This window comes from Strix aluco, chromosome 27 (genome assembly GCF_031877795.1).
Source record: "Strix aluco isolate bStrAlu1 chromosome 27, bStrAlu1.hap1, whole genome shotgun sequence".
NCBI classification, from domain to species: domain Eukaryota; kingdom Metazoa; phylum Chordata; class Aves; order Strigiformes; family Strigidae; genus Strix; species Strix aluco.
In genome coordinates, this window is record NC_133957.1 from 4,008,881 (window position 1) to 4,069,828 (window position 60,948).

Below are 60,948 nucleotides of genomic sequence, written 5' to 3' on the forward strand. Positions count from 1 at the left end.
GCCTGTGTACAACTCTGACAGGCAGACATGCACACCCAGCTGTACACATTTCACAATGCACAGAATTGCAGAAGGAGAATAAAAGCAGAGAAACTGTAGACAGATTATAAACTTTCTTAAACCAACTGATATACTGGAAAAGGATGCAAGTTCTTGGGTACATTGTAAACCAATCTAAATCCAGACTGCTGTCTGTCATCCCACCTCTCCCCTCCACAGCTGCGGCTCTGCTTCTCCCCTGCACCCCCAGCAGTGTTCAGGAGCCTGCACATATTCCAACAGTCAGGAAACCCATCTAGCTCAACACCAAGTCAGCAGAGACTCTGAGCGAAAGGAGAAAATCACCTCAGCCTGGGTTAGACCGGTTTAATTGCCACAGAACTACTCTATGAAAATACAGTTTAAGTAAGCGAGAAGGATCTGATCTGTATAAGGTTCAGGATTTACCTCGGGGATATTGAAAGAAACCATCTCCTCCTCTTCTCTCCTCACAACATGTTCTTTCTTCTTCCCTTGGGTCAGTATTTCTGACCACAGCTACATGATCAGACACTTGAACTGACTTATCGAGCCAAAACTTGACACAGCAAAGACTTAAATTTAAAAGATTAGCCTAAACAACTCACAGGAATTGTGCACTGAGCAGAAAGCTCATTAGCCTGCTTTGAATAGACAAGAAGAGTTTTTAAGGGGTGAAAAATAGGACAAGATTGCCACCTTCTACTGAAAAGGGACAGGCATTTACAAGCAAATATCCCCTGTGGAATACAGGGGCAGCAGCTGAAAAGGGGTAAGAAACAAGGACAGCAAAAATGTATAGAAAGTACATAAACAACTTCTTTTAGCCAAGAATAAGCATTTAGACTGTTGAATTTTGTAAGTTTATCAAACACATGCTCTCCCAGAAGTGTTTTCTAAAACACATCACCCTACCATTAACTCTACAGACGAGATTAAAATACAAGATGCACAGACTATAACATAAGAAAACACACAGCCTATGTATTTATAAAGCCCATCTCCATAAAACCAGTGATACCCTCTAACAGACTAGAAGTACTCAGGTATCACCTCATTTATATTTGTTTTGCTGATCAGGGATATCAATTAAACTCAGAGACCGGAGTGAAAAGAGCAGGCATATTTTACTAGAAATAACTAAATAATGTAACAGAATAATACAGAAAACATACAGTAAGAAAAGACAGAATAGTGCACTTAAACAAATAGGAAAATACAGGGTAATGCATCAAATCATTACTACCTGAGAGAGAGAATAGTGATTAAGAAAGATCCATCACCACTTGCACCCGTTCCCATCATCCAGATCCGCAGTCGCTGGGGAGCCCCGGTTACAGCGAGGATTTGGAGAACCTTTCCCTGCAAGTGGGAAATCCTACGCAGTGCGTCCACCCGTAGGTGAGGCTTCCAAAGTCGCTGTGAGCGGGCCCAGCCTTATATACCTGAAATCAGTAAGCCAGAATAGCTGGCACCTTTGTTTTAAGCGGAAACATCTGGTTTTCATCTCACATTAGGTTCCCCCCCAGAGCCTGGCCAGGGCTTAAGGGAGAAGCTAAGGGAGTTTCCCTGCTGGTCTAATTAATTTATGAGCAAGGTCACAAGGTCAGATAACTGTTTCTGTGGCTCCGTTATCTTGCTCATACATAAAGAAAGATAAAGATACATTCACCATAGACATGTTTTATGATGTTTAAGCTATATCTTCTATGCATATTTCACTAATGACTAAATACTGAGTTAGCAGTTTCAGTTCAGGGCCTGTGGCTCAGGCTTCAGTATTCCCACCTTTTACATCAGAATAGTTGGTTTGCTATAACTTAATATAATACCTATTGGCACAATGGTTATCAGTTATAAAATGTACAGGATTCATCTATAGGTCAACTCTGGCTTGGGCTTATTGTCCAAGCCTTAGCACTTCAATATTACAGAGAATATTTATTCCTTTAGACACACCAGCAATTTATAAAGCTAAGCAAAGAAACCCAAAACACCCCCCCACCCTATATGACTCTAAGAACACAGATTTCACTTTTTCAATATGCTATCCGGATAACACATATGCACACCAAAAAAAGAGCCCCAACTAACAATATTTAATTGGTTATTGGGCTTTTCTATAACCCAGGCACTACACAGAACTGTTTTAAAGTTAACAGAATACACACAGCAAAGCATTACCTTGAAACAAACTCTTCTCACATTCTACACATTCTGAAACATAATCGGCTTTAATCACTGCTACACATGTAATAAAACATATATGGTATTTGTTATTCAAATCTCAAGGGGAAAAAGAAGTTGTAGTCAGGATGTTGTGGCCGAACAGTTTTGTAATTCTCTTATGTAAATAAGAAATAAGATATATGTATATAGTTTCTATTGTTAAAATCAGTTGTTAGAAGGGAGCTAAAATGGCCCCCATCTTCAAGCCACTACAAAAACACTTGTGCTGAGTCATCCCCCCTTCTGTGACGGAAACCTGAGAAAAGCCCGCGAAAACCTGAGAAAAGCCCGGGAAAACTTGTTTACAACTTTGCAGACCCCTCAGGGTACGCCCATCATGAATATGGATGAAGCCTACACTATAAAGGGACTCGGTTCTGCCGGGTCAGGTGTGTGTCCTGGTAGAGCAGAGACTCCCGGCACACCCAGCGCTGTTTTGCTCACTCGCCGCTTGCTAATAAATTTATTATTGATCACTAAAAATTGAGAAGTGGTTATTTCCCACTAAATTACTTTTAATCTATAACAAATTTGGTGCCGTGACTCGGATCCAGATCTTTTGGTGCGAAACCCCAGATAGGGGAGGCGCCCTATCTTCGGATAGCCCCAGTCTGAGGATCTCGTGGCCAAAACGCTGGATATCCGAACCCCTTTTAATTCGAACTCGGGAGTGAGCAAAAGAATCTGCAGAACCCCTTAAATTTTGTGCACGAAGACCGATCGAAGACTCCGGGGAGGAGTAAGTATTTGCGTTTATGCAGTTATCCGTTCGGTTGGGGTTGGTAATCCCAGAGTGCGAGTGAGTGGCACTCTGGAAGATGGGACAGAGGGAAAGCAAGCCCTCTGGATCCATGGGTGGGGGCAAGGAAGAATTGCCGGATATCCCACTAGGAGGTTGATAATCCCAGAGTGCGAGTGAGTGGCACTCTGGAAGATGGGACAGAGGGAAAGCAAGCCCTCTGGATCCATGGGAGGGGGCAGCTGAACTCCTCCCGCTGCTGGCTCCAGCTGGCACAGGGCTTGTTCCCGGGGCGCCACCGCCCGACCCGAGCAGCGTGCCCAAGCCGAGCCCTGGAGCAGTGTCACGGAGCCTGGCCCAGCGTGGGGGAGTGGGGGGGCAGAGCTGCCCACTCCCCAGCCGGGAGGGCTTGTCCCGAGCACCTAGCTGCCCCGGGGTGGGGGTTGGGGCTGGAGCAGGGGGCACCGAGCGGCCCCAAATTAGCGTTTAGGCTTCTGCTCAGAGACAGGCTGCAGTAAACTGTCTCGAGGGGGCTCTGTGCTGAGCACCCCCCCCTTCTAACCCGCTCATACTTGTAACCAATGATTCTGACCCTGAATCTCCCGGACCCCCTCAGCGGGTTACCCGAAGCAAAGTTAAGGAAGGGAGATTATACCCCCTTAGAGAAATGCTTGTGCCAGGAGTGGGGGCACAAGGGGAACCGGGAACGGGGTATGTCACTGTTCCCCTCAACACTGGAGATGTGAGAGATTTTTAAAAAAAGAAATGGGAACCTATTAGAGGACCCGCTTGGCGTAGCCAAACAGGTGGACCAGTTTCTTGGCCCAGATTTATATACCTGGGATAAATTACAATCTATCCTAGGAATTCTATTTACTATGGAGGAACGAGATATGATCAGAAGGGCAGGTATGAGACTTTGGGACCAGCAACATCAAGTGGATCCCACAGCAGATCAGAAGTGGCTGTTGGTAAAACCCAACTGGAATAATCAAGACCCAGGCCACCAAACCCACATGGCAAATTTAAGAATTATCATAATTCAAGGAATTAAGAGAGTCAGTTCCCCAAGGGCAGAATATTAATAACAGTTGTACTCAGGAATAGATCCTGCCACCCCTGTGGGGCAGGCATTATTAAAGACTCAGTTTGTGGCTAAGTCTTGGGCAAATATTAGGAAGAAGCTAGAAAAGATAGAAGATTGGCAAGGGAGAGGAATTGCTGAGAGAAGCTCAGAAAGTTTAGGTGGATTCCTACTTGAAGTGGTGGTATTGTTCTCGTTATCAGTTTGGATACCCAGATAATGATCTATTTAAATGTTGTTTCACCTCTTCATAACTCGTTTATTATTCAGTATACCTTTGCCTGCTTGACTTGGTGATCAGAAGGTGACAGCTTAGAACTTTCTATCCTCTTGGTATTTTAAGGACTGTAGACAAGGATCAAAAGATACTGTGATAGATACAAGCCCTTGGCTAGCTTCAGCAGCTTTTTTTTTTCTTAACAGTGATGAATCAATTTAAATAAGAAAATCGGAGTAAAACATTATCAGAGTGAAAGCAATAGTCCAAGAGGGAAAAAAGTGAGCAGATCTGCAGCTTAATCTGGCTGCCTGTTCTTCAAGCAGGCAGCTCTCTTACATCATTGGCAGGAGTTGGGGAAAAAAAAAAAAAAAAAAAAAAAAAAAATCAGGGTTCTAGCATACAGGCAGGTATATGGGCTGGGAAGCCAAATTCAAGCTAATTTGCCCCCAGACCACATTCTTTTGGAGCTGCTAATCTGGTTTGTACTTCTTAGCCAAAAGACGGGGAACTGACATAATTGTAGCACACTGACTAGACAGCTCATAAATGTTGTGTCTTTTCCAAAGAAGGAGGATGCTGCTGTGCCCTTTGCAGACTTTCTCCTCACAGGCCATGGCCTAGAGCTTACCAGTTTTGTAATTTGTGATGTGCTATGTAAACACCGCGCACTGCGTGTGTGGTATAGCTGCCCAGATGCTTTATTTGATGGCATCTGGAAGTACATGGGCAACAGTCTCGGTAGATTTAAACTGCCCTTGCTCTAAATGTCTAGACCCAGGAGTAGGAGTTTCAGGTTGAGAGGAGGCAATGCAGAGTGTGTAACAACTCAAACATGCAGCAAACTATATTATTTTAGCCTGAAAACTGTTCTGTGCATTCCCCAGTACCTGCATGTAATAAAGCTGTGCAGAACATGGATGTTTTATGTGATGATTACCTGGAGACTATGGTTTCTTTGGGATCAGAGATTTTCATTCATTGAATGGTTCTGCCTGCTTTAATATGAAGGAAGTGGAATGTTTTTATTGCAAAAGGAAGGGGCATGTGAAGAAGGTTTGCTGGAGGAGAATCCAAGATGAGAAAATGTTTTCTGAAGATTAGTGGGGTCAGGAACTCTATGTGCTGGGAACCCAAAGAACAAAGAGCCCTTGATAAAACTTAAAGTGGGTCCTCAGCGACAAGAGGTAGAGTTCCTTGTGGACTCAGGAGCCGAAAGATCTACCATTCAGGCTCTGCCTCCAGGCTGTAAAGTATCATCAGAAAAAATCAGTGTAATAGGGGCTAAAGGTGAACCGTTTGAGGCCCCGGTTCTTCATGATGTGATTGTTGAATCAAAATGCAAATATGTGATTGGAACATTTTTATTATTACCAGAAGCAGATTATAATTTACTTGGACGGGATCTGATTATAGAATTGGGAATTAATCTGGAAGTAGAAGAAAGAGAACTCAAAGTCAGATTATGCCCCCTCAGAGTGGCAGATGAAGAAAAGATTAACCCAGAAGTATGGTATACCCCAGAGACAGTGGGTAGATTGGATATCACCCCCTTCGAAGTCACCATTAGGAACCCAGAGATCCCGACTAGAATCAAACAGTATCCCTTACCGCAAGAAGGCAGGAGAGGCTTAAAGCCTGAAATAGAGAGACTCCTTAATCAAGGGCTATTAGAACCTTGTATGTCACCTTTTAATACTCCAATATTGCCCGTTAAGAAGGCAGATAGGAGTTATAGATTAGTGCATGACTTAAGAGAAATCAACAAAAGAACTGTAACCAGATTTCCTGTAGTGGCGAACCCCCATACTTTACTTAGTCAATTGAATCCTGAAAATCAGTGGTATAGCGTAATAGACTTGAAAGATGCTTTTTGGGCATGTCCTCTAAAAGAGGAGTGTAGAAATTATTTTGCTTTTGAATGGGAAGACCCAGATACCTTTAGGAAACAACAGCTGAGGTGGACAGTTTTGCCTCAGGGTTTTACTGAGTCCCCTAACCTCTTTGGACAAGCCCTCGAACACACCTTAAAAGATTATAACTTGGGGGAAGGTGTTACTTTAGTACAATATGTAGATGACCTTCTGTTAGCAGGAGGCAACCCAGAGATGGTACGAAAGGAAAGCATTAAGTTGTTAAATTTCTTAAGCCTCCAAGGATTAAAAGTATCCAAATCTAAATTGCAATTTGTAGAAGAAGAGGTGAAGTATTTAGGTCACTGGATTAGTAAAGGGAGCAAGAAATTAGACCCAGAGAGGGTTAAATGGAATTCTTTCTCTCCAGGCTCCCAAAACCAAATGACAGGTTAGGCAGCTCCTTGGACTACTGGGGTACTGTAGACAATGGATTGAAAATTATAGTACAAAAGTTAAATTTTTATACCAGAAATTAACAAAAGACGGGTTGCTTAAATGGATCCCAGACGATGAGGAAAAATTAGAAAAATTAAAAACTGACTTAGTCAACGCTCCAGTATTGAGTTTACCAGATATAAGAAGGCCCTTTTATTTATTTGCCAATACTGAAGATGGCACGGCATTTGGGGTATTAACCCAAGAATGGGCTGGGAAAAGGAAGCCTGTGGGATACATATCTAAATTGTTAGACCCCGTAAGTAGGGGATGGCCAACATGCCTCCAGGCGATAGTGGCAGTGGCCTTGTTAGTAGAAGAGGCTAATAAAATTACATTTGGGGGGAATCTGAAGGTGTTGACTCCTCATAACATTAGGGGAGTGCTTCAACAAAAAGCGGACAAATGGATAACAGACGCCAGGCTCCTCAAATATGAAGGAATATTAATACACTCACCAAAGTTAGAGATTGAAGTAACTAGTCTTCAAAACCCAGCACAATTCCTATATGGGGAGCCAAGCGAAAGTTTAAACCATAATTGCCTCCATACCATTGAAGAACAGGCAAAAATCAGGCCAGACTTAGAAGAAACAGAATTAGAAGAAGGGGAAAAGCTGTTTGTGGATGGATCCTCTAGAGTGGTAGAAGGAAAAAGAAAATCAGGTTATGCAATTATTAGTGGAACCCCACCCTAGAGGTAATAGAATCAGGACCACTGAGTCCTAGCTGGTCGGCTCAAGCTTGTGAAACTCACTGGGGAGTACAAGCATTGGTAGACCAGTTTGCTATTAAATACATGTGCATAGAGATTTATAATGTTGCTAAGGAAATAATAAAAAGCTGTTTAACGTGCCAGAAAATTAATAAGCACCAATTAAGAGAAAAGATGCAAGGGGGACGGGATATGGCATACAGACCATTTGGAAGAATTCAAATCGATTTTACAGAACTACCAAAAGTAGGACGGTACAAATACCTCCTAGTATTGGTAGATCATCTCACTCATTATGTGGAGGCCTTTCCCACCGCTCGAGCTACAACAAATACTGTGGTAAAAAAAAAATAGTCTTAGAAAACATCATCCCTAGGTATGGAAATATGGAAGTAATCGATTCGGACAGGGGTCCCCACTTTGTCTAAAATAATCAGAGAGACATTGACTTCCCTGGGGACCAAGTGGGAATTCCACACTCCCTGGCATCCACAAAGCTCAGGAAAAGTAGAAAGAACGAATGGAGAAATCAAGAAACAACTTACCAAATTAATGTTAGAAACAAAGATGTCTTGGGTTAAGTGCTTACCCCTAGCACTTCTGAATATCCGGACCCAGCCCCGAACTGATACTGGAATATCCCTGTTTGAAATGCTATATGGTATGCCCTATGATACGGAATTTCCCACTGATCACCCAGTATTGGAAAAAGACAATTTGCAACCATACTTAATAAACCTCATGAATAGGAGAAAAGAACTACGCAAAAAAGGGATGGTAGTACAGAGACCTCCATTAGAAATTTGTATACACTCCATAAGACCTGGAGACAAGGTGTTAATAAAAACTTGGAAAGAATCCTCTGTTACCCCTCGTTGGGAGGGACCGTTTCTTGTTATACTCACAACAGAGACTGCTGTCCGGACTGCTGAAAAGGGATGGACTCATGCTACCAGAGTGAAAGGACCCTTAACGCCTGATCACTGGGAAGTAGCTGAAACATCAGGAGATCTGAAACTAGTGTTGCGAAGGAAGAAGGACTAAATGAATTTTGTAAAACCCCTAACTGTGTTTGTTATCCTTTTGTGTGTTTTAAATGCACTACTTGTGAGGAAAGTTGGTGGGCGCACTGCGTCCACGGCTATTCCCCAAAGGAATACTGTGACCAGTGCTATAAAAGAGAAAGAAAATTAACCAGTCATCAACAGGAAAAATTGTGTGCATACCAATGAACCTAAGCCCCATAACGTGAATATAGTACAAACTCTTTGCAAATTCCAAATACTCCAAGTGCCCTGTACGATCCCACAAGTGAAAGCCTGGAACTGGGAGGCGTTAAGGTGTCGATAACAAGACCCTAACCCCACAGAATACGACTGCTGCCGAGAAGATGGAAAGCCCCGCTGCTCTAAGGAATGAACGGAGTAGGCGGAGGAGGCAGAGACGTATGGAGAGGGGAAAATAAGAAAGGCCTCGAAGCAACCAGTTCAGGTGATTGTTGTGGCAAGGAGAACTGGAAAGTATGGGGAAGGAAAAGATCTGAGCATGCAAATCCTGTCGCAAGACAGAAAGGGGACACGTTTGTACAATTAGCTAGTAATTGGAAGATGAACCCACCAACTCTCCTCACTTATAGTGGTCATTTGGGCTACGGGAGGAATCGCAATTTTGATGTTAAACCTCCATTTTATGAAACCCCTAGTGTTATTATTAATTGGGTTAACTTTCGGACCATGTATATTTAACAAGTCTGTGATGTGTTAAGGAGATTTGAAAAACAAAATTAGTTAAAAGAAAAGGGGGGAATTGTAATAAAACATATATGGTATTTGTTATTCAAATCTCAAGGGGAAAAAGAAGTTGTAGTCAGGATGTTGTGGCCGAACAGTTTTGTAATTCTCTTATGTAAATAAGAAATAAGATATATGTATATAGTTTCTATTGTTAAAATCAGTTGTTAGAAGGGAGCTAAAATGGCCCCCATCTTCAAGCCACTACAAAAACACTTGTGCTGAGTCATCCCCCCTTCTGTGACGGAAACCTGAGACAAGCCCGCCGAAACCTGAGAAAAGCCCGTGAAAACCTGAGAAAAGCCCGGGAAAACTTGTTTACAACTTTGCAGACCCCTCAGGGTACGCCCATCATGAATATGGATGAAGCCTACACTATAAAGGGACTCGGTTCTGCCGGGTCAGGTGTGTGTCCTGGTAGAGCAGAGACTCCCGGCACACCCAGCGCTGTTTTGCTCACTCGCCGCTTGCTAATAAATTTATTATTGATCACTAAAAATTGAGAAGTGGTTATTTCCCACTAAATTACTTTTAATCTATAACACACATAATACTATGGAAATGATGTAGGTGAAATGCAAGTCACATCTTAGAAAGAATTTTATGTAAATAGCTAGCAAAAACCAAAAGAACCTTGTTTTCTATGAAAACATATTACTCACAGAGTAGCCATCCCAATCTGTCTTCTCAGTTCTCTCCTTCAAGAAACACTCTCAAATAAAGAAGATAATGTGAAGAATATGGTGGTGATTCGTGTTAAAAATATGGTGACTTTGTTGGTGTTTGCCATGTACATAAGTTAAAGGAGATTTATCATGGTTTTATGGTTAAAAGGGGTTTGGAGTTTTTTTTCCCCTCAGTGACTGTTGTTAAGCAGGTGGAAACTTACTGGCAGGACCCCCGTCAGAAGACCCCAGCAACACCGGACTGCGCAGGTGAAAAATGATTGGAGGAACCCCTGCCAGGATCCCCAGCAACATCAGAAAGCCCGGGAAAGTTTAAGGGACTCTGCTGATTGGAGGAACCCCTGCCAGGAGCCCCAGCAACATCAGAAAGCCCGGGAAAGTTTAGGGGACTCTGCTGATTGGAGGAATCCCTGCCAGGAGCCCCAGCAACATCAGAAAGCCCGGGAAAGTTTAAGGGACTCTGCTGATTGGAGGAACCCCTGCCAGGAGCCCCAGCAACATCAGAAAGCCCGGGAAAGTTTAGGGGACTCTGCTGATTGGAGGAATCCCTGCCAGGAGCCCCAGCAACATCAGAAAGCCCGGGAAAGTTTAAGGGACTCTGCTGATTGGAGGAACCCCTGCCAGGAGCCCCAGCAACACCAGAAAGCCCGGGAAAGTTTAAGGGACCCTGCTGCGCATGTGAAGATGGGACTATGAAAGGGAGTGACGCAGCACTACCTGGTGCTCGTCGGTGCAGAGCAGAAAGCCCCCCCTGCCTCCCGGCGTGCCACACTTTTTTTTACTTGTTCTTATTGCAAATAAATTTATAAAAGATATTTGCGGCTCTGCCTCTGCATTTATAACAATAATATCGGAAACTAGAATTCATAAACTCGAGCAAAAGTTCAACAGTGTTTCTGCTGAACTACTGCTCTCATAGCACTTCAGAACTGTCTCTTCTCCAGACAAAAAATACTCTTTTTTCTCTATTTGAGCTCTAGTCACTATAAGAACTCACGACCTGACCATCTCGCTTCAACCATCAGTAACAGCCCTTGTTTCTCAGGCACCCCCACCCTTTTCAGTAGTTTACCTGATTGAAGCAATCAAGATAAGCTTGATTACTCTTCATTTCCATTTAACATTAGAATTGCACCTGAGGAAAACCTTCCGTGCTTGAAGAGCTGTCTTCTCCTGAAAGTTGTAGGTGATTTAAAGAAAGGTATCACCTCTCCACGAACAAACTTCCATCCCATCTGTAGGCAAATACAGCTAGCCTTGCAATACCAAAGCACGCAGCAGAAACAGATTTTTTAAAAAATTGGCTAATTAGCCATCTAAACTTGGAAAAAAATAACGACCGGTATTTTCCTCACACCTAATAGATGGTTATCAACCTGAGAGAAAAGCACAGGAAGCAGCATACAAACAACAGTTTTCCTGATTCTAGGATCACAGCAGTGCTGTGAGGATCATAAAGTGTTAAAAGCCACGATGAACTTCTGCAAATAACAAGAGCATGACCAGAGGTTTAAAAAAACCTCTCAACAAATCTGCTTGAAAACTTTTTTTCTTCTTTTTTGACTTTACCACCACAACCTCCTAGAGAAGCATCTGATTTTCAAAGACTTTGAAATGTTAGCACAAGTACTGTCACGCAAATATTCAACAAATAAATAAAGTCACTTTTAAACTTCCATAGTATGAAGGTATTTGATTAGGTTAGATAAGACTGTCCTGCTAAAAGTACCTTTGTGTCTGAACAGCAAACGTTGGTTTTGTGAGTTTGTTGAAGCTTCAGGACAAAAGTTCAGTTTGTGTTCCTTCAAAGTATCTTGCACGAGAAAAATCTATTTTCCTTCAACAAAGGCAATACAGACAGACAATCCAGAAAAGTACAGAAATTATGTACGTGCTAATCTCAGAGAAAGGCTCTGATATTACAAGACATCAAGGCAGTTGGGAAGCAAGCTTTTTTCCAAAGATGTATTTGTTATAGACTATCTTGCCAAAATGATGCAAGTTAGGGCTAATTAAATTTAAATTGTTTATTTAGCAAGCGGCAATAAGCAAAACAGCGCTGGGCGGCCGGGGAGTCCCTGCTCCACCAACGGCACGCAATCACTCCCCGAGGGTCCGTCTTTTTTATATCCTCCGCCTTCCGGTATCGGGTCTCTCTGAGAGGTGTATCCTGCGTCTGCGCACTTTGCAGCTAGGGGGTCGCTCCATCCGGGTCTTCCTCATGTCACCAACTCCTCGTATTTCCTGCTTTCCTGAGAGTGGCTCACAAAGCTTTTGTTTATATCTTACAGAATATAAGCACTACCCCTCTTTTTTTTTTTTTTCTCTTGTTCTCCCCTTTGTCCTTCTCCCCTTTCTCCCTCTTTTCAGTCTTTTGCCTAGTAGGAGTCCTTGCTTCAGCATTTCAACTTAGATAAGCACTTACAGTCTGTTAGTCGTTACACAGTGTAATAGTTAAGATTAAGCTTAGGCCTACATAGTTTATGGAATAACATGTCACGAGCTCCCAGTATCTTCTATGGAATTTGATGAACAAACAGTTTACTGTCTATCACAGTATTCAACTTTACAAAAGCATTATGGTTTTACCTTAAACTTTCTGCATCTGGGATGTTAGTGGGGCACTGCCATGGTGCAGAGTAGCCTCAGAGTCTTTCGGTAGCTTTAGGACCTGGCTTGTGATAGACTCTGTTGGCCCAAAATCCACATGGCAGTGAGCTGTGGTGAGTGCTCGAATCCATCTGCCGCCATTAACCGCGTGTGCAAAGGGTTCCCAGTACCAGCTGAAGTCACAGAATCGTCCAGGTTGGAAAAGACCTTGAAGATCACCCAGTCCCACCATTAGTCAAGCGACACTTGGCCGGCTCCTCAACACTACCTGGGTGAGAACGAGCTGACAGGAGGGTGATGGGCTCTTCTCCTCGCCCTGTGCCCGGGAACATCCCCCGGCTGGATCAGGGACAGGGCTGCCGGTGGGGCCACCTTTGGCGGGCCCCGCCCACGGGCAGCTCGGCCCAGCCCCGCTGCAAGGGCTCCCTCAGCGCCAGGCTCCTTGCGCCGAGAGCCCGGCGGGGCAGCGGCCGCCCGAGGAGAGTTTCCCACAGCTCCCGAGCTGGCGAGCGTGGCCCGTCAGTCCCGCTGAAGGAGACGGGCGGGGGGCGGCGGCGCGTCTGCCCGAGGGGCTTTTCCCGCGCAGCCCCGTGAGGGGCCGGGCAGGGCCCTGGGCGGAACCTGCCCCCCGCCGGGGAAAGCTCCTCTCCAGAACTGCCTGGCCTCTGCCAGGGGCAGGCAGGGAGCAGGCGCGGCTGGAGGCTCTGGGGCTCAGCCCCGGGGGTCGCAGCCCCTGGTTTTGGGGCGGTTCTGGGGGCGGCTCTGTGCTGGGCTCTGCACTGGGGTGTCCTGGCACCCTCCCAGCGGCCTGGCTGGCTGCGGGCTGCCGCCGGCTGAGGCTCTACGCTGGGATGAGGGTGGGTATCCAGCTTAAATGGGGGGGAGGGGGAAATGTGGCTTTCTCTGAATGTTCCTGATCAGGTTACTGTGCGAGGGATAATTTTGTAAGGTCTCTCAAAACCCCCAGTTTTTTTCCTGAGAAGTGAAGATTGGCAGTTGGAAATAGATGCTGAAAGACTTCTAAAAGTAGCTGGACTGCTGGGCCAGTTTTGCTGGGCTGTCTAAGCAAAGTGAAGTTCACGTCCTTTCCCCCTTCCAGCCGGTGTATCCTGACCCTGCGGCAGTAAATCGATGGGCAGTCACACAAATGTTCTTCCCCAGTACCTGCTCTGCCCGTGCGGTGACACCGATGGGCAATCTTTAGTTTGTAGGTCAGGCGGCATTTGATTCCGTGGGCTTGTTTATCACTGCCCTGGAGTCGTTCAGGGCAGAGCTGGTGACTGAGTGTGCAGTGCTGGTTCGTACTCACTGTTGACACTGACCTTTGGGCTTCTGCATGTTTTGTCTGGAATAATGTTTTTTCAGTAGCAGTCTAGCTGCCGTCTGGCAGTTCCTGTCTCCTTGGTGAATTCTGTTCCAGGTTCCTTGTTTTCATGATGCCTGGGGCAATCCCAGTGTTTCTGCTGCACTAATTTCTATAGTCACTTTCTTTGGGTGGAAGAGTCAGGACGGTTCCACTGTAAAAATGTGCAGATGGGGTCAGAGTTGGGCTTTGCTAAGGTTTGCACAGAAAATGGGTTGTATTGCCCTTCCTCTTAGTTCATTTGTATGGTTCAAGCATAATTCTTCATCGAAGCCAAAGCAGGAGATTGCTTTGAAATGTTTCTTATGCCAGCAGATCTTTGACCAACAAACCAAGAATCAACAGCTTGTATCGATATTAAAGCCCTTTACAGCTGTAAGGGGGGGGGGGGGGGGGTGTAGCAGGGGAGGGGCTCCTGTGAGTGACTCTTTATCAGGGAGTGTAGTGATAGGATGAGGGGTGAGAGTTTCAAACTGAAAGAGGGCAGATTTAGGTTAGATGTAAGAAAGAAATTCTTCCCTGTGAGGGTGGTGAGACACTGGCACAGGTTGCCCAGAGAAGCTGTGGCTGCCCCCTCCCTGGAAGGGTTCAAGGCCAGGTTGGACGGGGCTTTGGGCAACCTGGGCTAGTGCAAGGTGTCCGTGCCCATGGCAGGGGGTTGGAACTAGATGATCTTTAAGGTCCCTTCCAGCCCAAACCATTCTATGATTCTGTGACTAACCCATCTAATATTTGAGGCTGGCTGGCTGTGAAGTAGAAAAAGAGCCAGTTTGAATAATGGCATCATTAATCCCTTTAGCCTTAGGGTCTGACAAGCGTGATGAGTTGTACAGACCTTTTAATGCGTCTTCCCCCTTTTGCTACTGGTGTTTCTGTAGAGACCCTTGATCGTTCAGTACAGTGCTTCCCTCCTGTTCCTCTCCTTTCTCTCTCCTGGTTTCAGCTGGTAATGCAAAGTAGGGTTTCTTCTCCATTTTTCCCTTTCTAAAGCAAGGGTTCTGTGGTGTAAAGAAAATGTGAATGCTGCCTTTAATTTAATGTTGTCCTGCCATGTCAGCCCTGCGCTGCTTCTGATTGCAAATAAGTCTAAACACGCAGGGCAAGCAGAGGGTTGCAGGCACAAATTATGCCTTGCTATAATTGGAGTTCCAGGGGCTCCAAACCCAGGTGCCTGGTGTCCTGCTCAGCCTAACTGGGCAGTGAGCTGGCTAAGCCAGGTTTGAGCACCCTCTGCATACGAAGCTTAACTTCTGCTGCTTTATATGCTGACGTACATCTCTTGAGTTTAGACCAAACAGATGTATGTACAGCTAAGCCTCTGAACTCTAAAAACTGAACACTGTGTTTAGTGCGTGAGGCTCTCCTAGCAAAATTAGGTGCAGATTGGTTGATATTTCCATTCATACTCTTCCATAAACAAAACCAAGGCAATGCTGAATTTACTACATCAGCTCTTTAACAGATCACTTTGTTATATGTCCTTCCTCTACAACCAACTGCAATGCCCTTCCAGAATCAGAAGCACAGCAAATACATTTAACTAAAAGAAGCCAGCGTTAAATGGTCTTATTTAATGTTAGCAGGAAGCTGATGGGAATATCCTTAAATCAAAACTGATACGAAACCGAAATGTGTCCAAAACTTCTGCTGTGTGTAGCGTCACCCTTAGTGGATTTCAAACCTTTTCATTTCCTGGTGATCGGTTCTAACTGTCTAGAGCAATGCAAGTAAGTTGGTAGCAACTTAGATCTTTTCTTACATCCACAGATATTTTTGAAAAAGTAGATGTGACTTCTAAGTTAGGTCAAGTTATCTAAAAATCATAAGCAGGACAATTTTTTTCTCATTTATATTAATGCTGGGTAAAAGAACAGACATTGATTTGGAAACCTGTAAACTGAAGGATGTTTTCCAGTAAGGTTGTGGTTTTTTTTCTTCTGTGAAGTCTTCAGTATTTTATTTTCTCCCACAGTAATTCTAAGCTGCAGAACCAGCCTCAAAGGCATTATGGAATTACTTCTCCGATTAGCTTGGTTCCTCCTATGGCTATAGACTGCATCCATACTCAGAAGCTGGTTGAAGCAATGAAGCCATCTGGGGTATTGAAAGATGGGGAAGAACTGAATCACAGGTATAACAAGGCTGTCACATTTGTTAACCTCTTGGGGTTTTAGGGCAAGCTTAATAGGAGTTTTCTTTACAAGCTGGTTGTTCTTGGTAAACTGAATAATTTAGTCAATGAATAGATTTCAGAACTTGGTGAGAGCAAGGTAAGGATTTTTTTCATATGTTCTTATCAAAACAGCTGAAGCCTTTTTATTTCTTTCAAAGGCCATACTACTAGGATTGATGAAGTTCAACTTTTAACTTCTTAAGTATTGAGTAGAGCTGTAGTAACTGCCATTGAAATAAGGTATAAAAGATACTTCCGTTCAAGATCTTGAAGTCTTTGGGGCACTGAATAGATGTGTGAAGTGGCTCTCTCAGTTGACTTGCAGCAGTTAACAAAGCTGAAACAACGTATTGTGGGGTGAGATAGATGGTCAGTGGCACTAATCTTGCCCCAAACAGCCTGCAGCCCCCAATCTAGTTAGAAATGATTACACTAGATTTGCCCTTTGTATAGCTCTTAGATTGTGTTCATTTATGTATGTCTGCTGTGGGGGAGACTAATAATGCGTCTTAATTTCTGTAAATTAATGAAAGGAGTGCTACATTACTCATCTCTTTTTTTTTTTTTTTTTCCCGAGTTGCAAGCACTCCAGAAAAACAGTAGCAGTCTATTAGACTAACAATTCGGTAGGGAGTGAGAATACATTTTTTATGGAGGCTCTTGTAGTCTTTCTAAAAAACTTGTACACTGCCTGAGCAACTTGTACGGAGCGGGGGCTGCGCCGAGCGCTCCGGTCTGACCGCGGTGCTAGAGGAGCCCGGCCGGGGAATAAAGCAGAGAGCGAACAACAGATTTTACAAATATGTTCGGGGGTAGACCCGACCTCCCCGGTGGGAGAGGCTTTACTGAAAACTCAGTTCGTGGCCAAATCGTGGGGTGATACCAGAGAGAAATTAAAAAAGTTAGATGACTGGCAAGATCAGGGTCTGCAGGAGCTGTTGAGAGAAGTACAGAAGGTATATGTTAGAAGGGATGAAGAAAAGCAGAGAGTGGAGGCAAAAATATTTGTTGCAGCAGTCAGAGAAACTCAGCAGAGAGAGGAGAAGCCTCTGAGATCTTGCTCTAATGAATCACCTGGAGCGTTAGGTGGTGAAAAGAGAGGGACAGTAATTAGGGAAAACACATTAGCCTGCTATTATTGTGGAAAGAAGGGACATTTACAACGGACTTGTAGAAAGTGAGAGCGGGATGAAAGGATGTTTAAAGAAGAATAGGGGTGTCAGGGGCTCTATTTCCTGGGGACAAAGACATCAGAGGAGCCCTTGATAAAATTGAAATTAGGTCCCCAGGGAGAGGAGTTTGAGTTTTTAGTATATGTGGGTGCCGAAAAATCAACTGTGAGAAACATTCTGAGGGGATGTAAAGTGAAAAAAAGAAACTGCTCTAGTAATAGGAGCTAAAGAGGAACCATTTAAAGTACCAAGTGTCGGGGATGTAGAAATAGAATCCCAACCCCGTATCGTTATAGGGGATTTACTGTTGCTACCAGAGGCTGAAAATAACCTTCTGGGAAGAGATTTAATTACGGAGTTAAAATTAATAATAATACAAGAAAAAGAACTAAATTTATACATTAACGGAAAAAGACGAACAACAAATAGATCCGAAAGTCTGGTATACAAAAGGAGAGACTGGAAAACTTGAAATAAAGCCTATTAAAATTAATTTAATTGATCCGGAGACACCAATTTCGATAAAACAATACCCCATTCCCCTAAAGGGTCGAGAGGGGTTGAAACAAATAATAGATGAATTACTAAGTAAAGGCACATTGGAACCTTGCATGTCTCCACATAACACACCTATTTTACCAGTTTTAAAATCAGACGGATCTTACAGATTGGTGCAAGATTTAAGGGCTGTGAATCAGCGAACTGTGGCTCGTTTCCCTGTGGTAGCAAACCCCTATATGCTACTTAACCAACTATCCCCTGACTATATTTGGTAAAGTAATGATTAAAACCTGGAAGGAGGAAAGCTTATCTTCTAGGTGGGAAGGACCATTCCTGGTATTGACTACGGAGACAGCTGTAAGAACTGCTGAAAGAGGATGGACTCATATTTCCAGGGTGAAAGGACCAGTCACAGGTGAATCAGATTGGAAGATCTAGTCAGCACCTGGAGATTTGAAGCTTCAAATACAACAAAGCTAAAATAGAACTGGACTTACTGAAACAGACAGAGCGACATCAACAGTAGTAAAGATCTTGAATCGTCCACATGAACCCTGTGTGTATGTATATATGTTAAAAAGTTGTAACATTCACAGGTGGTTTTTTTTGGTTTTAGACGGTTTTGCATGAAAACATAAGTCAGTTTGTATAGTTGGACAAAGAAACTGAAAGAAAAGGGAAGTAATAGAGTGAGGAAAAAGCTGAGAGTAAGTCCAAGTGAGGGCAAGACCGGATTGGCCTCCATTTTTGCTGTTAAGAAGACACAAACCCGACCGTTGGCAGCAACCCAATGGGTCCAGGGATAAACAGAAAAATGTGCCATACCGGACCTCACGATGGCGACTGGCTTTTTCTCCTCATTTTGTGTGTTGGCCTCGTGATGGCTAAAAAGGGTCAAAACACTACCAGCTTATATGACCCCTTTGAAGAGAATGAGTTTGTTCTGTTAGCAAAAACTATAAGTAAAACTTTCAATTTAAGTCATTGCTGGGTTTGTGGGGGACCTTTGGGATTGTCAAGTTGGCTGTGGGTTTCTGTACCGCTTTCCCCATCACAAATTGTAAGTAACTATAGTGATGTTAATAATACTACCTGGGAAGATAGTGAAAAATGGCCAGTTCGATTCCCTAACAAGGGTAAATTTTGTCTGAACCGAACTCAGAAAGGAGGAGTTAATGTGGGAGAGAGTAAGTGTCAATGGACACTTACACATAAATTAATTAACAAAGATAGAGGTATCTATATATGGTTGTGGCTTAATGAACAAGGACGCAGCAAAGGATTCAAGGGGTTCTGGTCAGACAAAAATGAAACTGAATATGCCAAACTACGAGGAAACAGTTTTTATAATTGAACTTGCGAATGGAAAAATGACACTGGGTCCTGGTATTGTACTATACGGATAAATAACAATTTAAACGAAGTTTTCAGCCCTTTGGGTGACAAAAATACGACTTATTTTCAAACCCCAAGGACTGCAGAGGGACCATTTGCCAAAGGTACGAAGGCCAAAAAAGGCCACTATTGGATATGCGGACATACTGCCTACAAACAATTGCCAACGAACTGGTCAGGAATTTGTTATATAGGGATTATCCGACCTCTATTTTTCCTTCTTCCAGAGGCAGATGGCCCCCAATTAGGAATAAAATTAGGAAATAAGTGTATTACCCGTTGTAAGCGATCCATTGATTTCAAAATAGGTGGAACACAAAAGTGGGGGGAAAATGAGTGGCCTCCTGAGAGAATAATTAAACTCTATGGACCTGCCACCTGGAACCCTAATGAACCAATATCAGGGGCAAGAGAACCAATTTATAATTTGAATTGTATAACTAGACTGCAAGCAGTTTTAGAAATCATTACAAATAAAACTGCTAATGCTATAGATCTTTTAGCTCAACAGGCTCAGCAGATGCGCACTGCGATCCTCCAACATCGCATGGTCCTGGACTACCTGCTTGCTGAAGAGGGAGGGGTATGTGGAAAATTAAATGTCTCCAATTGTTGCCTAGAAATAGATGATGTAGGAGAAGTGGTCCTTCAATTGACCACAGATATCAGAAAACTGGCTCATGTCCATGTCCAAACATGGAGTAGCTGGAATGGCGATCCATGGTCCTGGAGCTCCATGGGTAAAACAGCTTTTATTTTACTTGTTGTGTGCATTTGCTGCCCTAATGTTTATACCATGTATGATTCCATGTTTTATTAGATTGATTCATTCAGTTGTTCAAGGGATGCAAATCTCTGCAATACCAATAGATCCTGAATTAGCCAAAGGAGGAGAGGTACACCCACTAATGATAGTTAAAATAAAGAAAACAGAACACCCAAATCCCATACAACAAACCCTAGCACGTTTTGAAACCGAAACACGAATCAATTTAATAAAACAAAAGGCGAGGGATTGTGAAGAATAGGGTGGTGATTTGTGTTAAAATATGATGACTTTGTTAAGAGTTTACCATGTACATAAGTTAAAGGAGATTTATCATGGTTTTATGGTTAAAAGGGGTTTGGAGTTTTTTTTCCCCTCAGTGACTGTTGTTAAGCAGGTGGAAACTTACTGGCAGGACCCCCGTCAGAAGACCCCAGCAACACCGGACTGCGCAGGTGAAAAATGATTGGAGGAACCCCTGCCAGGATCCCCAGCAACATCAGAAAGCCCGGGAAAGTTTAGGGGACTCTGCTGATTGGAGGAACCCCTGCCAGGAGCCCCAGCAACACCAGAAAGCCCGGGAAAGTTTGAGGGACCCTGCTGTGCATGTGAAGGAAGGACTATAAAAGAGAGTGACGTAGCACCACCTGGTGCTCGTCGGTGCGGAGTGGGAAGCCCCCCCTGCCCCCCGGCGTGCCTAGATTTTTTTTTTTTGCTGATTCTTATTGCAAATAAATTAATTAAAGATATTTTTGCCTCTGCCTCGGCATTTATAACAGTGAGAAATATTTTTTTCTTCCTTTGGAATAGGATAACTTCTCCAGGGACCTGTGACCATGCTATTTTACAAGGTTATTGGTACTTTATTTAGGAAACTGTAATTAAACGGCCTGACCACAGCCTATCCCAGGAGAAGACGCTGCAGTAAAATGGGAGCTTACAGGAAAATAAGCCCCCAGGCAGCCTGGCAGGCATGGGAACGTCAGGGACACCCCTTTCTAAACCTGTGCTGTGGAGCAAGGTAGCCTGCTGGAACAGCACTTATCTCACAAGGACTGTGCAGAGGGGCAGTAAAGGCAGTGCCCTTGCTGACTCCTCCCAGCTCTGACCAGCTGGCTTTCTACAGAGGGATGGGTATGGGGTAGTTCACGGTGTGAATCATGTCAGCAGACTAAATGCCTTGTTGCAAATCAAAAATGAAGTGGGCATGAGACAAGCAATCTGGAAAATGGCAAGTAAAAGTACTCATGTGACTCCTGCCTGGGGTTGTCAGCTGCAGGAATCCTTGTATCTGAACACATCTTGTACAGTGACTGCAGACCTGCGTGCTGTAGTACCTAAGCAAGTCACTGCTTGGTACCACTCTCATGAAGTCACTTGTTCCGTGACCGTCTTGTGGCCTTTGTCTGGTGCAGACATTCACAGAATAACTTTCTTCCCTCAGCCGAAGTCATCGTCTGTCTTGGGGGCGGGGGGGGGGGGCGATGTCATCGCCTGTCTTGGGGGTGGGCGAGGTCGTGGCCTGTCTTGGGGGGTGGGCGAGGTCATCGCCTCTCTTGGGGGGGAAGCGGTGTCATCGTCTGTCTTGGGGGGGGGTGTCCAAGGTCGTCGCCTGTCTTGGGGGGGGGGGGCTATGTCGTTGCCTCTCTTGGGGCGGTGGGGCGTTGTTGTCACCTGTCTTGGGGGGGGGCCGAGGTCGTCGCCTGTCTTGGGGGGGGGGGGCGATGTCGTCGCCTGTCTGGGGGGGGGGGGGGCTATGTCGTTGCCTCTCTTGGGGCGGTGGGGCGTTGTCGTCACCTGTCTTGGGGGGGGGGGGGCCGAGGTCGTCGCCTGTCTTTGGCGGGGGGGGGGGAGGTCGTTGCCTGTCTTGGGGGTGGGGGGGGGCGATGTCGTTGCATGTCTTGGGGGGGGGCGAGGTCATCACCTGTCTTGGGGGGGGGGGGGGGGGGCGATGTCATCGTCTGTCCTGGGCGGGGGGCGGCGATGCCGTCGTCTATCTTGGGGGGTGGGGGGGCTGAAGTCGTCGCCTGTCTTGGCGGGGGGGGGTGGGTCGACGTCGTCGCCTGTCTTGCGGGGGGGTGGGACCCGAAGTCTTCGCCTGTCTTGGGGGAGGGGGAGGCGAGGTCGTCATCTGTCTTGGGGGGGGATGTCGTCGCCTGTCTTGTGAGTGGAGCGGGGGGGGGCGGCGATGTCGTCGTCTATCTTGGGGGGGGGGGTGGGGAAAGTCGTCGTCTGTCTTGGGGGGTGGGGGGGGGGGCGCGGTAGTCGTCTGTCTTGGGGGGGGGCTATGTCGTTGCCTGTGTTGGGGGGGGGGGCAATGTCATCGCCTGTGTTTGGGGGGGGGGGCAATGTCGTCGCCTGTCTTGGGGGGGGGGGGCGAGGTCATCGCCTGTCTTGGGGGGGGGGGCGAGGTCGTCGCCTGTCTTGGGGGGGCGGTGGGCGATGTCATCGTGTGTCTTGCGGGGGGGGCGAGGTCGTCCTCTGTCTTTTGGGGGCGGGGTGCGAGGTCGTCGTCTATCTTGGGGGGGAGGCGATGTCGTCGCATGAGGGGGGGGGGTGGCGAGGTCGTCATCTGTCTTGGGGGGGGGATGTCGTCGCCTGTCTTGTGGGGGGGGGGGGGGGCGGCGATGACGTCGTCTATCTTGGCGGGGGGGGCGATGTCGTCGCATGAGGGGGGGGGGGCGAGGTCGTCATCTGTCTTGGGGGGGGATGTCGTCACCTGTCTTGTGAGTGGAGGGGGGGGGGGGGGCGGCGATGTCGTCGTCTATCTTGGCGGGGGGGGCGATGTCGTCGTCTATCTTGGGTGGGGGGTGGGCGAAGTCGTCGCCTGTCTTGGGGGGGGGGGGCGCGGTAGTCGTCTGTCTTGGGGGGGGGGGGCTATGTCGTCGCCTGTGTTGGGGGGGGGCTATATGTCATCGCCTGTGTTTGGGGGGGGTTGTCGAGGTCATCGCCTGTCTTCGGGGGGGGGGAGGTCGTCGCTTGTCTTGGGCCGGGGCGAGGTCATCGTCTGTCTTGGGGGGGGGAGGTCATCGCTGTCTTGGAGGGGGGGTTTGAGGTCATTGCCTGTCTTGGGTCGGGGGGTCCGAGGTTATCACCTGTCTTGGAGGGGGTGGCGATGTCATCGCCTGTCTTGGGGGGGTGGGCAAGATCGTCGTCACTCTTGGGGGGCAGGGGGCGATGTCGTCGCCTGTCTTAGCGGGGGGGGGGGGGGCGAGGTCGTCGTCTGTCTTGGGGGGGGGCTGGGAGGTCGTTGCCTGTCTTGGGGGGGGGGGGGGCGGGGCGATGTTGCCTCTCTTGGCGGGTGGTGGTGGCGATGTCGCCTGTATTGGGGGGGGGGGGAGGCGAAGTCGTCGCCTGTCTTGGGGGAGGGGGAGGCGAGGTCGTTGCCTGTCTTGGGGGGGGGGGGGGTGTCGTCGCCTGTGTTGGGGGGGGGGGAGGGGGGACGATGTCGTTGCCTGTGTTGAGGGGGGTCCGAGGTCGTCTCCTGTCTTGGGGGGGGGGGGGGGGGGGGGGCGATGTCTCCTCTTTTGGCGGGGGGGGGCTGCGATGTCGCCTGTATGGGGGGGGGGGGGCCGAGGTCGTTGCCTGTCTTGGCGGAGGGGGGGGCGAGATCGTCGCCTGTCTTGGGGGGAGGAAGGGGAGAGGTCGTTGCCTGTCTGGGGGGGGGGGGGTGTCGTCGTCTGTGTTTGGGGGGAGGGGGGACGATGTCGTCGCCTGTCTTGTGAGTGGAGGGGGGTGGAGGGCGATGTCCTCGTCTGTCCTGGGCGGGGGGCGGTGATGTCGTCGTCTATCTTGGGGGGGAGGCGATGTCGTCGCATGAGGGGGGGGGGGCGAGGTCGTCATCTGTCTTGGGGGGGGATGTCGTCGCCTGTCTTGTGAGTGGAGGGGGGGGGGACGGCGATGTCGTCGTCTATCTTGGCGGGGGGGGCGATGTCGTCGTCTATCTTGGGGGGGGGTGGGCGAAGTCGTCGCCTGTCTTGGGGGGGGGGGGGCGCGGTAGTCGTCTGTCTTGGGGGGGGGGCTATGTCGTCGCCTGTGTTGGGGGGGGGGGCAATGTCATCGCCTGTGTTTGGGGGGGGGGGCAATGTCGTCGCCTGTGTTGGGGGGGGGACTATGTCGTCGCCTGTGTTGGGGGGGGGCAATGTCGTCGCCTGTGTTGGGGGGGGGGTGTCGAAGTCGTCGCCTGTCTTCGGGGGGGGGGGAGGTCGTCGCTTGTCTTGGGCCGGGGTGAGGTCATCGTCTGTCTTGGGGGTGGGGAGGTCATCGCTGTCTTGGAGGGGGTGGCGATGTCATCGCCTGTCTTGGGGGGGTGGGCAAGACCGTCGTCACTCTTGGGGGGCAGGGGGCGATGTCGTCGCCTGTCTTAGCGGGGGAGGGGGGGCGAGGTCGTCGTCTGTCTTGGCGGGGGGGGGGTGTCGTCGCCTGTGTTGGGGGGGGAGGGGGGACGATGTCGTTGCCTGTGTTGAGGGGGGGTCCGAGGTCGTCGCCTGTCTTGGAGGGGGGGAGGGGGGCGATGTCTCCTCTTTTGGCGGGGGGGGGGGGCAGCGATGTCGCCTGTATGGGGGGTGGGGGGGGGGGCCGAGGTCGTTGCCTGTCTTGGCGGAGGGGGGGGCGAGATCGTCGCCTGTCTTGGGGGAGGAAGGGGAGAGGTCGTTGCCTGTCTTGGGGGGGGGCGGTGTCGTCGCCTGTGTTGGGGGGGAGGGGGGACGATGTCGTCGCCTGTTTTGGGGGGGGGGGGAGGTCGTCGCCTGTCTTGTGAGTGGAGGGGGGTGGAGGGCGATGTCCTCGTCTGTCCTGGGCGGGGGGCGGCGATGTCGTGGTCTATCTTGGCGCGGGGGGCGATGTCGTCGCATGGGGGGGGGGGGGGCGTGGTCGTTGCCTGTATTGGGGGGGGGAGTTCGTTGCCTGTGTTGGGGGGGGGGGGTGTCGTCACCTGTGTTGGGGGGGGGGTCGAGGTCGTCGCCTGTCTTGGGGGGTGGGCAAGATCGTCGTCACTCTTGGGGGGCGGGGGGGCGATGTCGTCACCTGTCTTGGGGGGGGGCGAAGTCATCGCGTGTCTTGGCGAGGGGGGGGGGCGATGTCGCCTCTTTTGGCGGAGGGGGGGGGGGATGTCGTCGCCTGTCTTGTGAGTGGAGGGGGGGGGGCGATGTCGTCGTCTATCTTGGCAGGGGGGGCAATGTCGTCGCATGGGGGGGGGGGGCGCGAGGTCGTGGCCTGTCTTGGGGGGGGGCGTGGTCTTTGTATTGGGGGCGGGGGGCGAGTTCGTTGCATGTGTTGGGGGGGGCTGTCGTCAACTGTGTTGGGGGGGGGAGGGGGGACAATGTCGTCGCCTGTCTTTGGGGGGGGGGGGGGGGGGCGAGGTCGTTGCCTGTCTTGGGCGGGGGGGGGGGATATCGCCTGTCTTGGGGGGGGGGGGGTGAGGTCGTCGCCTCTCTTGGGGGGGGGGGGTGGGCGATGTCATCGTGTGTCTTGCGGGGGGGACGAGGTCGTCCTCTGTCTTTTGGGGGCGGGGGGCGAGGTCGTCGTCTATCTTGGGGGGGAGGCGATGTCGTCGCATGAGAGGGGGGGTGGCGAGGTCGTCATCTGTCTTGGGGGGGGGATGTCGTCGCCTGTCTTGTGAGTGGAGGGGGGGGGGGGGCGGCGATGTCGTCGTCTATCTTGGCGGGGGGGGGTGGGCGAAGTCGTCGCCTGTCTTGGGGGGGGGGGGCGCGGTAGTCGTCTGTCTTGGGGGGGGGCTATGTCGTCGCCTGTGTTGGGGGGGGGGCAATGTCATCGCCTGTGTTTGGGGGGGGGGCAATGTCGTCGCCTGTGTTGGGGGGGGGGGACTATGTCATCGCCTGTGTTGGGGGGGGGTCTATGTCGTCGCCTGTCTTGGGTCGGGGGGTCCGAGGTCGTCACCTGTCTTGGAGGGGGGGGGGTGGCGATGTCATCGCCTGTCTTGGGGGGGTGGGCAAGATCGTCGTCACTCTTGGGGGGCAGGGGGCGATGTCGTCGCCTGTCTTAGCGGGGGAGGGGGGGCGAGGTCGTCGTCTGTCTTGGGGGGGGGGGGGGGTGTCGTCGCCTGTGTTGGGGGGGGAGGGGGGACGTTAGTAGTTATTAATAACTACATTTCGTCTAAGCTACATCTTTCACTAGTGACTAGTAAGCCCATATATTTCATTAAGGAGTTGCAATTACTGTCAGCATTTTCTCTTAAAAGAGTTGGCAACTGCAGTGTGATTAAGGACAGAGATAGTGTATTTTGTCCTATTGCAGTAGCAAGCATTACCCATACATTCCGCTTTGGCTGTTTTGGAATCCAGGGGTTAGTCAGTCCAGCTGTTAGGATGGTGCTGGCAGTGATAAGGCAGGTCGCATCCATCTCGCTGGGATCCACTGCGGGCTGCTGCTCAGCAATACGGTTCCCGTTTTGCACTTTTGGTTAGCACAGTTTCTTTATCAATGTTCATTCCAAATTCTTCTTCACTGTTTACTGCTCCCAAGGCTTACCACCAGCTAATTCAACAAGGTCACTAGTGCTGTTATGTTCCAAAGACAGGCCAGACATCGATCCAGCATTGTTAAGGCCCACGTCTCCCCCTTTTTTTCTACTAACAACACAGTCCATATTGCTCTATCAATCAGGCATTGCACACATTGTAAAATACGTGGTATACATATAATAATACATAAGAATATTCTTACAGCTATCAAAGTTGATTTTAAGATAGACTTAAGCCAGCCACTTTTTCCCCATCCCCCTAAAAACTCATCAAGCCAGCTATCTTGAACCTGTAACTTGGAAATGTGTTCCTTCAAAAGTTGTATACTCTCTCTTCCTCCAACATGTCCCAAACTCACAGCAAATGGTCAGTCAAAGAGACCGCAAACTGTCGACACAGGGGCATCCACAGCACCCACAGCTGGCTCCTGACTGTCCACCAAAAGCTGCCTCTCACGCCTCAGGTGTGGTTGCACACACCTTGCTGGTAACCATCGGGAACCGTGACCTGTGGAGACACAAGCATAACCTCTTCCCCAGGTTATTAAAGGATCTGGTCCTTCCCAGTTACCACTCTCCAGGTTTTTTGCTAACCCTTGAGCCTTGTCCTGGACTTCTTGTTGATCTGGTATCTGCGACGAGAAGTGATGCAATATTGGTGGCACCTGTGAGACAGGGGAAATGTTTAAAAAGTTCATGACATATAATGCCTTATTTAGCCTTTCGTGAGGTGTAGATTGATACCCTCCATCTCCCCCTTTTTGTTGTTGCAATAGACGCCTTAGCGTGCCATGCGTACGCTCCACAATGGCCTGTCCGGTTGGTGAGTGGGGAATGCTGGGCAGATGCTTGACTCCCCACGGTATGGCAGGACGCAGACACTGCTCCAGAAAAGGTATCAACAGACACAGGTACATATTTTAATGTTCCAAATGCAGCAAAGTGAGTGACGTCAGATTGCCATAATTCTAGAGGTGAGTCCCCGAGGGTTGACACCACTGGCTGTTGAAGAGAGGGAGTCCTTCTGGCATTCAGGGCAAGTCGCAATGATGTCTTTAGCCTGACGCCTTGATAAAGAAAACTCGTTTTGTATTGCCCTGGCATTTTGGTGGAAAAATGCATGTGAAAGCCGTGCTTGCTCGAAGACATTTGTATTAGCCACTGTAACATGTGCATAGTAACCGGAACAATGATACACACAGGTTCCTGACCAGCAAGGAACAGTAGGCGCTGCCTACCTTTCATGGTCAGTTTGGCAAACATTTCTGGACGAGTAGTGACCGTCTTGTGCATTTGGTGTGACAAAAAAATCCATTCAATAATAACAGGAGGGTCACTAAGTGTTTCATCCCACTGAAACAGCAGAGCATATGGGTGCCCTGGAGGGTTAAATAGTATCAGTTGATACGGATGGCCAGGCGCACATCATGATGCTTGTCTTTCTGAGATGGTGTTAGCCACATGATGGAGCTCTTGTTTCGTTTTCTCTGTAAGTACTCTGGGTGATGTCAGTGAAGGATCTCCTCGCAAAATATCAAACAAGCTATGCAGATCATCATTAGTTAGGCCCAACAATGGCCATATCCAATTTATGGCTCCCAACAGTTTCTGTAAATCATTTAAAGTCTTAACATCAGTTTTAAGTTTAACCTGTTGCAGGACAATGGTCTGTTCACAAATTCTCCACCCCAGGTACTGCCACGGTGATGATCGCTGTACCTTTTCAGGCGCTGTTTGCAACCCCACTTGAGATACTGAGTCTTTGGTTAAAGCAAGAGCCTTTCCCATGATCTCCTGTGTTTCTGCTGCTATAAGAATGTCATCCATATAATGATATATAACAGACTGGGGGACCTGCGTTCTAACAGGGCTCAAAGCCATTGCAACAAACCACTGACACATCGTGGGACTGTTTTTCATGCCTTGGGGCAAAACAACCCAGTGGTACCATCTTGCAGGTTCACTAACATTAATACTGGGAACAGAGAAGGCAAATTTAGGTGCATCATCCGGAAGCAAGGGAATGGTAAAATACCAATCCTTTAGATCAATTATTACAAGATGCCAGTTTTGGAGAATCATTTCTGGGGAGGGCATTCCTGGCTGTAATGTACCCATATCCTCCATGGCATCATTAATGCGTCAGAGATCATGTAAACATTGCCATTTACCACTTTTCTTTAAAATAACAAACACTGGGGAATTCCAAGGACTGGTGGTAGGTACGATATGTCCTGTACTTAACTGTTCATGAACTAAATCATTAAGGTGGCATAAATTTTCCATTGGCAAGGGCCACTGATCCACCCACACAGGTGATTCTGTTTTCCAGGTTAGTTTCAGGGTGGGTTTAGGGGTGGGTTGCGCTGCAGTGGCCCTTAAAACAAATTTGATCCAATTTGAGTTCCCCATTGAGCCGTACAGTCACAACCCCATAATGTAATAGGGGTTTCCAATATAAATGGATGAATATTTGCTACCCAGTTTTCTGGGCCCCTTACATGAATGAGATCTTTGCTTTGAAACATTACAGCATGACCACCAACCCTGAAAAGCGCTTGAGTTACCTGAGCTAACGGCCAGTGCTGTGGCCATCTGCTCGCAGATATAGCCCCAAGCCTAAACGCTAACCATAACCCCTAAGCCTAACCCCTAAGCCTAAACACTAACCCTAAACCTAACCCCTAATTCCTAACCCTAAACCCTAACCTCAATCCCTAACACCAACCACTAACCCTCATCCTAACCCCTAATCCCTAACGCAAACACCTATCCTCTAACCCCTAAAACATAACCCATTACCATAACCCCTAACCCTTAAATCTAAGACCTAACCCTAAGCCCAAACCCTAAACCCTAAGCCCTAAACACACAGCCCCACATACAAGCTAAGGCTCATTCAACCCACTCAACTACTGCACAAACTGCCACTCCCAGCAAGCCAGAGTCCACCCTCCAGCACCTGCCAAACACAAGGGAAATAACTGTGGCGGCTGTCTACAGCTACTTGTCCAGAGATGGACCGTAAGGCATCTTGGGCAGATCAATGTGTTACTACACAACTACAAGTCTGTTCTCCCCTTGAAACAAACAGCTTCACTCAACAGTCAGAATTGAGTAGAACTGTTAAGCAGGTATTCTTTTTCACAGCGCTGAGCAGCACTGGGGATCGCTCCACCATAAGTGCTGCACTCATAAAACTCTGACTAATATACACAAAAAGCATACATATGCATTAGATTTCTTAGAAAAGGCAGTCTTATGCTAATGGATTCTTCGAATTCATTTACATAGTCTGAGCATGCATAGTAAAAATAGAGTGAGGGTCTTCTCCCCTCCTTAGGGGTCGACATAGACTCTCTCACACTGTCCGTTAGTGAACTTCAGGTTTCTAGTGTCCATGGATGGCCATAGAGTTACTTCATCCATCCTTCAGCTCCTGTTTGTTCCAGCTTTCAGCACTTATCTCAATACTGGCATCTTCTTAGGCCCTTGTTTTCTTTAGTTTCTTGCTATTAGGGATGTACTCAGGGAGTTTTTCAGACTGTCCAAGGTCTGTCTTTACTAGGCAAGGAGTTAAGGGTTTCAAAACATCTTACAAGTGGGTAATGAGTAGACAGGGTAGTTAGGAAAAAGTATAAATGAAAATATATACATTACAGTAAAATACAGAAAAAATACAGGAAAAATAGTAAAATACCAGTGATGTCTATCGTTAAAACTAAATGTCTTATATTACAGGTCCCTGTACATTAGCAGTTTCAAGTATACTTGTAGCAGCTTCCCTTCACCCTTGTCTTTACTATGGCTAAACTCCTGGGCAGGACAGGTCCAACCCTGACACAGACACACACCGAATGCAGACACCACAAGGGAAGTGACTGTCAGACACAAGAGGACCACAAGCGAGAAAAACGACAACCGTAGGGAAGATGCTGCCAGCAGAGAAGCCCTACAGCACCATGATGGCACAGATGCATTGAAGCAGCCCCGAAATGAGAGGTGACCGCTACAGCCTGTGAGACAAAGTTACCATTGAAACCAGACTGATGGATATGTGAGAAGCTGGGCTTTAAGACTTCAGATGTGGGGATGAAACCCCAGAAGACTACCACATGCCAAAACAACTCTCAAAAGCACAGCTGCAGGTGCCATCTACCTTGCCACTGTGGGAGACAACTGCTCAAGAACATCCTCAATGCAACATGCACCAGATGGATCCATGCTTCAGGTTATAATTGCAAGACAAGAAGGGCTCAGCAGGTGCTATGCTGATGAGGCGATGTACTCGAGACTCTTGGGCTACTGAGATGCCTGCTGATCACAAAGAGCTACAGAGAGATCAAGACCTGAGGATGGCATGGTATAAGATGCAGAATGCAGAAGACACAAACTACACAATGACACAGACACAGGCTGGAACTGCCCTGCCCAGCACACGGTACTCTGGTGCTAAAGTAACTCTCTCCCTTTATGAACACAAAGGGCACTGTTCCCAGACAGTCCTCTCCCCTATGCCAACATGAAAAGGCCTCCCTGCAATTCCCAATCCTGTCCCTTCCTCCCAGATCCTTCCCAGCCCTGGACCCTCAACTTCACTTTCAGAGGGCCAGGGGCCAGAGTCATCTTGCACAACAACCACGTGGGCTAACTGGGATGTTCCCAAGTCACCGGGTTCCTCTGCAACATCTGCAGAACACCCACAAAGAGTGCGAGCGGCCACCATCATGTTGGCCAATGCCAACCTCTTCCACGACACCCCCTTCAGACGCACCGCTCGCCTCCTCGTTCGAGTCAGACGCTGTGGTCATCATCGCTTGTGGTACCTAACATACCAAGACATACAAAATCACCATTGTGCTTCTGACAAGTCACCTGCCACTGCTCCTCCTCGCTACCGCCCCAGCTCACCTCAAATGCTCATCCGACTCCAAAGGCTGCCTGCACAGTAAACAGGATACACTAAGCTCATAATAAATATAACTCTAGTAATTTAGCCCCATGCTTTAACAGTTACTTCTGCTAAGCAGGCAAATCATTAATACAAAAGTATAACCAATAAAGAGGGATTTATTCTTTAGGTTTCTTTTTCCCTTGACAAAACAACCCAAATTTATCTGACCAACAGTAACTCCACTGCTTTGTTTTCTACTTTTCTATTTAATGTATTTTTCTACTTTTTTGGAAAGTACAGGGATTAACCTCTAACTCTTCCATATATTCCTTTGAAAATTCTATCCATAACCTAAGACTACTTAAAAGCTAGAGAGTCACCTGCTTACAGGGTTTTTAATAACAATATAGGGCTTGATTTAAGGAGTTTCACGGCCTTCTCAAATCTAGATAAAGCAGTAAGCTCTCACTTAAAGTAAGATCAACAGAACAAGCATGGTATGAGAAGTAGTCCATACGGATTAAAAAATACAAGGGCAATCCACTCAAGGGAGATGGGAGGGACACAGGACAAGAACAGAGCAGTCAGTAGTAACTAGACAGACAGAGGTACAGCAAAAAGTATGAAGCAGAAACTAGTCTGGGAAAGCTAAGGATTTGAAAAAGGTCCATAAACCTCCCAGTGAATGTCTTTAAACTATATATGGTGGCACATCTTTTGTTATCCCAACTTTTATAAGGAGGAAAAGGAATCACATGTTGCAAAGGTAGAAGAGGTTGAAATCAGGCACAAAAAAGGGTCTTAACTCCTGGCCAAAAGGCTGAAGGCTTATGGGACAGAGTTACAGAAGAAAATAAACCCAAGGAAAGACAAGCACTCAGGTAACTAAGGCATATAAAGAGAAGGCCATAAAATTATCTGCTTATGATTAACATCCAAGAGACAGATAAAGTTAGCAAAGGATCAACTTCAAAGATGGAGACTTTAGTTGGGAAACATGAAGGCACACAGGTCTACTTATTCTTAAGGAGTCACTGAGACACTGGGAAAGGATAAACTTCAAAAAAAAGGGACTGAAAATAGAGTTCAAGGTGACAACAGCTGCTGACATACAGCACAGAGAAAAACAGTTGTGAGGAGAAAAAATGAAAGCAGCGACACAAATTTCTATCATGCAGGGTTCACTTATATCTGTATTTGTTTCAGAGGCATAGGAAAGTTTACGTTTCACACCCAAACCAAAGAATAAAGGGTACAAATACACTTTTACAACTACATTTAAGCGATTAAAATGTAATTTGGCTGTTTTATTAGCACTCAAGTACTGTGCAATGATTATGTAAGAAGACAGATGAACAAAGTCAACTTCCCTGACTTCAGAAGAGACAGGTTCCTAATTCAAATATCTCCTTTGAGGCTGAATCTCAATGACTTATCACAGAATCGTCTAGGTTGGAAAAGACCTTGAAGATCATCCAGTCCAACCATTAACCCAACATTAACAGTTCTCAACTCCACCACACCCCTCAGCACTATGTCGACCCTACTCTTAAACACCTCCAGGGATGGGGACTCCACCACTGCCCTGGGCAGCCCATTCCTGGGGTCTCCCAAGGTGCCAAACTGGGCTCCAGCCTGGAAGCTGCCTACAGGAGGGGATCTTGCACTTGTCTCAAGGCTAAAATCACTCCATCAGCTTCATGAGCTGTTGGCAGCAGCACCCGAGGAGGTCAGACATCCCTTGGCTGTGCTTTCCTGCTGCTCTGGGGGCTGTGAGCTCCTCGCTGCTCCTGTGACAGTGCCTAGAAAACAGGACAGAGCTGCCCGAGGGGACGAGCTCCCCTCCCTGGGGGCAGCTCCCCTGGCATTGCTCCAGCGGCTCTCCTCGAGCACTCCGAGAGCCGTCCCCACACAGCCTCGCCCCGGCCATGAGGTCACAGTGGGGCCGTGACATCAGAGCAGGACTGTGAGGTCACAGACCCCCGCGGTGACACGCTGGGTATAATTACTGACCGCTCAGCCACCAGCCCCCACTGCAGCAGCAGCAGCAGCAGCATTGTGCGAGCGCAGGAAGCCATGGCCCTCGCCCGCCACCTCCTCCTCCTCCTCCTGGTGGCCCTGCACACCAGGGCTGCCCAGGCTGCTCCGTGGCGAACGCGGGGAGCAGGTAAGCGAGTGGCCACTGGTGCAGCTTTTCATGGGCCAGCGGGCTCTTCTCCCTGAGAAGCGTGGATGGTGGCTTTTTCCCTCCCCCCTTCAGAGAGGGCTTTGTCTCTGGCTGCGAGAGCTCTCCCAGTAAGAAAGCCCCCAGGAACCGTATGTTGGTCCATCTGCTCCTCAAGGGGCATTGGACATGGCCCGGAAGGAGTGTTTGGAGAGCTGCCGAGTGCCAGCCAACAGCTCACCAGGCCCCTCTGTGGCTTTGACAGCCTCCACCTTTGTCTGGCCCCCACGTGGTTACCTGAGCCCCCTCCCATGCCTGCAGTTCCCTAAGGCAGAAGTGCATGCCCTAAGGCATGCAGTGGCAATGATTCTCATCTCTGCTTGCTTCTAGATGAGGCTGGGGGCAGTGGTTATCCAGCTTCTCTGCTGGATCTTGGTTTGGAGTCCTTGGGGCATCCTGGAGGTAAGTTCTCAATGTCCCTTTCCTTGAAAGGGTAAACGCTGACAAGGTGCCAAGAGCTTATTCAGGTGCAATTTCCCTTCAGATCCTCTCACAGTCGATGGCTTCCCAATGTCTTCATCTGTTCCTGTCCTGGACCCTGAGAGCAGTCCCAGAGGTAAGTCAGTGGGAGGAGGGAGCGTCTACCTTTTTGTCTTCTTTCCTGTGAAATGCAAGTTGCTCCTCCTGTGGCCGATGTGCAGCCGGGCAGAAGAGCGGAGAGGGAAGGGGTTGGGCTCAGTGATGTGCCCCAGGGCGCTTTCCCTTGCAAAGCTGTTTTTGCTGGCCCCTGGGAGCCTGAGCTGTTCCTGGTGTTGACTGCCACACCAGCGGGCTTGTTGGGGCTGAGTTCAGAGCTGGTGTGAGCTCCAGGGAGCCCTTTCTCCCGGCAGCTCCACGCACAGTTCGTTCGTCCCAGCACGGTGCCACTGCAGGCGCGTGGTAACACTTTGCACCGTGCTCCTGAGGGGAAGGGAGAGGGGAGTGCCGCGGAGGAAGCCCGTCCTTGGCTTGCACTCGCTGCCACTCCGCTCCGAGGAAGTACCTTGAGCCGGTGTCACAGGAGCTGATCTGTCATGCGCTTCTTTGCAGCCGTGCCCGTAGGCGAAGGTGACGCAGCTTCCCGGCCGGGTCCCAGGACCGAGCCTGCAGGAGATGGCGTGGGTATGTCCTGGCTTTTTTTTCCTCCCTGTGACAGCTGCCAGCTCAAAGCCCAAAGGTCAGCCAGCCGGGCGCCTCTGCGGGTGTGAGGTGGGAGACCTGCCCGTGGGTGCCCTCTCCTTGCGTGGTCCCCTTGCCGCTTTGGCGGTTGGGTTCTGCTGATGTAGATCAGAGGAGATGACGGGAGCTTCTCTGGGTGTTTGGTTACAGATGTGCCCGCAGGGAGGGCTTTCCCAGCTCCTCCGCTGCATCCGGCGCCAGAGTCCGGCTGGCGTCGCAGGGGTGAGCAGTCTGTCTCTGCTGCCCTCACGGGCTGTGTGCTGCTGTTCTGTAATTTATTCACGGGAAATTGAGCCCAATACTTTCTGTTAAGGTCCTCCAACAGCAAAGAACCCTGCTGAAGGAGGGAAAAAGTCCCCGGAGCCCTCGGACATCCTGAAGCAAACCCTGGAGCAACTGGAGAGAGGACACGGTGGGTGTATTTCTTTCACTCAGCCTTAGCCATGAGACAGCTGGAGCTTTTAGATCCACGTCTGGAGACACTGTGGCCTGGGACAGTGGGAAGGGGTCGAGCAGAGCCTCGCAGCAGCGATGCCGGGCTTCACGCCTTGCGGGCGCTGGCGAGCCCCAGAGCTGGTGCAGAGCCTCTGCTGCCAATTGTGGCTCAAGCCAAGTCCCAAGGGCAGCTGCTGCCCCCGTTGTACCGTGACGGCTCAGCGCTGGTTTGTGCAGATGTCAGCAGGCAGATTTTTCTAAACCTGATCGATGCCTTTGAGCAGCGTGGCCTCCTGAAGGCGTCATCTCCCTGACGGGGAGTGTCTCCATCTGACCCAACTGTCCCGCTTGCTTCCTCAAGGGACAGACCAAGAGGCTGTGCAGGAGGCAGCGTTTCCAGAAGGAAGCAGTGGCTCCCTGCCAGCTTCTGCCACAGAAACGGAGACGACGCGAGCCCCCAGCACGCCAGGTAATTGCTGCCCTGCGGTCAGCCGGCGTCACCCATCGGGACTGCCCTGACTGCCAGACTGGGCAGGGGCTTCGAGGGAACCTCCCTGTCCCCCTGCATCCTCTGTGCCTCAGCCACAAGGAGGCTTTACCTGTCGTCTCTGCTTTTTGGCAGTGATCTCAAAGCCTGGAGAAGACCACCACCGTGGCAGAGCAGACTCAGGTACTGAGCATTCCTGCTGGGGTCCCTAAGTGGGAGATGCGTCCCGAAACCTGGGAGTGGCCGCGGGCAGTGCCCATGCTGGGGAAAAGGCCGAAGGGGAGAGCAAGGCTCAAGTGTCTCTTGAGAAGGCCTGACTCCGTCCCCTCAGGGGTGGGAGCTGACCCAGGGGCAGGGATGGGTGGCTCTGCCTGCTGCAGGGATGGTTTTTGTCCGTGTCCCTCGAAGCAGCAACTGGCCAGGCAGCTGCGCTCCCCCGCTGTGCTCTCCTCCTGGCTGCTGGAGTTTTGTTTGGATGGACAACATGTCCCAAAGGGTGGGAGGGTGCTGCAAGCTTACTGGTGGTGCGCCGGAGGGACTAAAATCCTGAATTGCTCCACAGATGATGTTGGGGAGAGAAGACCAACAGTTTCCCTTCCCCAGAGCACCACAAGGTTCTTCTGTCCCCAAGATCTGCAGATGTACTGCGTGCTCAGCGCAGTGGCAGCGGCAGTTTCTGTAGCAGTTGCGCTGCTGCTGTGCTGTACCTGGGTGCAGCGGCGGTGCAGGAGGAAAAAGTGAGTTGATTCCCCCCGCCCCACTGGTCCTTGGATGGCTGTTCGTGGGCCGCGCTGGGGAGGAGAGTCCCCGTGTGCCACCTGCAGTCGAGGGCCTCAGCGGCCTCCTCTCTCCACAGTCACGCCTCGGCAGCCTCTGGACACTGGCTCGAAACCGGCAGCTGCCCCTCGCACCTGCACAGCTGCCCCGGCAGTCTCAAGAGCGGGGCCCAATGCCCGCAGCTGCTGGAGACATTTGGATACCCAGCGTGCCCGCCCACCCCACCCTCCCCACCTCCCCCACCCCCCCCCCCCGCCCCCCAGCCCACGCCCCCCTGCCATAACGGTGCACCTCCTCCGCAGCAGCTCCCGGCCCCCACGCCCGCCGCCCCCACTGGTCTGGCCTTCTGACAGGAACTGAAGGCAGCCCCGCCAGGGCAGGGCTTGGGCTGCGGCAGCAGGATTTGAGAAGCTTTATGCTCTTGTTCGCATTACCTTGTTGGGTTGTCTGAACAAGGGTTTTAGCTTTTGGTGAATGAAATATTGCACCTGGCAGAAGAACTGATGCTCCGTTTCTTCGGGAGGCTGAAGTCCCATTGACTTTCATCGCTGTCTGGCCAGCATAAGACCTGGAAAACCATTTAATGGAGCCATTTAGTACTGAAAATGGCCCGATACATGTATGAAAAGATTGTTTAAATGGTGGAGCTGATTAGAGCATCAAATTAGTCAACGGCAAATCTTCCTCCCTCCCTCCCTCCTGTCCATGACTCGCCAGTAGCATGTTTGACATAGTGGAGTGGCGCTCGGAAGATCTCGCGATGTACGGAAGGAATAGCTGTAGCCCTCCCTTGTTACGAGGTGAGGTGATGGATAGGCTTGTAATGTTAAGGGCACACCCACGAAGGAGGTACTTAGTGAATGTATATAGGTAAGATACACAGTTTAATAAACGGACAGTTTGTATCCATCATATTGGTGTTTGTACTGATGTCCCGGTGAAGGTCTTAACCTCCCGCAGCATTAGTCTGCGATCTGAGCGCCACTAACACGTGGAGAGGCAGGTTTAAAGAGGCAGGCTAACTGCGGCGATGCAGTATTAGTCTCTGCGACCTGAGCGCCACTGACACGTGGAGAGGCAGGTTTAATGAGGCAGAGCTAACTGCAACAATAGTTCTTTTCATTGTGGAAAAAAAAGCAAATGTGTTGCATGTTCTCATCATCATCAGAATGAGCTGCTTAATAAAAATAACAAAAGACTATGTAAATGTAAAGGTTCCACATCAGAACTGCCAGACTTTGCTAACATGAACTCAGTTGCTTTAATACAACCCAATCCCCTACTTTATAATTCCAGCAACCCATCTACAGCAAATATTGCCCTCAATAACCGCTCTCCAGTTAAAGTGACAGGCCCAGAACCTGACATGATAGATGTATGTGCTTAACTTTACACACTGCAAGTAGTTCTGCTGAAGTGCAGCAGGACTCAAAACAGCTCATGAAACCTTTTCAGAACCAGAGGCATCGAGGTCAGAGACAAAACATCTATTACATCGTGTAGTCCAGGACCCCTCTCTGCTCTTCCCCACCCCTGCTTTTTTTTTTTTTCGCTGCACTTTGGTGATTTGTGAGCTGGCACAGACTGTCTTTGTCCTTTACCTTTGCCCAACACCTCGCCCCAGTGCCAGGACCCCAGTGCCAGATGGGGTCTGCTCAGTGCTCTCTGCAGGGCAGCTGCTGAATAAACCCCTGCAAAACACTGTAAGGAGCAACAGCACATGCAAGCTGACCAAAAAAAAAGAATATACAGGAATAACTTCAGTTTCCACTCATGATGCCTGATCAGAACATAATTAATTCAGCGAAATAAATTTATTTGGCAAGTGTTGTCATATTTAAACCCAGCTTAATATAAGGGTGCATATTCCACTGCTTGCAATACATTTAAAATTTGCACTTACCATTAACAAAATGTATAAAAATCTGACACTTACATAAGCTCTACATATTTAAAGGAACCTATATTTAAATGTACATACACTCTATAGTTCAAATTCATCGTCTGAAAAATTCCACAGCTTTATCTGAAAGGCAAGAGACACTTATTTTCAAGATCTGTGATGAATGAGATCCAGACACAGGACTGTTTCACAAAGTATCATCCATGCCAGAATCTTCATCCACAGAAAAATTCCAAGAACAATTATGAGGATCTAAATATCAAAGACCTAGTTCTGCTGTATTCCAAGCAAAAGAGGAATTTATAAATGCATGGATAAATCACTTTAAAAGTACATGTCAGAGGACATTAAAAGGCAGGCACCTAAAATAATTTCTAGAATATTACTAAATGAGTACTTTTTGGATTATCTTTTCAGTGTCTAATATAACATCACTGTGATTTAGGGCTAAAGGATCCCAATGTGTTTACTCATTTTAACATTGAATTTAATCATCAGAATTTAATTCCTCTAGACAATCTGACTCTGCAAAAGGGTGAAATTCAAAGCAGACATGCAAACCACAGCAAACACTGCAGAATGTCACTGAAAAACTTTTTAAAACTCATCTAGTCTCTTTTCTCTCTCTATCCCCACCTACTTTGAACTACTCCGATACTCCCAACCAGACAGGACAAAAATTCTTGGCATCAAAGGTTATGCCACTGTTAAAATTTGGCTCTAGGTATGAAGTTGTCCAGAACAACCTTTCTGACAGCTCTTGCCAAGAGAGGCAGCTCACAAGTCCTCTTCCTGGTCTGTCCACCTTTGTTTCCTAAATACCTTCAGGTGGTGGGATCCCTACACCCGCTGCCTGTGGGTTGTGGTTCAAGTCTGAGCGTTTCCAACAGGCAGTCCTACCACTGCTGGTCTCCAAAGGAACGGGACCTGAGAGCAGGGGGAAAGCTGAGCTCCACCAGACGACATCTGAAAACACCGACGACAGCTGAACTGCTGAACTTTTAGGAACTTGGGTGACCTTCTGCCATCAATGGCATCTACTCCACAGCAGGGCAAATGAAGCGGTGATGAACCCTGTTTACAGCCACTAATGAGAGAAAACTTTGGTCTTTTTGAACCCAAGACAAAACCTGACCGTGCAGGGGGTGAATGAGCATGTGCGGTGTATCTGCTGCTTTCCAAGGCACAGAGCTGCTGCCGTGGGGTTTTCTGCCAGACACCTCGATCCCAACGCTGATCAGCCGTCCCTCACCACAGCAAGGGAAGCGAAACACCCAGTGGAAAAACCAGATAGCCCAGAGCCCCGGAGACCCTCCTCAATTTGGCTCTTGTACACAGGGGTCCCCGGAGGTACTGAGGGATAACTGAAACGACTCTCATCGGCGTCCTAAGCAGAATGGCCCAGCTCGTGGGTATTTCTGTGCTAAAAACCCACAACTGAACTTTGACATACCTATAACCATTTTTGTTAACAGTGATGAGAACAGATCTTGATTAGAAGACAGCAAAAATTACAGTGCTGAGGCCATTAGCCAGTGGCTCCGCGATGGTGTCTGCTTCAAGGACAGAAACATATGGTAAGACTGAGGTGAACCACAGCACTCCTCTATCTAATCATTAAAGTGCTTTACAACAGCACTATGCTTGAAAACAACATTCTACAACTTCAGGAGTGAATACATTTATAAAAAACACTGCTTGTAAACAACAAGATTATTCACTTGCTGTGTCAGTTTTTGTCACACGTGGCACAGGGGGTTTCATTCCTGTGCTGCACCCACCCAGTCTGTTCGCCAGCAGCAGGGCATCCCCCGGGAAATGCAGGAGATGTAGGCCAGGACCGTGGCCAAGAGAATTACACATTGCCTTGACTCAAAGAGGGACCAAAACCACATTTTGTTACACAGAAAATAGATCACCAAAAGGAAACGAAGCCGCTTTGATGAGAGCATGAAGGGCAAGAGCCTTTTAACCGAGAGGGCCAGCCCTGGGCTTCGGGGGCGGCACCTTGGCCTTGTACAGCTCAACCGTTACACGGGGCTGACCTGGGCGACCTGCCCGTTGGTGTTGGGGGGGAGATTTTATTGGTTGTTTTTTTTAAATTTTGTGAACACATGCAGAACCTACTGAAAACACCCATTTAAGGTTCTTTTCATCACAGATTTAACTTGTGTTTGCTGCACTCAAGTTAACTTCCCTTGCATTAGCTGCACTTACACGGGAGCAGATACAGCACTAAATATTATTTAAACTGCACAGGCTGCATTAGCAGCTGGGGAGCTGCGCTAGCCCAGGCTGTGAGCAACATCCCCAGAGAGAGGAGCCAGCTCCAGTCCCAAAACACAAATAACTGTCTGCATGTGCAGATAGGCCTGAGAGGTGTAACTAGAGGTAAACCTGCAATGAAATCAGCAAAAATCACCTCCTGCCTGGTCTGACACAGAAGAGTTTGATGCAGTCCTATAGCAAGTTTTAAAGACAAACCTAATTGCTCTCCTAATAAAATGAACACAAACCAATTTACATTTATCATTACTTATATAATCAGGGCTTCCAGCTGTATAAAAGTGATCAAGCTCCATATATTTCCATACACAGACAATTATTAGCTACACATCCTTGACATTCCCTTTTTCCAATTGCCAATGTGTTCTAAGCTCCCCCTGTTTTTACCAGAAGCTTTAAGGCTACAAATCTCAGGCAGCTGTCAGTCAAAATATGTTTCCCATCTGGCTGCTTTCAGCCAAACTCAGGCCTCAAAAGACCTTTGCACTAAAATGATTCTCAAAACAACAGAAAAGCTGTTCAGCATACAAGAATTCACTGCAATTACCAAAACAGAAATTAGTAAAGCTATCATATATTTGTAAGTGAAACAGTGCTTGCTGGCAGCATTCAGCAGGGAAAATGCATAGATGCTTTCTGACTAAAGCACAGAAATGCTTCCTAGGAAGTGAAAAATGTGCCAGTTTACCTTCCAGATACAGACCCCACCAGTGGTGTTTACTGGGGTTCATACCTCTGGACTACAACATTCATTCACCTTTAGACAACTCTACTATTTTTACTCTTTTTTTAAGTTCCATGAAGTTCTTTGCATCTCTATTATTAATATAACAATACCAGATATTCCACAGAGAAGGGGTATTTGGGATAGCTTGTATTTAAGGGGAGCAGAAACTAGTATGACTATTCATCACGGAGCGGGCTGCTGAAAACCAGTGAGACATGTGGCAGATAAAAACAGTTTTTATACAACACACACCAGCATTGACACTGCACAGGAACTGACTGATGAACACTTCCAGACTATCCTGTATCCTCGTGGCTAGAACACCACCTGATCAAGGCTGAATTCACTCTTAGACACCTCAGTGATTCACAGCGACTTAACAGAGCCAGTTCCGAAACTTAACCCAGCAAACTGCCTCTTCCCAATCTGCAGGTATGTGATGCACAAGGTACCGGAGAAAAAGCAGCTCTTGGAGGAGATGCAGTTATCTGATTCACGAGGGACGACTTCCCAACTTCCCGACATGGAACCCTTTAATTCAGTCAGTGTGCTGGCGTGGAAGGCCACACATCCATACTGCAACTCTCACCTTTCACATTCCTGCTTTGCATATGCACTTGGTCTGTACAAACAACATTTCCATGAGCAGACAGAATGAACATGAATTTGCAGACGTGAAACAAGCAGCACTGAAATGAAAAGGCTAACAATGATTATTTGTGCTACCTCTTCCTCTATAACCAAGAATTTCTATAAAATGAGGCTACCTAGCCTTTCTCTTTGCAAATCCAAGAAAACATCTTAATTGCTAGTTCAGACAGTTCACTATTTCTTAAATTACTGTCAGTGTTTGAACAGTTGTTAATAACCATCATTATTTTCATACTGCAGTGTACTCAATTTTCAATTTACACTAACATATGAGATTACAACCTTGATGTATGTTTGCTACACTCAACATTATTCAACGAGATTTAGCAGCAGAGTGATTGCTACACTGCTTGCTGGCCTGTAAGAGAACAGCTGTCTAGAAATGCTGTATACAAACAGATTAATTCACAAAACACCCAGCGAGGTGGCCTGATGTATCAGTCCAGTAGGAGACTCATCTTACGGCTGTTCCATTCTGACCATTATTTAAGATATCACAGAACTCAAATTCCATGAGTGGCATAACATGCACAAATGGATACAGGAAAAACTGATCTATATGAAATAGCCTGCTGTTGTGACTAAGTCACAAGGATCCTTTGCATACGGAGTGGGGCAGTGAGACTGACTCTGTCATGTAAAATTTAGCAGAAGTTATCTCCTGGTGCAGCACTGCAGGAAATGTACTGTAACTTCATTACTGATCAAGTCTGTCTGTACAGCCATGCAGGGAGCCTCAGGACCTACAGACAGCATGCTGGAACTGCTACTGACACACAGCTTCTGTGAGAAAGCAACAATTCTGGAGAGTTTTTAAATAGCATTAAATCAAGCTTCACTTTTCGTCCTTGTCTTACGGCCTAGCAAACTGCACATTCAGAAAAATGTCATCTTTCTTTAGACAGTTTTTTCCACAGCATATCTTTCTTTGAACTAGTTTTTCTAGTCAACCAGCAAAGAAATACACTTCAAATTTTTATTAACTGAATGAAACTAGACTCTAGAACACTTAGTAACTTTCTGGATTTTTATGACAGTTTAGGGAAAATTGCACCTAGCAGCAGACACAGCTGATGAAGCATCAGGAGCTACACAGGGTTGTATTCACAGTCACAGATACAGGACTTGGCAGTTTTCAAATTACTTTATCAGCATATAGTCTTGTATCTAATCACAATGAACAGTGGGAAACTTTGATGGACCACAGAACGTCTACAGCTCTATCCCTCCCATTTTGCTTCAATATCCAACTCCCTAAAGAGTAACTGAACGCAGGCTAGAGAAAACACAAAAGACTTCTCTTGCCTTGTCATCTAGCCACTGCACACTGTACTTATTCTTCTGTCACAATAAGAGTTTTTACTGCTTTGTTTGTAAAAACTGTGCTTAATTCTGGATTGGGTAAGACGTGCATCTATTCTATAGATCAGTGAAAGAGCTAACACTCCAGGTGTTTCCAACTTGCTAATAACGTAACTCTTAACTGGGAACTCTTAAAGCTTTCTAACACTACCAGCAGTAAATAGAAATCACAAGGAAAGTTGGCCTGAGAGATACACTGGTCTGTTTATCTGTGTCTATTATTTATTTGAGTTACAGTGAAGAGTTATTTTGCTGTCTTACTACTTGATGTGTTTAAAAGTCAGTAAACATAAAAGGAGAAATAGGAGGGAATCACCTAGGAAGCAAACCCTGTGTGATTTTTCCCTCCAGAGATGAAAATACAGCTGTGTTTTACTATGGCTTCCATTTTAAGACTGCATCTTTGTGACACCATGCTTACATCTAGGAACAGTAACAGAAGAGAGAGACAGAAGAGTAGCATCATTTACAGAGCTGATGATACTGCATACTAGAAAGAAGGAAAGCCCAAGTTTGGCTTTTCTCCTCAAAAAAAAAAAAAAAAGCCAAGACTTCTTTGCTTTTATACAGTCTCATTTTTACCATCTAAAATAATTCTTTGATTTTCAATACTTATTGGTTGCCAATTCTGTTCAGTAGTATGATATCAAGCTCTAGTCCAGCTTTATGATCTCATCACAGGATATTTCTTTGAGCTAATTTGTGTTTGTAGAATTTTGTTGTCCGATCCTAACATGGTATCAATAGCTTTAAGTGTATTGTTTAATTGCATGCCCAAGTAAAAATCCTTAAAGCATTTTCTCGTAGTTCCTGTGATTCGTTTAACACCGCTCATAGAAAGTTTCCCAAAAGTTTTGGGTTTTGTTTTTTTGTGTTGTTTTTTTTGTTATGGTGGTTGTTTTTTGTTTGGTTTTTTTTTTAGTTAACAAAAGGCAACTTTGAGAAACAGTGGCCAAGATAAAGCAAATTAAGCTCAGAATTAATTTCAGAGACAGCATACCATGAAGCTGAAACAATTAATCCAGAAAAGGTTAATTTCATCAATATTTCTGTTTGCAACTTCCAGTAGTCTAAGCACTTCTAACAGTATTTTAGGAAATTCTACTAAAGTCAATCAGGAGATATGGATGGCAATAAGCAGTGCATTGTGTGATCTCACAGGGCGACCTGAAAACTGACACAAGGTGTCCCGGAGATCAGAACTGGGTGCCTGGTGTTCAGAGGTGTTACCAACCAGCCTTTCTCATGGGCTGCAGCTGGAGCTGCCTCTGGCAGCCGGGCAGTTTACAACACTCTTTAGCACACCCAAGCCACAGCCTGGGCTCAAGATCTCTGCTAGATGGAAGCTGAGCTGTGGCTATTGTTTCTGATGCCATTTAAAACTCTTCTGACAGTATCTGTATGAATCAACTTTTTTTTTTTTTTTTAAGAGCACCTGAATGTTAAATAACTACACTTTAACTGTTATGAAAGAAGAAAATAAATAGGAATTAGAATCCTTAGAACCACTTACCTGCTTCAGAACTTCACCCTCTTGCTTATGACCACAAAGCAACAAGCAGGGCTGCATCTTCCATCACTTCCTCTGCTAAGCCAGAACAGGGCTATCACAAAACAGAGAACGGTTACAGCAGCTGCACCATGTCACTGGCAGCTAACGCCTTCCCCCTCTGCTTTCCACTAATCCGCACTTCTGTGATTATCATGGATGGAGTCTTGGCAAGGACTGACTCATCTAATTTACAATAGTATGCCAAGAAAATCAGTATCTTGAGCTTAAGAACCATCAGACACACAAGATTTGGTGGTCCATGCTAGCGGATGTCTCACAAAACACCCCCACCTACTTCTGATACTTGTCAGCTTGCTTTGACTTTTAAAGGAATCAAATTAAAATCTGATTCTGTTTCCATTCTTGAACAAGATCTTATGAATTACTCAGGCTGAAATCAAACATCTCTTTCTGATCTGGGACCCTACTGAGCTGCTTGTCATAAAACACAAACAATTGTCAACAGAAGTTGCTGTGTACACCTGCCACTTACTCAGATCCTCAGGTGCACATGCAGAGCCTGTCTTGGCACATCCACTTCTGAAAATCTCATATTCTAAACAAGATCCAAACTCTAATGCAGCCACAGACCAAAACAAGTAAGCCCAAATTCCACTAAGCCCCTACGCTGATAATTTTTAAGTAGCTGGAGGCTTCTATAAAGTAAAAATCAGTCAGCAGGAAGCTGTGCCACAGCTGGAGAACACTGTCCACACAGAAAAACTGCTGGTCACCACCACAAAGAAGCGGAATGCTCTTGGTGACACTTTTGGTGGATGGTTGTCACAGGAAAGATTAGCAAAGAACGAGGAGACAGAAGCCAGCATACAATATGTGGAAGAAGCAAATAAATATGCTGATACTTACATATACCAGGAAAGATTCTACTTGATTCGTACAAAAAACCCAAAGAGGCTCTTGCTGGCTGTGGCTCCAATGCAAGGAAAGTAGAGAGAGGGCTGCAGCTTTTTGTTTAGGAAATTTTCAGTTTCCTTGTTTCACCTCTGCTATAGACCTAAATAGACCCTAAGTCTTTTTTGCCCTCTTCTGCTCCTGTAGCAAATACAAAGGCAAAAATGACCCCGAACAAATGACAAGCTTTTGGCTAACAGGATTAATTACAATCCTTCTTAGGTGTCAAAAGCGAAAGGAAGGAGACATCTCTTTGCTCTTGCAAAGCACTGCAATCTGTTATAACTCTACTAAGGACTAGATTTAGGACACTATAAAGACAAGATGCAGTATTTTAGGTTGGCCTTGAATTTTTTTCCTTTTTTTAAAAAGCACAAATCAAACATGCATTTCCAGAATAAAGATAATCAGTTCCAGTCAAGCTCAAAGGATGTCTACTCTCAACTGCAAAAAAGAGTTTGGATCTTGTTAGTGAAATACATAACTAGCCTTATATCTGACAACAAACTGTTTAACTGATTACCCATGCTGTTACTTAGGAAGGAAGAAATGATTTACGGAAGTGTGTCATGGCTCCACAGACCACTGCACTGGAAAAACATAATACCACAGGACTGGTAACACAAGATGTGCCTAACATTACTGGCAGCCTTTTCACAATTTTTGTACTTAATTCACCTACAACCAGAAGTTTAATCTCAGGTATGCTGTTGGGAAGGAGGTCAGAACTGCACCAGGCTGGTAAATCAGAACCACAGCCCCACCCCAATAATTTCCTATGCCTTATTCAATCTTTTCTATCAAAACAGCATTTCTGTCTTGCCACAATATTCTGAATTTAGTTTCAGGAAGTCAGTACTATGTGCAGAACACAGCATTTTTGCACATTCAGAAGGCTGTAGAAAGTAGGGCAGGAGTTATGTGCTTTGTTCTAAGGATCATCTACAGGTCGGTACCATACTTGTACTGAGGTACTGAGCAAAACAAACCTCCTGTTCCCACTGCCATGGTAAGCCTAGGAGAGAATCAGGCCTAGCAATAGGAAATATCCTTCATACAGCTTACCAAAACATCGTCTCTTTTAAGAAGGAATTAATTCTACTGATCTTTGGTAAAAAGTGACTGGCTGTGCAAAGTGGCCTGGAAAAGGATAAGATAAAGAAGGAAAAATTAGATGAGCAGTGGATGGGAAATCCAAGGGATCACCAAAAGTGTCGGGATCAAGGAAAGACTAAAAACCTGAAAATCACACCTATTTAAACTCTAAGCTAACAGCTGACACATACTGAACAATTTGCAAGCTTGCCTCTAGAATGGCTGTGGAATACACAACCCGTGCTAAATCCAAGACAAGTTCAGGACACAGCATCACTTGGGATGATGCCCTTTATTATTGCTTCTGATACGCTCTGCATTTCAGAATCAACCAGGGGGTATAAGGAAGATCATCTTCCACTGGGCAAAGACAGCAAGTGAACTTTCTTCTTCATCAACGGATTGCAGTTTCCTTGAAATAATGTTTTCAATTATTCAAGAACTGGCATAGCACGCAGCACCAAGATCCTAGACCCTGAAGCTTCCTGAACTCGGCAAGCTCCTTCAGCTCCTGGCAGCACCGTGTGAGCAAAGTCTAGATCCAAGATTACTAACTTCATAGCTTCTGGATTTGTCAGAGAGTGTTCTCCCCAAAGTGGCTACGCTGCATGCAGGACACAATTATACAGTACAATTTGTAAAAGTACAAGAAATTCCTAAGTGTCACTTCACAGTCCACAAAAGCCATACGCAGCCAGCACTGAAAATAATTGTGTCCTTGGTGTATGCGTAAGAGGCGGCAGAACACTGCTGAACAACGTACTCCAGCGGCAGGACCAGAAGGTATCAGGGAACAGTTTCAGCATCATTAGCTTCCTCAAGCTGCAAGGAACAGCAAGGAGGAAGGAACCTGGCAGCATGGACATTTATTAATCACCAAACATAAAAACTACCTGTCCCCCCCCAATAAGCTGTCTACCAATTAGTTTTCATATTTTTTTTTTTTTAAATCATATCTGTGACTCAAATTCTTCCTTGTATTCATGATACAAGTCTGGGACTTCACAATGAAAACACCAACGTCAAACAAACAAACAAACAAAAAATCATACCTTCAGCATGAAAGAGATCGATATTACCATCTAAAGCTAGGATTTAGCCAGTGTAAGCACAACACCCAGTGTTTCCAGTGCCAAGCTCTACACTGCGTGTCAGCTGTCAGAGAGGCAAGGGGGGCTGGAGCTCGATGCGCCAACTGTCAAATCAAATAGACGAAAACACCAACTTTTCAGTTTATTTTTTAAATAAATTTCACTCATGGATGACTAGCAACAAATGCATGTTCATACATTAACTATAAGCTATTGAACAATCCTCTCTGTTTTCTAAGTAATTTGAGTCAAACTAATGCCTTATTATGAAAGACAAGACCTACTAGATCTTTCCTCGAGATAATTTTTTGGTTGTAAGTTAGGGCATCAGTTCTGAAACACTCCTTCCTATTATGGGAGGATTTTATAGTTACCACTGCAATTAAAAAAACCCACAAAACCCTTTTCCCCCATAAAGTTTGTGGCTATATGGCATTCTCCTAGGAGACTTTCATACGTCTTCGTGTTCCACAAAAGTTCTTGTCAAAGCTAAAAATTTTGATGGTGGTAGGTCAAGGCAAGGTTTCCATGATGAAATTTTCAGTGAACTTTGCCTAATGATCACTGATTTATTCCATCTTAAGAAAGAATAACTGGGGTTTTTTCCCCTTAAACATAAATGGATCCAAGGACATGTTACATCAATTTCCTTCCTTTTACAGCCATGCAATCTCAATAAAGCTGAACTGTGAATCGTACAGTATCTGTGGTCTAAATTCAACTTAGAAATGGTTTCATCACTTCTTTTTGAAACATAGTACACATTTATCTTGGACCAGTTTGTTAATGTATAGAAATTAATATTTTGGTTTTAACAACCAAGTCAAATATGACACTAAATCAAAATTTTTGAAAAGTACGAAGGAGGAGTTACCTGTTTACCAATTCTAACTTTACAATGAACACTGAAAATGCAGTCAGTGTGGCTGTTGCTTAACAATCACAAATTTTACAGGTGAGTCTGAAAACTAGCAGGCTCTGCTGCAAACGTTTGGTTCTCTGAGATGCTGATTTATAAAAGACCTCTAACAAACTACCGCAGCCTTAACAGACACTTAGTTTACAGTTTAACACCTGTAACAATAAAATACTTAAAACAGGACTTTCAACAACATAGGTAATGGCACATAACTTGGAATTGTAAAGTGACTTTAACCCCTTACGATGACATCTTAAAAAGTATTTGGATACAGAACTTCCAAGCTCACCTTAAGAGGTCAACACATTAACTCTTAGAGAAGTCATTTGCCGTTGACAAACCTTGTACTACTCACCCTTAAGACTCACTGCAGTATCAGTTACATTAACTATGAAAAACACATCTCCTTGTCTTTCCAATGAACTGTTCCATTTGAAGTTTTTGACAGCCAAGATACACAGGAAGTGAAAAGAAAGTGAAAGTCAGTCAGCATTGTTCAACATCATTTTAATCTCCACCAAGGGAAAATAATATAAACATGTTAACACAAACAGAAAATGTTTTGGAAAAGACCATATGGTACTATGACAGGGTTTTAGTTTATAGAAATGTAATTTATAATTTTATAAAAAATATATGAAAGAATAACAACATCTTTCAGTAACATCAGACAGTATAGAAAAAATAAATCTCAACATTAGTTGTACTCTGATGGTCCTTCTAGTAAGAAATTTAAAAGTGCTTTTCAATAACAGTGTTACAACTCAAGATTCGTGCAATATGTTAAATCTGTTTTAAAGCAGATATTTATAGCAATTATGCAAGTTCTTACAATTAACAAAGCCCAATCTAAAAATGAACACTAAGTGAGGTAAGTATTCTAATTAGAATTAAACATTCCTTAAACAGCTTACACACCAATACTACTGCAAGGAAAATACTGGTGCTCCTTCATAGAAAGGCTCAAACCTAAATATGACGTGAAACTTACACTACAAACCAGTGAATACTTGGAATTTAAAAAAGCTCTTGAAAAATATACAGTTTAGTACGTTTACAACCCAATGCTACAAACAGTACCTAATGCAAAATATACCAGCTTAAATAAACCCAAACTTTACAGTTAGTGTACTGAATTTGCTTTTGAATACACTATTTTGTTCCGAAGTCCTCCTAGAACCTCCCATATAAAGTTAGCACATTAACTTAATGTAGAAATTCCACTGTATTTTTATCTCTAAATATGAACAATTTGGTTACAAACTATGACTGCAACTATGAGTACCGTTACTCTTCAAGCAAGTGAAAAACACAGCACTAGTTGGGGATAAAAAAAAAAAAAAAAAATCAAAATTTACTCTTCCCTGTTTTATACATGACAAGCTGGCAATAATAAAAGATACCCTATAGTTCTACAGGTTTTCTGCAGGAATTCGCAGAACTGTAAAATTAGTTTTTGTTTTATTGTAGTTTCTTTACTCTGTGATTTACAATGCATAGTAACTATTGCCTTTTATATGCAGGAGGCAAAAACTAGACTGTTAATGCTGAGCCCTTATGGATCATTTGCATATGGAGCCAAAGGCAGTTCATATTTTATTTCTCAAGGTGTTTATAAGCAGGATTTAAGTCACTATCAACAACAGGAATAAAGTATAAATTAATGAACTTTCATTCTAATAGGCTATGGCTTAAAAAGCCTACCAACTGAACTGTTTTTTATAGTATTGCACTGAACTTTAGTATTGAACTGACAGTTGAAGCCCGCACAGAACCCATTTTATAACAATATTGCAATAAAAAAAGCAATCAATAAAATGCAGTATCTAAAAAAAATGCCAGTAGTTTAGTCCTTTCTCCCACCACAGTCTGAACTGCATCATCTGAAATAGGTCTGGGACAGTCTTTGGATACCAGCTACGTAGTTCTTTCAACATAACAGACAACCCATAACAATAAGAGAAGCAATCAGAGTTTTCTACAGTAATATTATAAACTGAAAGACAGTACCCCTGAGTGTATGTCTCAAATACCTTAGAAGGACTTGTTGCCTTTGCTCAAGATAGCTTCAGAAATTAGACACAATTATTCTGTGACTGCATATTATCTCTACTCTGTTATTTTACTGGCACGTTGAGTCCTTTTTAAATATGCTATATTAACCCTGATAACGATGTGGAGACTTCCTGCTCCTAAACCAGGAAGCTGCTTCCTAAAATGCAGTAAGTTGTCATTGCAGTGACAAGTTGCTTAAGGCTTTAGTAGAGTCTCTAATCATCTGTTCTACCTTGGGATTTCCAGCTCCACTGGTTGCCAGCTCCTTGTCAATAAGCCCCAGTTCAGGCAAGTCGGGGATGGAATCAGCAACAATCTGCACTGTCCTCTTCTGGTCACCTCCAGGTGTTCCCATCAGGATTGGGATTCTGCAGCTTCTGGCAGCCTCGAACACAACTTCACCTCTCTTCACAATTCCCTGCGAATTTACAACAGCTAAAAAAAGAGTAGTGATACAAATACAGTATTTTAGTTCTAGCCTGTGGTTTACAAATATGTACTGAACGCTTGATAACGGATTAAGCCCTACATTTTACAAGGCAAATAAAAAAACCACTTAAAAGTCCTGTTAGCAGATTTACATGCACAATCATTAAAAAAAGAAAGGGAAAAACAGCAAATCAAAAATCCTTGAATTGGTTTAGAGGACACAACAGATGTATAAATTTAGTATACATTCCTAGAAGAATTCCTGCTTAAAAGCCATAAAGTCTAAACTGACTACAAAGTTTAGAAATACTCACCCTATTTTACAGGTGAGGAATTGAGACTAAGAAAGATCGTCTGAATTTAAAGTGCTTTAGTTTGTGCTCAACTTGCATAGCACCCTCTGACAAGTTTAGCAATTTGATCCAAGATTTCACAAACCTACAGAAGAACCAATAATTCAAATCAGAGTTTACATGTTCACAACCACTAGCTGAATTTTAAGCTTTCAGTTTCTTTAATAAAAGGCTAATACTGAAAGAATCTATGGCTGAAGGGGGAGTTGCAGAATATAAGTATGGTAAATCCATAAAAAGGAAAATAAATTCTAAATAACCTCTTACTAATAGAGAAAGGTATGGAATTAAAAAGTAACAAAGCTTGCTGACCAAGAGATACTGTACTGTCATTGAACCCATACAACAGAAGACTTTGAGCCTCTTGGATTTCAAGTACATGTGGGGAAAATAATTCAGAAATAAGTGAAAACAGAATTAAAATCTACTTCTGTGGAAAAAGTAGAAGCAGAGAGTCCCAGAGATACATAGGAGGCATAAATAATCCATTACAGCTCCTCAAAAACAAAAGACTAACAACATAATAGACAACTGTTTACAACGGACAGCTCAAAATTTAAATAACATCAAAAGCTGGACAAAGGGAAAGGGATTAAAATGCAATTGAAAACAAAAAAATTAAGGAAGCAGAGCAAAAGCGTTACAACAAAATGAATATGCGCTACTCTGACTGGTTAGAGGAGGACTGTTAATACATCAAGAAATATTACCCTGCCATTAAAAAAAATTAGACCACAAACAAATGGTAGAAGGAAAGAATAAAATTCAAATGTAGCTGAAAAAATATTTTGTAAAACCATACAACAGTAATGGGTTTTGTATAGTTTGACACAGCCCTGTAAAAGAACAATGGGAATAAGGAATAATAACTGAAAAATAAGAGAAAGGGAACTGAAGAATTATCTTAGGAACAGATCCTTAAAGGAAGTAACAGCACTACAGAATGAGCCGTACGTCCCTTGGGAACCATGGCAGGAGGCAGCAGACATGGTACCACACAAGGACTGGAAGCAGTCACCGTTCACAGGAGCCTGACCGCCTCATCCCTGCTCCAGCATCTTTAGTGGCTGAGCCTGGACGAGCTGAGGGGAAAACACGCGGGCTTATTCCAGCATCTGCCTGTTACCAAGAAAGAAAATACATCAAGTGACAATGACAGCCCGACACCGTTCCCACTTACAAACAAAGGGAGACTTACCTGCTACACCTCAAGTTTTCTGGCTATAGCCTCAAGCACCAAGAAACTATCACTCATAGCACTCTGAGGAGGCATAATTTTGAGTAGAATTAGCCCTGTGGCAAGATTTTAAAATATGAATGACACCTACAACTGTCAGACTGAAGACTGGACTCATGAACCTTGAAGAGAGGAATTATCCAGGCTCAATGCCTTCACTTTTGGCATTTCCAGTAGCCTGGGATTTCAAGCTTGGTCAAGCATGCCATTCACACCTAAGCCAACAAGATCACAGAGACAAGAAACCCTGCCCTCAGTTCAGAAAACAAAGGCTTGAGCTACAGAAACCTTTTCTCCATCAGGCACCTGAGCCACTGGTTGCACAGACAAACGGCACTTTGCCTTTCGCCTCTACTTGTGACCAGGAGAATCATTACACCCTTTTTTCCCCATCCCCACATTTTGTTTCTCTCCCTACATAGCACCCAACAAGCTACAGCAACTCATTTTTCTCAGCAATTAACACTGCTCCTTCTCAAATGGCAGAAAAAATTTTGAGAAGGCACGTCTTAGAAGTATTCTCGTCTATCGCCAGCTTCCATTTCTCTTAGGGGCCTCTGCTTTCCAAAAAGCTCTGCTCCACCAAATGAGACCTGACATCTCAGGTCATACCCTCCCCAAGGTCAAAACCCAAACAAGTCCAAGCCCCTCAGCTCCTCCTTTCTCCCTGGAGACGTTTACACAGCCATGGAAACAAAACCTGGAGACTCAGAGTGGCTCAGAAGCCGTTCCACCCGCGGTCCAGCGAGGACTTTGCAGGCATCAGAAAGCAACAAAGCGGCTGCTCGGTGACAGACGGTAAGAATGAGGAAATACATAAGGAAACCAGTAAAACCCAGCAAGGAACTAGAGCTATGTGCAAAAGGAAGATTTGAGAGCTAAAGCACTACAGAACAGAACGAAAACTGAACAGATCAAGTGATGGCTCAGAAGGGGATCCGAGAGCTCACAAATGCAGAAAGCACTTTTCTGTATTGAACTAGTGGACACTAAAGGAGGACCAAATGTGAAAACAGGAGAGAGGCAGAACCAAGGAGCTGTCAGAGAAGGAAAAAGTGAAAGCAATATGAGATCTGTAAATTTTTCTTTATTTTGAGAAAAACAGACTTGTTATATCTGCAAGGTGAAGACATCTATGAAGCTATACAGAATAAATCAAAGTTTAAATCTGCTACCAAACTGGAGAGAGAGAAGGTAAACTGAATTGAAAAAGGGTAATGATATTTGTATAGGAAAGAATGAGGAAAGGGAAAAAAATCTGTTCATTTAGTAAGAGTAGATGGATGGGCTGCACAAAATTGCTACAACTGGAAGATGCCAGAAGAGCAGTCTAAAACAGCTGGGAGTGCTACAGAGGAAATCAAGTGTAAGATACATACTGGGGCAGGTGACAAAAGAAATACATCGCAAAATGGGTTATGTGAGGGTAAAAGAAACAAAGAAAGATAGAACCAAACAGGAAAAACAGGAGTCGGGTGAGGTGTGAAACTATATGCATCTCTGGTTACTGTCTGGATCAAAATCAGTATATTTTAGAAAGAAAAGTGATACTGGAACAGGCACCTGAAGAACAAAAATATTTAGTCAGTTGTTTTCAGACAACAAGAAACATATGGTGAAAGAGCAATGGAGATGCACTGCAACAGGAAAATGCTCTGGTTTAGCATGAAGTACTCACCTTACCTTCGTCTAACAAAGGGCCACAGGTCACTCTCAGGACTGCCTCCGGTATCTAGTGAGGAGTGAAAGTCTGCAGGTATTTTGGTATGATACAAACCCGAGGCGAAATAGCAAGTCCTCCCCACGGATCGCCATCCAGAATATCAGTCCCACATTATAAACAATGACGTCTTCTTGTCCTTTACAAGAAGATCCAGGATTAAGAAGAGCACAGTTAAGTGACTGCGATACTGCTTAGTATTTGAATTGTGAAGCAAATGTTGGTTTTTGCAAATCTAGTACTTGCACACACACATAGTCCTGCAATATAACTCATCTGTTTAGTTCAGGCGTAAATTGGAAGGAAAAATCCTTATGGAGCTTTCAGCATAATTTTTTTAGTGGAATAGAATTACAGTCCCTAAAGCTAAGCAGCTGCAAGATCAGATGTGAAAGAAAACTCCACGGAGGTCAAACAGAATGTGTTCTGAACTCACAAAACCAAAGTACGTCTGATTACAAAGCTATGGAATAGATAGTGTAGGGTATTTTGGGGGGTTGTTTTAAATTTAAAAATTAAGGCTATTCATTATTTATACAGAAAAAAATCTTATTTGTCTTCTGCTTTTCACCAAGTGCTTTTCAATTTGAAAGGGTCATTTGATTGTAATTAAGCCAAATGTTAGTGAATAATTCACTATCCTTTTCCTTCATCCTGCCCTATGAATTAGAGCCAGAAGGCACAAATTGTCAAATAATTGGTAATAATCAAAGGCTCAAAGCTGTTGCAGCAGTCAGTTATGAACAAAGAAGATTCTGTTTGTGAAATGAGAACTAATAAGTGAAAAATTGATTTTTCATCAACTTAAATATTTCCAAAACTGTAGGCCTTCATAAAACTTGCTATTGGGAATCTCGGTGTAATTTCATTTGATAAACACAGAGCTAAAACTGGCACATCTGTAATTAATTTACACTATTGTGTAAAAATACGGGGAAAATAATTCACAAGGAGAAACTACATGCTGCAAAGTTGCTTTAAATCTTTTTTCCTCTTGCTATGAATTATGTCAGATACTTAGTTATATAACAGAGCGTGGCACTTTGGGGGGCTCTTCAGCTGAAATGCTTAAAGAATTTTACAAATTTTAAGTAAAACTCCATGATTGTGAAATAAGACAATATTGGGATATATGGAGATTCTTCTAATTATATTAATGTGTTTCACACAACTTATTGCAAATCTCTTACATGAGAAAAGAAAGAAAAAATGTTGGTCCACTGTTACTAAAATGAGCAAAAACTGCATGAAAACCTGTTGACAAACACCCTTCTGTGGTTTCGGTTCTGGGTTACCACCACAACTACAAAGGACCATTTGGCAATTCCACTGGAGAAAAAGTTAAAAATTGCAATTTCATGCTGGAGCAGAGTTCATCTAACAAAAACATTTAGTCTTGTAGGATTACTGTTGCTCACAGTGTAACCAACCTTGACTCTCACCTCAGCATGTGTAATGCCAAGGAACTTGTAAGTTGACCTTTCTGTCTCTTTATCCCCCGATTAGTGTGATTGTTATGCAGAGAATCTGAGATAGTGAGAACTTACTCAGAAGGAACCAAAACCAACAAGAAAAGCAAATGGGTAAAAAGGAGAATACAAATGTGTCTCCAGGATCCCAAGACGAAACACTTCTAAAGAACATAAAAAACGGTGTCATCAAGATGCCAGCTAGTTAGGAGAAATAAAATGGAAGATTGATGTCGATGTGTGCAGGGTGATCATAAACGAATAGAAGTAGACTGATGACATCTTGTAGAGAGCAGATCTTCTCTTGACAAATCGACAGAAGTACATTCAAGAGAGTATCACCAAATGACACTGAGCTTGATAATGAAAAGCAAAGGTGGCAAACTATCTTCACAGATTCCTACCCAAGCCAGCATGTGTTACACCAATGGGCTTCTGGCTTCTTGCATCAGAAACAAAATAGACTTGAAGGTGGATTTAGGAATTACTAGAGACACAGCCCTCTCCTATCATATCTCATGTAGATGGAATGACCCTAGCTTATTGTGAAGTTTAAAGTAAAACTCGAACTAATATTTTTCCACTGTATTACGGGTCTTTTCTATGAGGTTTTTTTGTATTACAACAGCTTATTTAGATTTTGACTGCTTCTGGGCATTGAGAAGAGTTTTTAATTGTGCTGGGTGCTCTTCTTCCCTTAGCACTTCAGCAGTAAGTTAGAACAGGGCCGTGTGTCCAAGCAGTTCAGATTTTTCATTCTAACGTGCTCTGCTCTGCATTTGTCAATGTCTGAATTTCATCAAGCAGAACTGCCAATTTGTCTAGTTCTGTTTCCATGAAGTTCATCCCAGCCTTCTCTTACAAAGGCTTACACTAAATAATTTTGTCATCTGCAAATCCTGCTGACCTCATTTTTTTTGTTCTACCCCTCATTTCTGCCTTTCTGGATAATTAATGAATGTATTAAATACTAACTACAGTACAGATCCTTGGGACATACTAACATTAACCTCCTACTGAACTGAAACCTGACAGCCTAATGAATTAAATTCTCTACATAAAAACAACAGTGTTGACAGTGAAAATCAGGATCATTTGTGATTTATCCCTAATCTGAAGAAAAAAGAACAAAAACCAAGCACCCAAAATTCTGCAAGTACATGCACCTGCAGTTTCCACTGACTTCTATGGGACTTGTGAAAAAACAGGTTACTTAAGGGAAAAACAAAACCAATTTAAAAAAGAGGAAATATCACCTGTACGCCTGTTTCACTTGCTGTTTACAGAATCATTGAGCTATCAAACAGTACCTTAAGCATTTTTTCCCCTATGGAATTGCTAAAAGTGCCTTGGCTAGAACATCCTTGTCTAGGTATTTGTTCCAGAGAGGACAAGGTATAGAATCTATAGCTCATCAAGCCTAAAGTAAAAGATGGACAAAGTGAACTGAACTGAAGACTACTGTAGCTATAATCATGTTGGCAGGACATGCTTCCCTGTCAAAGTCATTTAGTTTTTTCTAGATATCAGAAAACTTCTCACATTTCTCTGACACTTTGACACTATCCGTAGCAGACATTTCTGTAGGCAAAAATATATTTGGAACAAATTCACCAAGCCACAAAAAAAGGGCAGTTTCTTAGTGTTCTGTCACTGTTATAAAAACTAATATATTAAAACTGAGATCTGTTATAAACATCGCCAGAATGTCTAGAGTTATTCTGAAACTATTTTACTTCAGCATGTAAAGAAGTGTGTAATTTATCCAGCAGCTTCAAAATACGCTAATTAGTGTCTTCCAAGTACAGATCCTGTTGTTTGAACTGTGTACCAAAGAAGAGCTAGAAGAATGGTGCAAAAATACTAATGAATATTCACATGCTCTTGAAACGAACCTCTTTCATTCATTAACATTTTGAGAGATCAAATTTAATTAGCACAAATGTTCACAAAAAGTATACGGTTGTAATATTGCATCTAAATTCTCAACATTTTAATAACCTGTATTACTGAGCTGATAGGCCTTTTCACAGGAAGCCATAGAGTTCTTTGGGAAATGTGCCTTGTCTTACTAAATTTTTCAGTATAGGTTGTAGTCAAAGCAGATTCTTTTACTTATGTTACAAGAAGATTTTACAAAATGCCTGAAGGCAGATTGGAACACAAGTTCCCAATGTGTGATGCTGAGAAAATTATACCGAAATTTAAAAAAAAAAAAATGGAGCACTCTGCCTTTGAAGCCCTATTGGATGCTGTCTGCATCATTAGGTACACACTCACACGTAGCCATCTGGATCGCCAACTTCAGAAACTAAAACCCAGTCTCAAAGATAGATGAGGGGCCTAAACCTGAGTGAAGGTCACTGTAACTGGACTAGACTGTATTTTCAGTGGTCATGCCCGAGTAGGGCAGCACTCGTGTGTCCTCATTCTTCTCCATGTACCCACCATGGCCATTTAGATGTGTGTCATTCAGCGGAACACTGGGCCAGGCGGGACAGTCAGATTTACTGCACTCACATCTGTACAGAGGGGTTTTGCATGCGCAGCGGCCGCGGGCAAGATTTTCAGGTGCCCAGCCAGAGCTAATGCTACTCTCCTGTCTGAACAAAGTCCTAGTCAGCCTCCACATTTCACCCAAATCACATTTCCAGACATGATGCAGGCCACCTGAGAAACCCAAACATATGGTAGACTCGGAAGGTGACTGGTATGTTAGACAGGGATAGTGAATGTTAAGAATGGAATTTCTAGCATAAGCTCGGATTCTTTCATGGGTTTTAGTTGCATATCTGCAAAATGTGGACAATGGCCAGCTGTGAAAACACACTAAATACCTGTGAAGCACACTGTGCCAGTGGTGAAGTGGCAGTGTGAGATGCAGGACAGAAAGGACAGAAGTGCAGACCAGGCCTGCATGTAACCAGGATGAGTCAGAGTCAACACAGAAACAAAAATCAAAAAAGGAAAAAGATGTATGCATGTAGAGATGGCCACGAGCAGCAAAATTCAGACCTCAGTTTCAAAGGCCAGGGCGTTTAGCTTGCTGTGCCATACTTTGCCAGTCTGGGCACAATTTTACTCCTGCAAGCTGTGTCTGTCTTGCTGGGACTAGACCTTGATTTGCCAAGATTCTGAAAATATTTTTAAAAAACAAGAGACTTCTAAAGTCTCTGTCCAGAGCCTATCTGCAGTGAATGTCTCAGTGACACTGTATTTACCTTTTTTGTTACAAATCTGCAGTTGCAAATTCATATTTAAGATAACTTTTTTGCTTCATGAATAACACCTTTTTTTCAGCGTTGAATATTCCATTCCCCAAGGTAACTTGATTAGTAGGTGGCCCACCTGGAAAAGTGACCCTGAAAGGAGTTAAGGAGACGAAACAGAAATCAGTTCACTTCAGCGCAATGTGTACCTTATATTCTGTTTCATATTGCAGTACCTCCAGTGAGTGAACTCTCCTGCGGAAGGACTCATTATACACATAACAATTTGTGTTCGGTTTCCTCAAGGTCAGCAAGAGGTGCTGAATTTGTTGTACTTATGTATATATTAGAATGGAAAAGAGAATTTATTCTGAATAAAAAATTGTAATTTTACCGTTGAAATGCATACCATACACTGCCAGTATATATGGGGAAGCACAGAGGAAGTCTGCCAGTCCTGCTGTGCAGGTACAGAAGCCCTCTAGCCCACTGCCTGTGCCAAGGTAAGCGAGGGCAGAAGGCTACTGCAGGAAGAGAACGGGAGAAATAGAAGAGATGATAGAATTTTATAAATTATCCCATGTTGGCGTTTAAAGCACAGAAAAAACCAAACCAATTCAGAACAGTGTTAATGCTTAAAAAGACTCGGAATTATTGTACTTGGTTAACAAATTAACACCAAAACGTGCCCCTGTGTATTTATCCAGAAAGTAAGAACAGGAGCAGTTTTCTACACAGAGACAATGTTGGGCAGCACAGCAGTAACACCCAGCCATACCTACTGCAACACACCTTACTGAACCAGAATTCACTAGGAAAATCCCCCCAAACGGAACTGAAACTGGCAGGCCATTCTGAAGTTTTAATGGTTTGGGTGCCATCACCTGAGAAAGTGGCTTGGAAGTCCTCCTGCCCGCTGGCCTGCTAACAGTAGGCACAGAGATGGGAAAGCAAAGCATTCATCCTCCTTGAAACCACTGCGAAGGAAAGGCAGTGCTGGGCACAGCGACTCACTGAACGCTGCACGTTACCTGTTTCTCAAGCTAAGAATACCACCAGAGTACAAGACATGTTCAGTTCCTGAGAATGATACTGGAGTACATCTGTTAGCCAGTTAAGGCCATCTATGCACATCACAGCAGTTGTGCCCCCGCTTCACCAGCTAAAAACTTCTAACAAATTTGGAAGAATGTCAAGACAACCAGTATTCCCTGTAACGTCAGCCCTTGCTAACACAGCATCATCTATATGATCTGGTAATAAAAAACAAGCAGCCCATAGAACTTTCATTCAGCTTAGAGTAACAGAAAAATACCTGCTCAAAGTTACTGTAACACATTGTATTCTGAAGGCAGACCTTAAAGCTCCAAACCACACACAGTGCTGAATTACTGATTTTCTTCATAAAGAAACTATCCTACTCTTTTGAGAACAGTCTTTAAGGTTTAAATAGAAAGCACCAACACTCAAGGTCCATAACTTTCAACCAGTCAACTTGCTAGCACACATACATGAGTCGATGCTAAAGATTTATGGTCACCTTTATTCTATGGACAATTAGACATTTGTCCACATGGAAAACAAGGTAATTGGACTCTCACACAAATCTCTGCAAACTGATCACTGAAGTAACTCTTTTCTTGACAAGATTATGGATGACAATTATCATCACAGCTGAACCATCTACTCCTCTAATGATGTCAAATCCTGTTAA

General features: G+C 45.4%; 1 long non-coding RNA gene across 2 annotated transcripts; it reads right to left on the reverse strand.

Moving 5' to 3' along the window:
- Nucleotides 1-44,110: 44,110 nt before the first annotated feature.
- On the reverse strand, nt 44,111-54,684 carry LOC141915928 (uncharacterized). 2 transcript variants are annotated; one of them, XR_012621033.1, is made up of 6 exons: nt 54,515-54,684; nt 51,050-51,235; nt 49,118-49,185; nt 47,805-47,947; nt 46,723-46,797; nt 44,111-44,797 (listed from the first exon to the last, which is right to left on the reverse strand). It is a non-coding gene; the product is annotated as an uncharacterized LOC141915928 (long non-coding RNA). The 2 variants fall into 2 exon arrangements; XR_012621034.1 differs by lacking the exon at nt 46,723-46,797.
- Between the last annotated feature and the right edge of the window lie 6,264 nt (nt 54,685-60,948).